Here is a 72,089-nt window from a genome sequence, read left to right on the forward strand (position 1 = left end):
CAAATATTACTGTCTGCACTAGTTGAATCCTGCCTACATATGAGAGCTTTTTTGCTGTCCAAGAAGTTATTCTAGCCACGACTTTATCAATCAAAGGCTTCCATTGCAGTATACTGAGTTTCTTTGTAGCCAGAGGAATGCCTAAATATCTGAATGGTAATTCTCCTTGGCTATAACCCAGAACTTGTTGTATTTGCTGCTTCACCTCAGGATTTACTCCTCCATAGTAGATAGCACTTTTGGATAGATTAGCTTGTAAACCAGAGGCTGCTGAGAAAGCACTGAATTTAGTATGTAGCACTGTAATTGAAGGGACATCACCTCTGGCAAATAACAACAAGTCATCTGCAAATGATAGATGAGTAATATCCAACCTTGAGCACAATGGGTGATATTTGAATTGCTTATCTTGTTTAAGTGTCTTCAAGAGCCTACTTAGATACTCCATTACAATAGCAAATAAGAATGGAGATATTGGATCTCCCTGCCTAAGACCTCTTGCAGCATCAAAAGGTCTTGTGTGCTCCCAATTAACAATGATTGAATAATTGACTGTTGACACACATTCCATAATCCAACTAGTGAACCTGTTAGGGAAGCCCAAACTATCCAGCACCTGAAGAAATATTCTTCCTGGAATATGCTTTTACTAGCTCATGAGCTAATATGACATTATCTGCCACTTTTCTCCCTGGTATGAAGCCTGCTTGTGTGTCTGAAATAATTGAGGGCAACACATTCTGCAACCTAGAGGCCAAAACCTTTGCAATCAACTTATAAAGCACTGTACAACATGCAATTGGCCTATACTCTTTAATATTTGCTGGATTTGGAACTTTGGGGAGAAGGGTAACTGTTGTACAATTTGCTGATCTTACCAGTTTCCTTGTTTCAAAGAAATCTTTGACAACTTCACATATGTCCAGTTTGATTACTTGCCAGGCTTTCTTGAAAAATAATGCATTATACCCATCAACCCCAGGTGCTTTATCATCTCCAATATCACTTAATCCTTTATAAATCTCCTGCTCAGTAACAGGTGCACACAAGTATAACTGTTGAACATGAAGCAAGACTGGTCCCAGTTTCATTATCTGCAAATTCACTGCTGGTAAAGAACTGCATGATGTGCCCATTAGTGATCTATAAAAGGCTACTATCTCCTCCTGAATTTGTCTCTTGTCAGTCAGTAATGTCCCATCTAGAGCAGTCAACATTGAAATAGTCTTTCTGTGCTTCCTTTCTTTCGTTACAACAGAGAAGTATTTAGAATTAGAATCTCCAAGCTTCACCCATGTAGCTCTAGATTTTTGTTGGAGAATACTTTCCTCAATCATGGACCATTTTTCTAGTTTCTCTAATATTGTTTTTTCATCATTCACCAACTGATCAGAGTAATGACTAACTAGCTTGGTTTGTACATCTTGCAATTCAATTCTGGCTTGAACAATTTTTCCAGTAGTATCTTTGAATTCAACTTTGTTTATCTGTTTTAACTTATATCTAAGAGATTTCAGTTTGCATCAAACATTTTTCATAGCTTCCTATGCAACTCTGCCTTCCCATGCTTCATCTACTAATGTCAAAAATTGATCATGATCTGCCCAAACATTGAAGAATTTGAATGGGATTTTAATACAAGGTTCATCATCCTTTAAGGTTATTATCATGGGTGCATGGTCTGATATATGTGGTAAACCATAATCAACACCAAGTTGGCCATATTGGAGCATCCATTCATCATTCCCAAATGCCCTATCTATCCTGTTGTACACCCTGTTTGCACCTCTTTGCTTGTTTGACCATGTATAATATTCCCCTCTCCACATTAGTTCATTTATATTCAGAGCTTGAACACAGTCAGCAAAATCTTTGATATCATGACTAGTAACTGAAGCACCATTGAGTTTATCTTGAGAAGTTAAAATTGCATTAAAACCTCCCCATATGATCCATGGAGTATTACCTGACAGAGTCTGATGGTGAGTCCATAGAGGTTTTCTAAGTTCCACTGTGTTGTATCCATAGACCACAGTCATATGACATTCTACTTTGATCTGCTTGCCCTTCACTGCACAGTGGATATATTGCGCCTCTTTGGCCAGTGGTGTAACCTCATATACATTTGTATCCCATAGTACCCATAACCTTCCATTTACTGCATAATCATAGTTGTATTCAGCTTGCCAGCCTGGAGCAATTCTGTCTGTGATAAAGGCTACATTATTCTTCTTGAATCTTGTTTCTACTAAACCCACTAATTTAACATTATTCTCCTTAATGAAGGTGACCAACTCTTTCTGTTTCAATCTCTTGTTGGTCCCTCGTATATTCCACACCAACCACGACATCACAGTTGAGAAGATCCTCCTATATCAGGAGGAACAGTGACTGACCCCTCTTGTGCATTGACTTGTAATTCAGCAAATCCATTCTTGAGTGCAACTGTTACTGCCTTTGCATAACTCATATTTCCTCTTGCATTTGTTGTAGGTGACTTCCTATGCACCACTTGCCAAGGTGAAGATTCTGGTATAGTCACTTCAGTATTAGGCATGATTGAATCTACTTGCTGAACTGTATCTTTTCTTCGGACTTGATCATCCACTTTACTTTCCTGAATTTCTTCTGATTTATCAGCTGCTTGTGATGTCTCAGCTATAGGTGTTTGCTGTAATACCTCAGCTACTGGCTGAACTTCAGCTACTTTAGATTGCCAAACTTGCTTTCCATTGTTCTGAAACTTCTTTTTCGGAGGTTGTTGCTTCACTTCGAGGTTAACCTTTTTTTGTTGTTATTTAGCCACCTCTGGCACAATCTTATGTGATTGTTGTTGCTTAGCACAGTCATGGCCAATCTTTATGCATCTCCCACAGAATTGTGGCTTCCAATTGTATTCTATAGCTTGTACAAACATATCACCATCCGACCCCACGACTTGATCTCACTTGGTAAAGGCTTTGTAATATTTACTTCAATCAACATTTGAGCAAAGGCGATTCTGGATTGCTTTGCCGTGCAGCCATATGCAAATATTGGAACTCCTATACCACTTGCGATGCGACTCAAAGAAGCACTGCTCCAACAATCCATATGTAATTTAGGGAATTTCACCCATAGTGGTATCTCGGTTAAAAATTCAGCATGAAATCAAACTTAGGAGACCACTGCTTCAATATTAAGGGCTTATTATTAACTGTATATGGACCTGAGTATATAATTTCCTTCAAATCCTCCATACTTTGGAACTTCACTACATAATATCCCTCATCGTGATAAAATAGCTCAGGTGTGGTAACAGTACTCCACATTTGAATTATAAATCTCTTCATGTAATTATATCCTGGTGTATCTCCTACCACGTAAACAATCAGTGCACATTTCCATTTTTTTGTTTCAACCTCCACTTCTGATTTCTCCAATTTGACTACAATATCACCATTAACTATAATTGGGGGAATATAAGTAAGTGCCATACCATTACTAGCAGCTCTGTTACCAACAAATAGTCCATTCCAAGAAGTTTTCCCCTTCATTAATTTGATCATTATTACCCCCTGGTGTTACTTCTTGAGCTACCTCTGCAGTTTGCTCTGCTACCGACGATTGAACAATATTCCCATGTTCCTTAGAGCTAGTTAGGGTCATTTGAGCTCGAAATTCCGCCTACAAATGGTTAGGGCTCATGGGTAATCTTGGAATCTCACTAGCAGACCCAGACCCAGATGAACCTATATGTTCATCCTTGGAGTTTGTAGAATTCCCTTTATTTCGTGCCGCTCCTGATTTAGGTTCTGATGGTTCCTTAGATTTACCACCGGAGGTGATAAAGGTGAGTAAGCTTCCTTCTCCAGTTAGTGGTACCTTTCTTGGTCGACCTCTCGCTCTCTTCCCTTCCATGGACAAGGTCGGCACACGTTAGTCTTAAACTACGCCGAGAGCACCGGAAGAGAGAGAAAATTTGTATGTCTTAGTTTTGCAGGACATAAAATTTTAGAAAGTAATTATTAATATTTCCACATAAAAGACTCAAATATGTATATGTAAGCTTTGTGGGGGCCACTACAACCTTATCCATGACATCATCATTTTATTTGCATGAACAATATTTTAAAAGGCAGTTTCAGGACTCGCCCCAGGGCGGGGCACTGGCAAAACGCTCCGGGGCTCACGTACGAGGCTTAATTCTTGTAAGGCTTACGCCCTAAGCGCCTGATTGTACGCCCTAAACACGCCCAACGTTCGGGGCTTGCCTAACAGTTCTTACACAAATTATATGTTAAATTCTTTAATTAAAATCGTTGACCCTCATAATTCTTTAGCAAATGAATGATACTTAATGATTTTTCATCTATAGAAATAAGAAGATTGGTGTAACTCAAATAACAAGTCGTAGTGTTGCATATTTACTATTTGAGAACATCGTGAGAGTGAATATCACTTAATATTTCTTTTAAAAAAAACATCGCCGAATTGTACATTTTCACTTGTCATTGGTCTTTTGTCCTATGTATCAAAATTATCATATTTTATTAGCTATTTGAAAGTAATTATATTTTTATTCATGAAGGAGTTACGTTTTAATTATAACACTGATAAAGTTTATTGATTATTTGCTTGTAGGGAGATAAAATGAATAGTATGATAATAATATTGGTTTAAGAAGTTCTGATTTATTCATTGTTTGAAAGTTAAGATGTTAGAGTTGATTTGCATTTCATAATAGTTATATTTCATTGTATTGTTTATACTTGTAAAATTTTGTTATATATAATTACAAATTGTAAATGGCATATAATGGATTATTTTGATTAGTTTTTTGTGAGGATCAAGCAATATATATATATATATATATATATATATATATCTTTCATTTTTTTTTACAGTTTTTTTTATTTTTTTTATGTAATTTTACCTATTTAAAAATATTTATTGTAATTATATTATTTTATGAAATATTAAAAATTAATACCCATGGGGCTTACGCCTCACTGAGGTATATGTAAAACCTCGCCTTACGCCCCAGCCTTTTGAAGAAATGAAGTTAAGTTATAAATAAAATTAACATTTAAAATTAAATAAATAAAAGTCTTGATATAACCAAATACTTTTGTAGATGTTCCTTCAAATTAAATTACACACAAGGAATTGAAAAATTAATAAAAAATAATTCTTACTTAATCTTTCCTTTTCGGTTAAGAAATGATATTTTTTTTTATTTTTCTTAATTTAATTTATTTTTTAAAGAAATTTATATTGTAATTTCTTAAACGTGTATGTAATTACTTATGTCAAATATTTTTAGTTATCTATAAAAAAAATTAATTTAATAATTAAGCATGTACTGTGGTAGAAAGAGAATGTCATGATAAATTTTTTTACTTGTCTATAATAAATTTTATAGGAATAAAATAATTTGAAAAAAGTATAATAGTCATTTCCTCATAAACAAAAAAGACAACAAAATTTTTGATCAATTTTAAATTTGTTTGAATAAATAGATTTTTTTTATAGTGTGATTATCACATTTTCCACGTCATCACTCCTTGTAAAATCCCCTATAGTAATTCAAATTTACCAAATTAAAGTTTCAATTAGGGGTAAAATGGATTTAAAAAGTTTAAATTTGGTTGAATAAATAGATTCTTTTATAGTGTCACTATCACTTTTTACACATCATCACTCTGTAATATTAAAAAGTCCATATAGTTTTTCAAATTTAGCAAAATAGGTGATAACTTTTAAGGTAATTAAAGCTTCATTTGGAGGTAAAATGAACCAAAAATATCACGAGGACTACAAAAGTTGGAGATTCTGTCTTATATATAATAGTAATATATATATATCCCCAAATCTCAAATAGCTGTCAAAATTTCACCTAAATGCTTTGCTTGCTTTACCTTTAAGTGACGTTTTTGCTTAATTTTTCATTTCGTACTTTGTTTTGAGTGATTTGTTTTTGCTTAATTTTTCATTTCGTGCTTTGTTTTGAGTGAATTTTTTGCTTAATTTTTCAGTTAGTGCTTGCATTTATTATTATTTTTGGCCGATTCGTATATGTATATGTTGATGATATGTATAAATAGATGCAATGTTATTTAGGATTTTTTTTCCTCCGATTCATACATGTATACATAGATGCAAGGTTATATGGGAATTTCTGCAATTTTACATGTATACGTTGTTATGTATGTAGAGGCCTACAATTTTGACAATTAATCGGCCGCTATTCGGGTTCGAACTTTTTTTGTTTTGTTTAACCCTAGCTAATGAGAGTGTTGCAATGCGGTAGTTATTGTAGTTGTGATTATCTGAATTTGCAGTGTAATTGAAGTTGATTTTTCTCCCTTTTGGTGAGTAGTAGTGTTCATACTAGTCATCGTAGTATTACTCTTCTAGTTTCTTTTCCGTTGATTTCTGCTATGTTGTTTCTAGTACTTCGATTATCGTATTAATTCGTGGTAGTTACTGCTCCTTTTTTTAAGACATCTTTATCATGCTTTTTGTACTGCTTTGAATTGCTTGTGCTTATACCGAGGTCTATCGAAAACAACCTCTCTACCTCTCAAGGTAGAGGTAAGGTCTGCGTACACTCTACCCTCCCCAAACCCATTTTGTGGAATTTTACTGGGTATGTTGCTGTGTAGTTATGATTATCTGAAATTGCAGTGTAATCACAACTAGAAATTTTGAAGTTAATTTTTCACCCTTTTGGTGAGTTTCAGTCTTCTTAAGCTCCCTTTGGGCCATAAATTTTGAAGTTGAAACTCAAAACTAAAAATTTTGAGTTTTTGAAATTGTGTTTGGACATGCATTTAACTGGGAAATGTTTTTGAAGTTTTGTGACTAGATGGAAGTGAAATTGCTAGTGTTTGGAACTTGAAAATATTTTGAAAATAAAATTTCAAAATCTTGATCAAAATTTCATGGCCAAACAGATATTTGAAGATAAATTTTCAGAATCAAATTCAAAATTTATGGCCAAACACTAGCTAAGTTTCAGTGTACTCTTTTTCAAGGGAGTACATATTCATCTTGCATTAAAGTTACTAAATTTGAATTATCCCAAAAAAAAAAAAAAAAAGTTACTCATGTAGGATGAACTCCGATTCATACATGCACACTAATTCATGTTAGTGCTAAGCTTGTGTTTGAGTTCGATTTTCTATACGAGACGCTGAGTTGTGTGCTTATTTTTATTCTTCTCACTATTGTTATGGAATTGTTGAAAATTTTCAGGGAAATAATTGATTATGTTGTATTTTGATTTCTGTTTTAATTAATTTATGTAGTTTTAATTAAAAGTTGTTTTTCAGTATGTTTTGTGTGACTATATCATGAAGAGTATTGGAAAGATACTGGATTTAATCTCTATCATCGCTTTTATAAAGAGCCATTGCTGTTGGAGGAACATGTTGCAAGACGTCCCAGTGGAATTGATCCTGACCAGTGGATGTGGTTTCTTCAATACCGCAAGGATAAGAAAATACAACATATTATTTGACCGGGTCTTTAAGCTTCAATTCTTGAACCGTATTTTAGCTATGAATCTGAACATACATATTCAGATGTTACCAACTAATTAAAGCTCTTTTTCTCAAGTTTCTTTAATGGTATAGGAATCTACTATAGCAAGGTTATTTCTGTTCTGAATTTAATCCAAGATGCTCAATTTCATTCAAGATGCTTAATTCTCGAACCATAGTGTAGCTCTTTTTCTTAAGTTTCTTTGACTGTATAGGAATCTGCTATAGCAAGCTTATTTCTGTATTATTCTAACCGCTTGCCCTTTTGTTTGTTTACACAAAACTTCATTTAGTCCCTCTTTGACATGATTTGCTCTGCCTACTTATGTTGTACTATGATATATACATCCTAATTCTGTTTACATTAGGATCATTGCCTAATTAACTCTTGAGTCCCCAAATTTCATTGGTTGAGGCTCAAGCGCCTTCACATCTGTCTGCATTCCAAAGAAAGGCGAATATCTCCATTGACGTGGTTTTAACTGCATGCTATTCTTTACAAGCCTCTTTTGCATTTATAGTTCAGAGCTAGAGAAATTAAGAATGTGTTTTTGTGACTGGTTTGTACATGGAGCCTTTTCTTGAGAGCACAAAGCTGCATGCCAAACTTAAAACAGCATGACCTTCTCTAGCTTTTACTATTCATTATTGATTTTTAGTTGATTACCTTTTCCATAGCATTTGGTACATGCACCGCCTGAAGCCACTATAGGATGTGATCTTTTAACATCAGAAAACAATGGGCTGTTTTGGAAAATACTTGAGTAGGTGTTGGCCCATAACCCACTCCTCGAACTCGACCAGCATGCTCTTTTCCTAGCACTTGTGCAAGTGAATCAACTTCTGCAATTTGCATTGGCGAACCATCTTGACTTTCAATCCTCTCTATCTACTCCTACATATATTTAGTATTTCAAACATTATCTTTGAATTTCAATTTTAGGGATATACTTTGAAAATTGAACATCAATTATTACTTACACTAATTATCTTGGTTGCCTCATTCATATAGGTCTTGTCTTTCTGTTTGTGCGTCAAAGTCCACAACTCTCCTCTACTAATGGGTCCCCATGTTTACGCTTCTACATTATTATGACCACAATCATATATTTAAAAATTAAAAGACCATGAGATAATAGGAAACAAAGAACTTAAGCTTTAAATATATGAATGTGGTCATAATAATGTAGGAACGTAAGGTGGGGGACCCATGAGTAGAGGAGAGTTGTGGACTTTGACGCACAAATGGAAAGACAAGACCTATATGAATGAGGCGGCCAAGATTGTTGGTGTAAGTTATAATTGATGTTCAGTATTCTTATTGTATATTACCGGAAATAGAAATTCTTAATTTAGTGCTTGAAATACTAAACTTATGTTGGAGGAATTAGAGAGGATGGCTAGTCAAAGCAAATTTCAAAAGTTGATTCACTTGCACAAGTGTTAGGGAAAGATCGTGCTGGTCGAGTTCGAGGAGTGGATTATGAGCCAACACCTACTCAAGTATTTGCCAAAACAACCCATCAATTTGATGGTGTATCTTCAACACAAGCTTGTCGAAATCATAAAATGGAGGAGATGAAGATGCATGAGCTTCAATCAGTGGTGGAAAGTGAGAGATCTAGAAGGCGACCTCTTGAGAACTTTCTAACAATATATTTCGTCCAACAAGGAGTGTAATTGTTGGTTGATATGGGGTAGTGCTGCGACGGTATGTTTTACCTCATTTCAGTCTGTCTCTCTCCCGAGTTGAATTTGAGAGCTGATGTTGTTTATTATCCTAGTCAAAATACTGGAAACCCTAGTTTTCTTTTCTTTCAAGTTTGTGCCGATGCATAGTAGCTAAGTGTCAATGATCTTAAATATGGACTATAAGGTTCTTGTTTATATGGTAAGCATATTCTTTTCTTTCAAGTTTGTGCCGATGCATAGTAGCTAAGTGTCAATGATCTTAAATATGGACTATAAGGTTCTTGTTTATATGGTAAGCATATTATAAATTCTTACTGCTTTTATCAGTTGTTTTATTTCAGCTTCAGTGAGCCCCGATCCTATCCGTGTTCTTCCTTTGTTGTTAAACACATCAAAGCACCAGTTGATATTATAAAGATCATACTATCTTTTTATTTATAGGAAATTGACCTTTCCTAATTTGCTATCAAGCTGATATCTTTTTGTGCGATTGCTAGTTTATTTTATTCCTTATTTGCTTTTGCGTGGAAATTTTGAGTTACTCATAAAGGGCTGGTGTACATATGTGGAGAGTTCATTTGAAAAGTCTGTAGAAAATAGAAAACAATTTAAGAAACAGGTTGCCAGTTTATTGTTCTTATTTGGTTTTTAAGTTTATGTTTTCAGGCTTCAAACAGGCCAATTTCACTAAAGGTTCAGACCATCTTCCTCATCCAAATATTGAAATCCACCACGATGCTAATCATGTTGTTCAACGTGGATTTTGCTTGTGATGGATTTTAGTTGCTTATTTTGTTAATAGTGAATTTTGTTTTCCTAGAATCATCAAATACAAATCAATACATTTGTTGAAAGTTTGAATGTTGTATTTTATCTGAATGTGCGAGCTGGTTGAATACTTTGAAAAGTTTTTTAGCTACTTAATTGCTTTGTTGCTAAAGATTGGGATATGTTAAAATTACTCTTTTCAATAGTGCTTGAAATGCAGCTACAACAAATTCCTGGCAAATTCATTAAAAGAATTGGGTTAAACTAACGTGAATTGAAATACAAACCGCCTCTATTGTATTTTCTATTTTATGGGTTAAACCGCCATAAATGAACCTAAATCGTTGCTAAGCAAGTGCCGTTAGATGGGGGTAAAAGCGTCTCTAAATGAAAAAAAAATTGTCATTAGAGAGGATTCTTGGTTAGAGCTTTAAGAAATTTTTGGTCAAATACAAAAAGCCGTTAAATAAAATTTAACCGCTTCCCATAGGCAGTGGTTATTCCAGCGATTTTTCTTAACCGTCTCGAAAGGGTTTAACGACAGCTTATCAGGCAACAGGTCTAAACCGTCGCTAATTTTATACTGCGGTAGTTCACGCAAAGAAGGAACCAATCGCCATAAATAAACGTTTTTCCTGTAGCGAGGCTCTTCTGCTGAGCGAAGCAGTGATAACACTTCTAAATATATGTTTTCATTGATGTAGATTTAGATAGATTTGCCACCGGCAAACCATCCAACAGAATTTAAATCTTCAATGCCTACTACTGTTTGTTGAATGAAATACTTAATAAATGGATCATGAACTAATTCCAATCGCATGGGAAATTACGAATATAACCCTCTTACCTAGTCTCATTCAATCACCTTATTCCTCTTTATTACATATAGAATATAAGACATATATAAAATTCTTACACCATGAGGTTAAGTTGACCGGTATCAGTAGGTGTTCCCACCAGATGGTAAACTTAAACTCCATCATTGTATCCATCTATCTTGGCTCCAATTCTGTAATGGATACTTTATTCACGGACAATGGAATTGACTTGCTTGTAGATTGATCTGATTTTAGCCCTTTTGGTATCATCGCTGATCGATTATGAAAAAAGAATGCAGGTTGTTGAGGCGCTGGCATGGTAACAGAATAACTACAAAGCATGAGCACCACAGATGCCATTGTAGGTCTTTCATTAGCATCTTCTTGAACACATAACAGTCCAATATGTATACACTGTATGACTTCATTTCTTGAGTATGACTCTCCAAATGTTGGATCCATTATATTCAACGGCGTGCCGTCCCTCCAATGCTTCCAAACCTACAAGTTTTTTTCCATCAATGATTCAAAAAAAGCATTAGCAAGGACTTACCTTTTAGCAACATATGTCTAGTGTTTGCAGTTTATCTCATATATGCCCTCCAGTTACCTTTCAACTCATAGGATTCCTACTGTTATGTTTCATCTCAAATAAGCTCCTCCCAGTAACGGTTTCTATTGTGGTAAAATTGGCAGGATTTGGGAGATATGGTGGAAGTCTTGTAGAGGTATATTTGGACCTTTTCAATAATATTCAATGGCACACCTCAAATTATTGCAGAGGGATATATACACGAAGCAGATAGTTTAGGGTATATTCGGATCTTTTGTTTGTCTACGTCGCTCCACCATAAAAAAAAATATATCAGAGTTAAGCTGGAAAGCTATTAAAGGGAGGGGCTAATATATGGAGGATCGACTACTTCAAGGAGAAATTTGAGCCTTTTCCCTCTATGGCATGACAAACATGATAAAAATAGTATTTATAAATTTAAACTTACATAGCTAAGAAGGTCTTTAGCACCATCTGATTGGTAAAATGAACTATTCTTCTTTCCACTTATGATCTCCAGGAGTAAAACACCAAAGCTGAAAACATCAGATTTAACAGAGTATTGTCCATGCATAGCATACTCCGGTGACATATAACCGCTATAAAACAACAAACAAGCAGGAAGGTTAGCTAGAAAAAAGGATAATTTTTAACGAAAATGATATTTAACGGCTTTCAGATTCTAAGTAGAAGTCTCAAGTGTGACTACATTGAGTGATTTAACGGACAAGTTGTAACAATTGAGGCCCAACTATCAAGGTATTTTCCGCTTTGACCTAATATTTGAAGTCTCATAGTTTTGTCTCCTTGAACTTTTACCTAGAATGTCACCTCAAAAGTTGAATACTGAACCTAACCTTTTATAGCTCCTGACATTGCCTTCCCATATCGATAAGGGATTCTCGCCTAAGGCAAGCTTCACAGAGAATTCCCTTTCAAATTCAATCGTTAGAAGCTAATGGTACATGAGCTATTACACTCACCTCCCTTAATGACTCAACATTCTTGCTATGATTTATCGTACAACCATTTTAGCAGAAATGGGGATTTTGGGGGTGGGTTTACCTGCTCACTACCACTTCCAACGGCCTAGGTATAACTACAAAGGTATTGTCCGCTCTAGCCAACCTTTGAGGTCTCACGATTTTGTCACATTGCGACTCAATAGTTGAATCCTGAACTAAATCTTTTATGGCCCCATTCAAGTTCATCCCAATAGTCCATAGATTGTTAGAAAATTAGAACATAACATGGGTAAAGGTGACAATGTGGAAAATAAAAGAGGAAAATGGGGCAAGTAGACATCAGTACAATATGTGTAGCTGAGGTCAACCAAGACAAGAATTTAAGATATATCGACACAGATCCAAAACTTACTAAGTCCCAACAATCCTGCTTGTAATTTCTGAAGTTTGATCACCAAATATTCTTGCCATTCCAAAATCTGATATTTTGGGATTCATTTTTGCATCCAATAGTATGTTGCTTGCTTTGAGATCACGATGTATAATTCTTAGACGAGAATCCTCGTGAAGGTAAAGTAGTCCACGCGCAATCCCTCCTATAATCTTGTAACGTCTCAACCAATCCAGTAGTTGTTGCTTTTCAGGATCTAAAAATTTATCAAAAAGAGAGTTTAATAAATTATAGTCCATTATAGCAACAAGAACAATAAAATGAATAAAGTTTAGCAGATTGAAACCAACCAAATAAGAAATAGTCAAAGCTTTTGTTGGGGACAAATTCATAGACAAGTAGCTTTTCGTCTCCTTCAAAGCAGTATCCCAATAGTCTCACTAAATTTCTGTGTTGAAGCTTCGCAATCAATACGATCTCGTTCTTAAATTCCTCTCTACCTTGCCTTGAGCTTCCTGATAGCCTCTTCACAGCTATCTCTTGCCCATCAGGAAGTATACCCTGAGAATTTAGTAAGATATCAATGCAAGTTAACAATACATGGGAATATGACTAGAAATGTACTGTCAAACTTTTCTAAAACAGCCTCTTTTGTTCCGACATTTTCTTGCCTTTTATAGTGATTCACTGTTGTACACCTATAACAACATTTGACATTTATATTTTCTTTGCCTGTTAAAGATACTTGGTATCTAATAGCTTTCCCTTGAAGGAACTGTAAGAGCTTAACAATTGAATTTCTATATCAGTTCAAGTAGCCGTAGGCATTCTTTGTAAGTATTATTCAAATCTTGAACTTTATACTAGATGGAAAACATCTGCCAAATGGAATAAAAATATGTGTGCATATCTTCTAACGGAATAAAATCTTTAATTAAGGAATTCTATACTCACGTAATGTTCTTTCTCATAAGTGGTGTATTAAAGTTTCAAAATATTTGTCAAAATCTTTAGACGTATTATCGGTAATCTTAGAGATTCTATTTCCATAAAGATGATTGTTATAGAGGGGTAATTTTACAAATAATGTATTGTTATAAAGATGGATGTTATTGTTATGGGTAAAAGTTGTTTATGACATCTATTTTGTTCTTTTGGCAACTAAAAAATTTCCGTGGCCAGTGGCGCAAGGTTAAGAACTCACTAGGTAACCCTCTACCCTTCTCCGCTTAAATACCAAGTTTTTGTATGTGACAGGGCTCGAACCTGTGATATGCACGTTAGCGACACATAACGCGTTGGACTCTTACCACTAGACTTGAGCCTCGGGCAAACATGTGCAACATCTTGCATTCTCTTAAATTAAACTTTACCTTGTAGACAACACCAAATCCACCTTCACCAATTCTGTTGTCAGTAGAGAAGTTTGTCGTGGCAGCTCGAATAGTGTTCAAGTGATATTGCAAGGATTCAACTGTTGAAATCTCATCTGCATCTAGACAACGAATAAAGTCCGAAAGTTTCAGCAGCTTCTACTTGAATACTATTTTTGGCAATAACTTAAGAAGTATTTAACTCGAATAGTATTTGAGTTATAGAAGACATAATACTTAACAGACCTCAAGCTTAGCCTCAGCTAGCAAGTATGCCCTCTAACTTTGAGTGTGCACATGTAGGCACCTCAATTTGTCTCCACTTTGTCAATTGAACACTTCAACTCACAAAATGATAATCTAGACATTTTCAAAATATACGTGTCACGTCAGGATTTTTGTTTACTTGTGCAACTTTATACAAGTCGAGGTGTCAACTTGTGCACACCCGAAGTTGGAGGGCATACTTGTCAGCTATGGCTAAATTTAAGGGCCTGCTTATGTATGATGTCGTTATGAATCTTTACCTGTGATCTCTTCTACTACATTGAGTTCTCGCGAAGCTCTACTTCTTATCCAGCAGAAACCAAAAATGAACAGTAGAATTAAAACAGCAATTGGAACAACTATGGAAATGATTGCTCCAGATGCAATTCCCCTTTTTCCTGCATCAGTTGAACATTGAGTTGTTCAAAAACATTAAAGTGTGAATATATTTTCTAGTCATTTTGATTTTATGGGAATATAGGGATAGTTAGTATAACTTGTTTTACAACATTTAGGGTTTATTATTTTGCTGGAAAAACCCATAGTTTGATGGAGTCTAGAACATAAATGACACAATAAAAAATGAATTGAACTAAAATACCCCAAGAAAAAAAATGTTACTAAAGTACCTTTAACGCATCTTTTTTATGCGTTATGTAAAAATGTGTTGACGTTTCCCATTTACATCCGTTACACGAGCTTTTAAAAAAATTATATAAAAAAAAAAATTACATAACGCACCAAAATGCTGCGCTATATTGACACATAATTTAGTGGTTTAAGAATAAGTTGTGTTATGATAATTTACCAAACTTGTCTACTTCTATTCTAACTATCACTTTTTTAGTTTTACTTTTAATATCCTATAGAATTTTGTTAAATGTAATATTCTAAGTATTACTTAAAGTTTTAAATGTTACTACAGTTTTATCCAACATTGAAAGACATTTTTAGAAATTTTTTAATTTTCAAAGGGCATAAAAGGCGATCAACATTTTGAGGATATTTTTATCATTCAATATTTAGCGTTTCAACATTCATGTTAATTAGTTTTAGAAATTTTTATAAAATAAAATAAAGTAAAACACTTAAACTGATGTGGAGGGAATATTATTTTTCTTAAGCATAAGCTAAATCTTATAGTATTTTTTTTTTTACCATAACTATAATTATTTTCCATAAAAGAAAGTAATACACTTAAATTGATATTGAAGAGATATTGTTGTTCCTAAGCATAAGCTAGGTATTATATTTTTGTTGTCTTAGAAATGATTGTAATTATTTATAAATACTATATTTTTCGGTTGCCTTAAAAAATAATTATAATTATTTTCTAAAATGAAAAGCAAGACATTAAATTGATACGAAGGTGATATTATTTCGGTTGTCTTAGAAATGATTATGATTAGAACATACCCTGTGGTGGCGCGACAGCAATAATGTTATAAAAAGGGTAATCCTCATAACGAATATTACAGCTCGTTAAGATAACTCTACCGCCTTTCCTGCCATTACTCTGTAATTTCGAAATCGCAAATCTCAGGCAAGTATGACAAGAAAATTCAGAGAGATCCGGAGTGCACTGCGCAAGTGAATAAACTGTCTCAGATGGCGAAAATTTGGCTTCTTTAGTAGCAAACTTTTTCCCTGAACGATCATTTTCCTTTGCAGCCACAGTTGCTATTTCATCCATCATTTTTCTGATTAGTGGTAAGAACCTCTTCGGTTCACTAACACTTTGCTCGTTGTACAAAGTTTTTAGAACTGATTCATCCACAGTGCCAAAAATAGATGGATGTGAGCAAAGATCAAATATTTAACAAACTCTGGCCAGTGTATTTAAAAAGTCATGAAAATAAGGCATTTAACCAAAAACATCATGAAAGTCTCAGAACTACAACATTAAAAATATACTCCCTCTATCCAAAAAGATTGTCTTTTCCTTTCACACATTTCTAAATTTAGCAATCCTCTTACTTTTGAGTTCCATTACTACCCCTACTACCCTTTCCTTTTTAAAATTGACAGGACCCCACAAAAACTTAAAGTAAACAATGTGGGGTTATTATATAAGGTTGAAAAGTCAATTGTTAAAAAGTAAATGGAATTGTCAGACCTTTTTGACTTTGCTTTTATTTTAACGTATTTTCCTTTCAATGCTAATCAATGGGCCCTCGAGGGTATAATTGAAACTTTGTTTATATTTATATGATATGGCAAAAGTCTTCTACCAAAAAATAAATTCCGTGTCAAATTAAATTAGGATAATCTTTTGGACGGAGGGAGTAAAAAATGCCAGAAATAGACCAAAATATAACAAACACTGTTGGGATCAAAATAAATGTCATGTTGAAGCTAACAGAGCAAACCTCGAATAACCATACTAAAAGAAGCATAATATATTTTTTAGGGCAAAGGTGCAATTATAAGTAGGCATATTTTTATAAAGCCATGATAAATTTTTTGGTGTGTCGGGTATGATTAGTTTAAAAAAATATCTCCGTGACTTTAAACAAATAAGTCTACTAATTTTTTAAAACTAACCAGACCCGATCCATCAGAAAAAAATTACTATGTGGCTTTAAAAAAATATGTCTATTCAAAAAGAAAAAAAATGGGTTTTAAAGTCTAGTGGCATTTTTTTAATTAAAAGATAACTTAAATGATTTGTAAAAAACTCCGTCAGCGAAAAGGTTATATTTGCATCATTTTGTAATGACAAGGGTATATTTGCATCATATTATAGTGGCAGAGGTATATATACACCACTTTTATAATGAGGGGTATATCGGCTCTAAATTATAAAATTGAGGGGTGTATTTACAACTTTACCCTATTTTTTATTTGTATAAGATCCAAGAAAAGAATTAGTTTTCCTTCTAAAAGTAAAACACAATTAGGATAAGGAAATCCTAATAAGGTACACACTGCGGCTCAAAAAGCTACACCAAAGTCCAAACCACAGAAATAGACATTTAATGGCAGAAACAACGATACAAAATGGATCCACCTGATAGATCCTCTGTGGCAAAGATGGATCGATTCGAGTAACGCAACAAGCATTCGTCGTAACAAATGACAGCAATTTTTCTTTTTGGACATCTTTCCAAGATATCTTTAACCGCTTTTGACACACATATCTTGACAAACGTCAGGGGAAAGATCTCCTTTGCATAAAAATAGGCCATAACCTACATCAGACCCTGTGTGACCAGCTGTTGAGTTGTAAAATCCACTAGGCCTAGAAGCATTAGAGGACAAAGATGATAGGAGAACTTTGAGATTAGAGTTGTAAGTGCTGTTGGGACTGTAAGAAGTTGTGTTTGGGCAGATATATTTTATGGGCGGAATAGGAACTTGGCTGAAAATCAAGAAGATATTGCCACATAGTACTAGAAGAAATATGAAAATATTGAAGTTCATCACCATGATATGTTAGTATAACTGGGGACAAGCTCGGATTTTTTATTTGTTTATTATTTAACAGAGGCACAGAGCCATGTGAAGATATTTGTACTTATATAGAGACATGGGTTTCGTCGACATGCCAGCTCAAGGGTATATTAGACTTTAAACAACATTTATACCACGTGTCATTTAGTAACCCTTGAATTGAACAGTCGTCTCCGTGTTTTTCATTCATTCTTTCTACTCATTCTTCATCCATCCAGAATATTCTTCAGTTATGTTCTCACTTGCTGGGTCTTTTAGGTCAATTGGTATTACATCTCTTGCAATTTACTTTTTCCTGTTCTTCGTTTTTATTGTTTATTAATAGGTTTCTTATTCTCTTTTATTTGTCTTTTATTTTTTCCTCTATTACTGGCATTCAATATTTCTTTTGTGTGTGATATATTGAAGATGCCTAGTACGTCAGTACTACACCGTGAACGATGATAGCTAGGCATGCAATTCTAGCATTTTGATTCTCTGTTGTGCTTTTTTTGTGGCCTTTTCGTTGTGGCAGTACAAACTACTGCGATACCATTTACTCAATTTTAGTGATGCCTACCAAATGTAATTTTCGTTTTATTCTTTCAGGTAATGGAGGATAGGAAACACCTCTTATATGCTTCGCGTGGCTGAAATAGATTAATATATTATATGCATAAAAATAGTGCAAATTAATAATGTATCAAGTAACATAAAAAATAAAAATAAATAAAAAGTGAACCCCATATTAAAAAAAATATAATATTAAAAAAAGTGTTGGATTTGTATTCGTAGCAAACACTAATATAATAAAGTTTAGATACGGAGCACAAACTATAATGTTATATTAAACAGAGTATATGTATATATATTCTCATATATATTAAACAACAACTAATATAAAAAAAATTGTGGGCCCTTCTATAAAGTAGTAATATATCCGTTCCAATTTAATTAAAAAAAATTGTGGGCCTCATATATATTAAACAACAACTAATATTAAAAAAATAGTGCAAATTAATAATGTAAAAAAAAAGTGCACCCCATATTAAAAAATCAAACAATATTCATGTAATTTCCAAAGTATCTCATTAAGTCAATAATGATTGCTTCATTGCCACGTGCATATTCGTAACAAACATTAATATAATAAAGTTTTAAATACGGAGCACAAACTACAATGTTATATTAATCGTGTTTTGAACATAGTATCCCATATTGACAAAATCAAGCAATATATAAAAAAAAAAGTGAATCCCATATTAAAAAACACAAACAGTGTAAAAAAAAAAGTGCAAAAAAAATTGTGGGCCCCATAATTAATATATATATATATATATATATATATATATATATATATGCATAAAAATAGTACAAATTGATAATGTCCAAAACAAAAGTGCGCTCCATATTAAAAAATCAAACAATATTCATGTAATTTCCAAAGTATCTCATTAAGTCAATAATGATGGATTCATTGCCACGTGGGTATCAATCCATTAGTGAGAGCAAATGAAATTGCTTTTCTTCAAAAAGTTAAGTAGTCAAACCATATAGTTTTTTTTTATATTAGCCTGAGATCTAATCTAGATATTAAACTGTTGCATTTGCTATTCCGTAATGTCATTTATTTGTTATGTTCAGTAAAATAAATATACTTAAAGTATTTATATTTTAAAATAAGATAGAATTTAATTACTTCTTTATTTTTATTCTTACTCTAATAAATATTAAAAGAGATTAATGTCGTAAAAAAATATATCAAATGGAAATCAAATAATGAATAAGGTAAATTAGTCAAATTACAGTTCTAATAGACGTTTTCTTAAAAAACCATGCAAAAGACAACATGACAAGTAAAATGAGCTAAACCGAGAATATTTACCAAAAATTAAAAAATAGCATTTCTTCATTTAAATAGAAAATCAATTTCTACTTTGTTTCGTCTTAAACATGTAAAATTAATTTAATAATTTAAATTAGAATTATCCAAATCAAAATTTGATAAAAAGGAAAATAGTTTCCTTTTAAACAAGTCTTCTCTTTTAAAAAACATTAATAAATTTGCCGATTTTGTATTCGTAGCAAACATTAATATAATAAAATTTTAGATACGGAGCACAAACTACAATGTTATATTAAACGTGTTTTGAACATCATATACTCTCTCTCTCTCTCTCTCTCTCTCTCTCTCTCTCTCTCTCTATATATATATATATATATATATATATATATATATATATATATATATATATATATATAATCACTATTCAAAGACAACTACATACACATAAATGCACTATAATCGAAAGTGTTGGGCCCGTGCGCAGCACGGGCATAGGCTGTCTAGCCTTCTACCCTAATTTGAGTCCTCATAATCTCCTCCTATCTAAAATCATGTCCACGGTAAGCTGGAACTGCACCATGCCCTGTCTAATCACCTCTCTCCAATACCTCTTCAGCCTACCTCTACCTCTTCTGAAATCGTCTGTAGCCAACCTCTCACACCTCAACACTGGAGCATTTGTGTCTCTCCTCTTCACATGCCTAAACCATCTCAACCTCGCTTCCCGCATTTTGTCCTCCACTGATGTCACTCCCACCTTGTCCCGGATGTCTTTATTCCTAATTCTATATCTCCTAGTGTACCCACACATCCATAACAGCATTCTCATTTCCGCAACTTTCATCTTCTGGACGTAATGTATGCTTGAGTCATTTAGTTAGTAATTTTGCAATTTTCGTGCTATCTTGGGTCAGATTTAGCTCATGATGAACTATTTCCATCATAGAATTAGCTAGCATGGTCAACACAGTACAAGTAAACGAGCGGACATAACAAAAATTAAGAGTTTGCTTGTGATTTTTCACTTGAAGAAAATAAATACCAATTACATTCAAAAATGAAAAATAAAATGGTTGATACAATTTCCTTTCCAAATACCAAGCACTATTTAAATTTAAGTTAGTACTGTTATTTCATCTTCGCAATCCAGCAGTGTTTGGACAACTTCAGCCATTGTAGGCTTCTATCTTGCTCCACACAAGAAATGCCTATTTCGATCAATGTAACAGCCTGGTTCTTGCCAAATTTACCTTCTAATCTTGGATCCACTATTTTATCCACCCAAGAATCTTCTCCGCTTTGAATCTTCCTCTTCACTATCCCGACAAATTTTCCGAGCTGTGATTCTTGCTCGTGATCACATTCGCCATCATCATCCACCACCCAACTTGACAGCCTACTTCCCTTGACCATCTCAAGTATTATAATCCCAAAAGCATAAACATCAACTTTTGCTGTGATAGGTTGGTTCAAAGCCCATTCTGGAGCCATGTAGCCTTTAGTACCGCGAATCTTTGTGAATTCTGAACGGGGTCCCCCTCTTTGTGAGAGCTTTGCAAGTCCAAAATCTGCAATCTTGGGCTGGAGTTCATTTGCTTGTAAAGAACTTGGCTAATCAGCCACAATTTCGCCACTTTCTCTATTCTGATTTTATCTGCACCAAAAGTTGCTGGAATCAGACAAAGTCAAAGAACATTGATCTATTTTCTACCATGGTATAATAGATGATTCTATTTCTGTTTTATTAGTCAAGACTCAAGTGGGATCAATAGATGTTTTTTTTTTTTGTTGAAATTGGTAACATTGGTATTATTTGTGTCACTTTTTACCAAAACATGTATTTTCCCCTGGTATCTTCAGTCGATTCAAACACCAAACTCCTATAAGGAGTATTTGTGTGTTCTCACAATTCTAATCCATAAATCTGGCACATGTGTCATCTAATGATCACAAAGCCTTTTAAGGGCTGAAGGAAAAGAAGTGGCAGAAACGTTAAATTTGAACAAAGATGCCTAAAGTATTTAAGTGAAATAAAGCATATTAATCATTCATATCTTTGTGCATGTGTTGATGAATTTTACATGAGTGCATGCTAAGTCTTTTATTATAGCTTTAAAAATGCTAAGAAATGTAAATGAACTTTACATGAGTACATGCTAAGTTTTTTACTGTAGTTTAATAAATGTTAAAGGGGTTGATAGTGATTAAAAGAAGGCTTGATGTATAGCTGGTTTTGACATTAAAATAACTCTACATTGACAGATTATTTTATTCTGTTTTTAGTCAGCAGAAACTAACTGAACAAAGTTGTGCTGGGACCTTTGCTGCTGCCTGCTTTATACACATATATATGTATCTGCTATGTTTGTATTCTATTGTGATTCATGTTTATTTTACAAAATAAAATCATTAGTACTTTTTTACCTTGCAGATGTCATGTAACCTTCTATCCAAGTGATAAAGGTTTTGTGAAATCTTCTAAGATGTTAATGGGTTAAAGGATTGGGGTTGGTCGAATATTTACTGAAATAATCGATGAACTCCTTTTTTTTGTTATAAGAAACAACATTATATTAGTGCTTGACTTTTGACTTATTAATGAAACTTTTGCCTCTTGATAGAAGAAGGGAAGATGACCCTTTATCTTGATGTCTTGCTGCTTGTATACTACGGAGTACTATTTAGAAGCTAAAAAGAATAGCTCATTCTGAACAATAGGACTTGATTTGAAAGATGGCCCTAGAGATAATAACATTCTCAAACAGGGATGATTTTTATCTTCACTTATCACTCAGTTTCTATCTTTGTTACTATCATCTTCTTGCAAGACTCTTATGCTTTCATTTGCTTTTCCCAGGAAGCTTTTGAAGCAAAGACATCAAACTGCTATCTTTGCCACATTGCACTGCCTATTTTGAAAGCTGGATTAAAGAAAAACAAGAATATATGCGGCACACAATGTTTTAAAAAGGTGTGTCACACAACTAACCCACCTCTGCTGCTATTGCATTATCTACATCCACTATTTAAACACTCCTCTTATTTAACAAGAAATTCGTCATGAATAACCTCTACATGTATTTTGTCAGACACAGTCACACAGCTACAAACAGAAACTGCGAAGAACATGACTGCCAACAAAATAGGAGCCGACTATTGTGCCTTTCGCGAATACCAGCTTATGTGAATGTGTAAATAATGTGCATATATGCATAAACAGTACAATCATGAATGTATATATATCAACAGTCTAAACAATATGTTCAGCAGAAACAGTTCAAACAAAATGCTTAGGCTATCCAGTCTGCATAACAAGACATCTTCACACAAATACATATAGGTAAATATTGGGCCCATGCGTGCACGGGCAACCACTATCTAGTAGTATTGACAAAGTTGGTGTAACAAAGAGTAAGAAGACGGTGTTTTTCCAAGTCAACAAAGCCGCCTCAACCTATAGACCACAGAAAAGTTTTATGGTGATTGAGGGAAAAAGTAGTGTGTGGCCCCCATTTCTATTACCCATCCTTCGTGCTGTTTGTTTCTCCGTCGCCTCTCTCCTGAAACCAGGGCACCCTTTGCTTTTGACAAGTGTTTTGTGGGTACCCTTGTCAGCACTCTCTCCCTCTTAGCTTCATTTCCTCAAATTCTCCAATCCTCTTTTGTATTTTGTCTCCACTTCTCTTTTCATAGTCTTGCTTTTCTTTTATCAAAATCAAATAGACGTAAATGCATTAATATTAATCCAGATTTTTTCTGTGTTTCCTAAAAATTTCTAAAAGACGGATAAATTTTTATAAATAGTTATATAATTATAACTTTTTTGATGGATTATCTATCACCTATCGAAAGGTTAAAAAATTGGGTCAAGTCGGTCCTCTGTTAATTGGACCCATACTTGTTAGATTAAAAATAAAATAAAAATTTAAAATGTAGAGTGAAAATTTATCACTAATTGAAAGGTTGGGTTTTCGAGCAATTGTGACTTTCTTGTAGTAAGGTGAAAGTTTTTGTGATTTTCTTGTTTGGAAAATATAGTTATGTGACTTTAATTTGGTGAAGACTATCTTAGTTACTATTTGGACAGTCAAAGTTATTTTCTCTGACGATAATTTTTTTAAATACTTTCTATATATTTTCAAAAAAAATTTAAATACTTTCTAAATATTTTGAATTGTTAACTATTGTGACTTATAATACTTTTTATGTAGTTTCTAAATATGTAATTTTTATTTCAAAAAAATTAAAGATTTTACGTCTGAATTTACAACTATTATTAGTTAGTTTGACCCTCATAATTCGAATCAAGACAATCTTTTAGAGACGGAGGGAGTAGTTTTATTGTCGCATTGGTGTCTACCGGTGAATATCGCAAATATAAATTTTGTGTGAGTTTCTTATTCAAAATTTATCTTTTTGAGGTCCTTTGGGGTTTGATTTAATTGTTTGATCCGGAAGGAGTATAAAATAGCGAAGAGGCGTTGCACAAAAGAAAGGAAAAAAACAAATAGTGAACTGCAAATAGAGAAGAATGGAATATGAGTCTTTGATTGCTTGGAAAGTGGGATCTACATCAGTCCATTTGTCAATCAAGCAAATGCCTCACACAAGTATGACTCGGCATTCCTCACACATAGTAAAAAATTTCTAGTCGACATGGGCAATTGGCTAGGGCCCCACAATAATGGGGGCCCCACATTATTTTATACTCTCTCCGTTTCAATTTATGTGAACCTATTTGACTGAGTACGACATTTAAGAAAGAGAGAAGACTTTTGAAAATTGTGGTTTAAAATAAGTCTTGAATATTTGTGTGACTGTAAATCATTCATAAAGTGAATTTATTTCCAAATTAGGAAAGGGGTCCTTCATTTTGATACGGACTAAAAAAGAAATAGGTTCACATAAATTAAAACAGAGGGAGTATGTACTATTTTTTTTTTATCTAGTAGTTTAGGAAAAAAATTACCACGACTATCTTGTTAGCAAAAAAAAGGGAATCAACAAAAAAAAAACATAAAAAAGGAAAACGAGGTGACCGTTTGGGATTGGGAGAGAATAATAAAAGTTAGTGATAGAAAGATGTAAACTACCATTCATAAAGGCAATATTTGAGGGACGCATGATTTCATGTCAAAAATGTAGCTTATACATTTTTTCTCTAATAAATTATTGTACTTTATATTTAACTTTTTAATTTTTTTTCTCATCACTATTTAACTTTTCCTCAATACTCATCACTTATCAAACACAAATTCTTTTTGATTTCTTATTCTTCAATCTCCAACTAAACTCTTCAATCTTCATTCTCTATATATGCTCAAAATCAACTGATCAGACACTATTCTTAGAGGGAAAAAAGAGCCGAAGATATACTTTGGATTTCTTTTTCAAGTTTTCAAGGATTGTGGATTTTGGAAGAGCGAAAATATTTTAAAATCAAGTTATCCATCTCTTAAATCAGGTTCTATCTTTTATTAGTTTTCATACTTTTTTATTGATATTAATATTTCATCCGTATAAAGTGTCTTGTAAATTTTTTATTAGAATTTAATTGGTATTTATGTTTCATCCGAAAGAAATTTCTCAAAATTGAAATTGATAAAGTCTTACCTAAGATCAACAATGCCTCATGAAAAATTGAACATATTAGCTATATTGTCAATTGAAATAGAATTATTAGAAGATATTGATTATAAAAAAAATTATTAGTAATTTTGCGTCTCAAAAAGCTAGAAAAATAAATTTCAGATAAATAAATATATATAATTTTTTAAAATGCTATGGCCCCTCATTAGAGTTTGGCCTTAGGCCTTGCATATGGTTGAGCCGCCCCTGCAAGTCAACAAATAGTATTTATGAGGTTGAGAAGTAATGGTGTATTGATGATGATGACTGAAGTGAGATGGTGACCATTGTTACAGTTCACTTTTACGCAGGCATAAAAGCTACTAAAAGATTGTTGGTGCTCTAATTGGATTTTATGTTTTTAGAGTCGCCGCCTAATTTTATAATGGAAATTAGAAAAACTGAGTAAAAAGGGTTTATCAAAATAAGAGAAAAAAACTTTTTAAACCAGAGTTCGAGATAAGGGTTCTGGTGATCCCCTATGGAAGGTTTTAAACACCATAGCATTAAGGATCTGCAGAATAGAGTTGACTTACAAGCTTCAATGCGTGATTATTGTATTTATTTGCGAAAAAATGTTTCTTTCTGGCAAAAATTGTCATGCTTATCATCAATCCTATTTTTTGGCAAAAATGTCCCTTTTAAAAAAGGATGTAGTTTAACATGCTTATAAGGGTTCAACTCACGTCATTTCCGGACCAAAACACACTCGGGATTTCTCTCAAGTAGAGTTGCTACCAATTTGGTTCTAATGATATGAGTTTAGTTCTATAAGTTTTTATTACTTATATAGAAAATAAATCGAGTATATCCCCTTTATAATAATACCATAGGTATGGAAAAAAAGAGTTTATTGTTTTCATTTCTTTAGTCCATTGAAGCTCATATGTTTAACCATATTCTAACACCAAAGTCGAACTTATCTCAAATTTGCTCCAAGTGTATTTCCTCTTGTTTTTAGCCCATAAATGAGAAAATTATTAAGTCCAATTCATTTTTAGAAGTGTTCAGATTATACTTGTAAAAGAATCCGAGTTTTTGTTTCAAATTTGTACTCCAAATCAGTCCAAGTCCTTTTCAAAACAAAAACATTTCTAGTCCAAATTGTCCAAATCTTTTGAAACAGAACAGTTCGTTTTTCTAGTCTTAAAGTGAGCTTGTGGCCCAAAAAATAATCTTTGTTTCTTTCCAGATTCCTTGCAAAGGGCGTGAGGCCCAAATCACCTCAAATTTGATTTCCAAAATCCCTTTATATTAACCATATTATCAATTCCAGTTTTAACTTTGAAAAGATTTATAACATATTCAAATTTACCAGTTTCATGCTTGTGATAAGAATTAACTGAGTTTGAAAATCATTTGAGGCGATTACCTAACGACTATGCGTATTTCCTAAGTTTTAATCCTATAGGGTTTCAATATTTACAAGTGTATTTACATATACATACAAATTATACAAGTATATACATGAAAGTGAAGAAAAGATTAGGCTGGTGGGCCTACCTAAGTCCACTAGTTATCATTTTCACCCATGGTTGGGCCTTCAAACATCTCTATCATTGCACGGACTCAATCAAGAAGAAGGTTGGGCCTCAGGCCCAATAACTTTAAATGGAGGAAAACGGCCCAAGTGGCCACGGTATTTTCACATGCAAACACAAAGGGGAAAAAGGAAATTTATGGTTAGAGGGTATCTAGAACTTAATTACTTGTTTAACATAGACTAATTACACACATATACCAATTACGTACACAAACATGCAAAAAAAAAAAAAAAACATACTTAAATAGTTAACACATATACAAAGAAATGCCTAGCTCAAATTATAAATATAAAGAAAGGACCTGAATAGGCAGGCCCAGTTTTAAGGTAAAATGGCGAGAGATGCGGCCCAAATATAAACCAACTCATAACATATAAAGGAAGGGCCCAACACAGCAAACAAACAAAGAACCAGGCCCAAATCAATACTATTATGATGCACAAGCTGGCAATTCTAAGCCCACATAGATGATATACCATATTTATACCAAATATACAAGTTCATATATACCTAAGGTATACAGAGATTGTATATGCCTAGTATATCTAAGTATACCATCAATGTGCCCAACTTATTCTTAAGCAAGAGAAGTATTCATTCAGAGGTACTACATATCTACAGGTCACTGAGGTTAAATTCAGATCCTCATTAACCCTATTTAGACTTATCAGACCCCATTTGAAACTTATTTAGCTAAGTGAATCAGATAAGCTCATACTAATGCCAACACTTGTCAAAATTAACTCATAAATCAAACAGGGACCTTAGTGATATCATATTATGCTAAAATGGACAAACTTTGTTATTTAAAGTCATTAGTTATTCAATTTTAATCAACTAAGCCATATTTAGGTATGAAATCATATCTAAAGGGTGCAAAAGGTATAGACACAAGTTGACATTTTAATTAAAATCAAGGGATGCACACAGACAAGTTCTTATACTTGTTTTAGACATGATGAACTTATCCTAGGTTTAATAAAGAATTTCAAGCAGCAAATTGATATCATATTAACAGTAAACCAAATAGGCAAACAAAAGGTTGAATGAATTTCCTAGGCATAGTACACTACAAACCAAACTAAACCATTTAGAATGTCACTAACAACATGATTTGATCAACAAGAGCAATATTGGTCCCATTAAACTAAGCAAGGTCCAACATTAAGTGAAACATATGCTATATCAGGCTATTACTAACAAGGCATTAACTAAACAGTAAGCAAAGATACTCTAATCATGTTGAGCCACTATTAACAGGAAATATACTAAAGCAATATATGAAAAGCATACTAAGCCATATGATGTTAATATTAACAAGCAACTAACCTAAAACAAGTAGTTTAAAGAACCTAATCATGCTAAATTACTAACAACCAGAAATTTAGCTAATAATAGCTACTAATGCCTATTAATCATGATTAAGTCATTATTAACATAAAAGGTAACTAGAAATAGCAACTAATGCATATTAATTATGCTTAAACTACCATTAATGGGAAATTAAACTAAACAACAACCAAAACATACAACAAATTAACTACAACAACTAAGGCATGACAGAAACTAACAACTAAGACTAAACAGAAAGAAAAACAACTAAAGGAAGAAAATTTACCTTTCTTTGGTGTAGCCTGGTCAAGAATGGATTCAAGAAGACCTCCTTGCTCCTCTACACTCAACCACAAACAAAGAACAATAAATATTTTAACTACAAGAACTCGAATAAGTAAAGGTCTTTAGCTAAAATAGCAGAAAACCCTAGTTAATTCGATTCTGTGAGTATATCTGATATTCAGTATTTTCAAGGGCTATGTAACAATGTAAATAATAGAACCCCAAAAATCCCAAACCCTAGCTCATTTTCAATATGGGAGTTTTGCAATTCTCAGAATTGCATCTCTCAATACCACATCTAATGATTGAGATTCAGTGTAAATAAGCAAGCAAAGGTCGGATTTGACCCAATACTAGGTCAATCCGCATGGTTCTTCGCGAACCAAACCAATAGCATTTGTGGATTCAAAATCACAACACAACAAAAACAATTAAGGAATTACAGTCCATGACCGTTGAAATGTAGAAAAAGTACGAAAAGGGGGGAAGATAATACATCGTTTGGGTTGATTCGTGGTGGTTTTGGTTGAGAAATGGTAGAGCAATAAATGCTCTTGCCATTCTCAGCCATGCCGAGTCAACACCAAGAATCGAGGGCCCGCAATCTTTGTCGTTTTAGGCATATGACTTAATTAAGAAAGCTAATTAATTTTACCCTTCAATCATAGCCAAATACCATTTAATTAACCAATTACACAAATTAATGAACACTGTTAATTACGCAACAAACTCAACCATTATGCGTGATTTATGGGAAGTTTTAAATTGAAGCCCATAATTTTTTTTTTTAAAAACTGTTCCATAAATAGGGCCTGATTTTACTCTTCAGTGAGTTGTGTGAAATATGGTTGATTTAATTTTCATCGACCTAGAAAAGGCTTACGACAAAGTTCCAAGAGAGATCCTATGGAGATGCTTGGAGGCTAAAGGCGTACCTGTGGCGTACATTAAGGTGATCAAGGACATGTATGAGGGAGCCAAAACCAAGGTAAGGACAGTAGGAGGAGACTCAGAGCACTTTCCAGTTGTGATGGGGTTGCATCAAGGATCAACTCTTAGTCAGTTTTTATTTGCCTTGGTGATGGATGGAATGACGTGGCAAATTCAAGGTGAGATGCCATGGTGTATGCTTTTCGCGGATGACATAGTCCTGATCGACGAGACTCATAGCGGAGTTAACGCTAAGTTGGAGGATTGGAGACAAACTCTGGAGTCTAAAGGGTTTAAGCTGAGTAGGACCAAGACAGAGTACTTAGAGTGTAAGTTTAGTGAAGCACCTCAGGAGTCTGGCTTGGACGTGAGGCTTGGTACCCAGGCCATCCAGAAGAAAAGTAGTTTCAAGTATCTTGGGTCTATTATGCAATGCAGCGGGGAGATTGATGATGATGTCACACATCGTATTGGGGCAGGGTGGATGAAATGGAGGCTTGCTTCCGGAGTGATATGTGACAAGAAAGTGCCACCACAACTTAAGGGCAAGTTCTACAAAGTGGTGGTTAGACCAACTATGTTGTATGGGGCGGAGTGTTGGCCAGTTAAGATCTCTCACGTTCAAAAGATGAAAGTTGCTGAGATGAGAATGTTGAGATGGATGTGTGGCCACACCAGGAGTGAAAGGATTAGGAATGAGGATATTCGGGACAAGGTGGGAGTGGCCTCGGTGGAAGACAAGATGCGAGAAGCGAGATCGAGATGGTTTGGGCATGTGAAGAGGAGAGACACAGATGCCCCAGTGCGGAGGTGTGAGAGGTTGGCCATGGATGGTTTCAGACGAGGTAGGGGTAGGGCCGAAGAAGTATTGGGGAGAGGTAATTAGACACGACATGACGCAGTTACAGCTTACCGAGGACATGACCTTAGATAAGAGGGTTTGGAGGACCCAGATTAGGGTAGAAGGCTAGTAGATAGTCTCATTACCCTGTCTTATTAGTAGTCGCATTATCGTAGTATAATTTCTTGTGCTCTGATTTATGCTATTATCTGTCTTAGCCTTCTCTGACCTTTTTTTATGCTTTTTTTATTAAGTCGAGGGTCTTTCGGAAACAGCCGTCCTACCTTGGTAGGAGTAAGGTCTGCGTACACTCTACCCTCCCCAGACCCCACATTGTGGGATTTCACTGGGTTGTTGTTGTTGTATGGTTGATTTAATTTGACTTACTATTTGAAAAGGAAAAGAATATTATGTTCCAAAAATATAGCCTATTTTTTCTCTCAGATTTTTTTTTTTTTTAAAATATGTTCTAAAAATTGAGCCTAAATGTACTCTAAGGTGTTTTGTATTTCTCTGTATTTCAAAAATGTGATGTACAACTGAAATACAGTCAAAAGCAGCTACGAATTGTAAATCTTCAACTTATAGCTATAACTAGTTAGAAGCTATTAAAAGGTAGCTATTTGTGTAAGTTTTATTTACATGGCATAGCTAACTCTAAGAGCTATTTATGGTTAATAACTACTATTTAAGTTAATTACATTTCGTAGCTGCAATTTTCATTTCATAGCTATATGCAGTTGTGTATATGTGTTTGAATATTTGGTTTACGTACTGCAAAAGCTGAGTACAATTGTATGCATATTTATATACATATGTATATGGCTGAATACATATTTTGACTGTATTATGGCTGTATGTTTGCTAAATGAATTGGATTTTTAATTTATATATGTTGTGTCTGTTTCATTTATATATATACATATGTATATGGTTGAGCAGTGATTCAAATACATTCAAATAGACTCAAATACATGCAGGGATACCTAAAACTTAGCTACGAATACAACTGGAAAGTGAATTTAAATACACTCAAATACCCGCGAATACACCTAAAAACCAGCTACAAAATGTGAATATACAAAACATAGCTACGGGTTTTTTAACAACTCTAATTATAGAGTCATTTATGTAAGTTTCCATTTATTTTTCTAAGATTTTCGTAAAGGTTCAAGCTTAATCTAATTTGTAGTTGTCAGACTTAGTCATTTCTCCTAATTAATAATATTTTTAATGAACTTCAACAAAAGATATGTCAAAGGCAGTCCTTCGTCCACTCTTAAATTTTCTTCCTTGCTTCTATTCTTACACAAAAACTCTAAAAGGTAAAGTTCTATTTCTTCCTTCATTTCTTCTATGTTTCAAATCTTTATATGTTTTTGCTTATCTGTGACATTTCATCATTTTCTCTCCATGTAAGGGAAATTAATACCCATTTTAAATCAATATTGTAATCTTTGTTTTTGTCATTAGATGCCTTCAAAAAGCTTTTAGGAATTTTTGTAGTTCTTCCCTCATTTGTTATTAGTGCTTTATGTAGTAAATTTTTTCTCCACCCAAAGAAGCTCTTGAAACACAAACTATTATTCCTTAGGCGATTAATTAAGAAATATCATTGACTGCAGTGTTAAGATAAATCTAGTTTCCTCCATTTTGCTCACTGTTCCGGTCTTTAGAAGGCAAGTCTCATTTTATCTACTTGTCAGTGTTCCAAAATTGTTTCAGAAGCACTGAGACCGTGCAACTTTTATCCCAGTCATGGACAGTTTTCCTAATTTCACGTAAGTATAGGGTTGTAAATAAATCTCAAGTAAATATGGGGCTAAATTTCTTTTCCTGTTTTATCATTTCTCCAAACTGTCAAAAGAACACCTCAGCGTATATAATTACTTTCGCAATCCATGTTTTGCTCCTATATTATAGGCAGCTGAGGTGAGAGATATATCACCAAAGCAGCCTTGTAGCTAGGGGTGCGCATGGTAGGGTAGATACTGATTACCATATCGAAAGTGAAATTTTTTATACCGCTGTTTCGGTATTATGATATTTGGTACGGTATTTGGTATGCATTTTAAAAAAGTTTGGTATTTGATACGGTATTTGGTATTCATAAAGAAAATACATAAGTAACGAATACCATACCGAAATAATGGTTACATATACAATTCATATATCTTAATATTACATTACTAACAAATATATAAACTGGTATTATTAGAAAATTAATTGTTTAAACTTTGGAACTTTGTCAACTCTATCTTAATTTAAATGTCCTTTTTGTGTAATTGATTTACGAAGGTAATTGTTTGTATTTTCTTTTGAATATATTTTCATGTGTAAGATGTTAGTACAATATGATTGAGACGTTTTTTGAGTAGTCGAAGTCATAATTCTCTACCATATGAGTATGCAAGTCAGTTGATCAAACTATGATACCGATTTACCGTCCGCAAAATACCAAAATCGAACTTAAAAATACCGAACTATACCGAATTAATTTAGTATGATAATGGTATGGTCTTTTTAGAAACCAAAATCCAAAATTACTATACTGAACTTTCAAATACCATACCATACCATGCCTACTCCTACCTTAGCCATGTGGTCATTACAAATCAAAAGCCACCAACTAAAGTTAAATAGGGCCCCACATTTTTGGAAAGTTGTATATGTATTCCTAAAGGGCAAATTAGTCCACAACTCCTAAAAATTGAACGATGGCTATAGAAACTCCTTTTGCTAGCCAATTAAGTTACTTCATCTATGTGAATTTACTAAAGAATAAACTGAAATGGTAAGAATATATGACATGAGCAGACCATGAAACAGACAGGTAAAACCCCAAAATCCCAAATCTCTAATTACTTAGTATATATAATAAGGACTAATCTAACTTTTTGACAGTACTTAGTTAGAGTCCTTAGTTACATTACAATTAATGATTACCAACTAAAGATTTTCTCTTTCAAATTTACCCCTATATTTGTCTTTTATTGTTTCCTCTACTATGGAGTATTTTAGAAATATTAAGGCACTTTCAAGCCTTTTTTTATTATAGAAAATTCCTTTGACTAACTTGTTTGAAGTTAATGGGAGATGTACCATAACTTCTTCATATGCCTTATTTTTACTCCTACTTTATTTCTTTATTACTTAAGGTGCCACACCAATTTTGGTAAATTTAGAAAATTTTAAGGCCCTCTTAAAATGCTTAAGAATTATGAATTGTGATGATGTCATTAAAAAAACACGTCACTATGCATAATTTGAATGAGAGAATGCACCACATTTGCAGTTACCTTAACTAAAACATGAATTGCGCACAAAAATTAAAATTTCTCTAATTAACAGCTCTTTAATTGTTCAGTGTGAAACTTTGAAAATTTAATAGATAACATTGGTCTTCATTTGGATAAGATATTGTTACCTAAAATATTTATTTTTATCTAATCATTTGTTAAAAATACTGAAATTTGAATCTTTTCATCGACATGTTTTGTTTGTTTGTACGTTGCTTACCCACATCGTTCTTGTTTAAGAAATTAACTTTCTCTTTTGGATATTATTTGGTGTATTATGATTTGTTATTTTTTAAATTTGATGCACGCATATTTAATTATATTTCAATCATTCTATGCATAACGAACAATGTAAGTTGTAGTTTATACCGCATTCACCTAAAAAACAAATGCAAGCCGTACCACGCGGTCAGTCAGTTCAATTTTTGGTATGAATTCATAAATATATTTTTTTAAAATATATTTACACTTAAAAATTACATAAAAAGAAATTATAATATGAACTTGATGGAGTAGCTTAAATGTTGAGAACATCTTTGAAAAATATGTAGTTAATGAAACAATTTTTAGTTTTCCAGCAGTATTAATGTCAAACGTCTTGTGACAAAAGGGAGTAAAATTTTTATATTTTTTTGAGTATCATTTTTTTCATGCGGGTAAAAAAATATGTTAGGAGGTGTTTGTTAGCATAGGGAAACATGATTAAATGAATCATGAGGCGTTGAATCTTCATTTGTGTTTGAGAAAATAATTAAAATGTACATTTTATAAAATAATGTACCATTTAAACTAACAAAAGGAAAAAAATGTCATTTTCTCATCACGAAATTTTTTAGAAAGTAAAAGGAAAATTTAATTATATTAAGAAAACTAATTAATTTTCTTCATCTTTTCAATATACTTTGTATATAATTGAATTAACATCTACAAACATTTGCAAAGTATGCAATTTTATTTTTATTTATTTGAAAGTTATCTTTGTTTATAAGTGACCTCATTAAAATCTCAGCAAAAGAATAAATATATCATATCTAATTGGTGTCTCTAGAACCAAACTATCTTTTTTTTTTTTTTTTTTTTTGGAAGAAAATGTTATAGTTCATATTGAATGTTGTTAAAAAATTAAGAGGATTTATGTCATGTATTTGTTTGAAGGTAAAAAAAAAAAAGGTCTAAATTAAGAGGGAAAAAATATTTTTTGTTCAATTTTCAAATATTTTTATACAATTTAAATATATGAAAAGCCTTTACTTTTTAAGAGTTTCCAGAAAATATCAACTAATCTTTAAATTAGTTAATGTGACTAAGAGCGGGAAAACAATTAAAAAAAATTACAAATTTAAATTTTAATCTTTGTTTTGGGCTCATGCTAGAGTTTGCAAAAAATATCAAATTAATCTTTTAATAACTTAACGTCATAAAGAAGAAAAAAAATAAAAATAATTACAATTTTAACTTTCAATCTTAGTTTTGAGCTAGGTTCAAAAGCCACTAGTAAGAGAATATAAGAGAAAGAATATATATTATATATCCCCAAATCTCAAATAGCTCTCCAAATTTCACCCAAAATGCTTTGCTTGCTTTACCTTTAAGTGAGGTTTTTGCTTAATTTTTCATTTCGTACTTTGTTTTGAGTGATTTTTTTGCTTAATTTTTCATTTCGTGCTTTGTTTTGAGTGAAATTTTTGCTTAATTTTTCAGTTAGTGCTTGCATTTATTATTATTTTGGCTGATTTGTATATGTATATGTTGATGCTATGTATAAATAGATGCAATGTTATTTAGGATTTTTTTTCCTCCGATACATACATGTATACATAGATGCAAGGTTATATAGGAATTTCCGCAATTTTACATGTATATGTTGGTATGTATGTAGAGGCCTACAATTTTGACATAATCGGCCGGTATTCGGGTTCGAACTTTTTTTGTTTTGTTTAACCCTAGCTAATGAGAGTGTTGCAATGCGGTAGTTATTGTAGTTGTGATTATTTGAATTTGCAGTGTAATTGAAGTTGATTTTTCTCCCTTTTGGTGAGTAGTTGTGTTCATACTAGTCATCGTAGTATTACTCTTCTAGTTTCTTTCCCGTTGATTTCTGCTACTATATAGTTGTTTCTTGTACTTCGATTATCGTATTCATTTGTGGTAGTTGGCTCCTTTTTTTTTTGCCCCTCTTTTTTAGACAGCTTTATCATGTTTTTTTTATAGTATTTTGTCGTGACTTTTTATACTGCTTTGAATTGCTTGCCCTTGTACCGAGAGTCTATCAGAAACAACCTCTCTACCTTCCAAGGTAGGGGTAAGGTCTGAGTACACTCTACCCTCCCCAGACCCCACTTTGTATGGTTTCACCGAGTATGTTGTTGTTGGTGGTGAGTAGTTGTGATTATCTGAAATTGCAGTGTAATTAAAGTTGATTTTGCTCCCTTTTGATGAGCTTAGCTCCTGTTTGGCCATAAATTTTGAAATTGAAACTCAAAACTTGAAAATTTTCAATTTCAAAATTTGAGTTTTTGAAGTTGTGATTTTTGGAACTTGAAGTTGTGTTTGGACATGCATTTTATTTGGAATTTTTTTTTTTGAAGTTTTGTGAGCGAATGTGAAATTTCTCCAGTTTTTGGAACTTGAAAATATTTCAAAATCTGATCAAATTTCATGGTCAAACAGAAATTTGAAGATAAATTTTCAAAATCTGATCCAAAATTTATGGCCAAACGCTAGCTAAGTTTCATTGCAGTGTATTCTTCAAGGGAGTACATATGCATCTTGCATTAAAGTTACTCAATTTGAATTATCCCCCCAAAAAAAAAAATTACTCATGTACGATACTCCGATTCGTACATGCACACTAATTCCTGTTAATGCTGAGCTTGCGTTTGAGTTAGATTTTCAATTTGAAACACTAAGTTTTTTGCTTATCATTATTCTTCTCACTATTGTTATGGAATTGTTGAAATTTTTCAGCGAAATAATTGATTATTTTGTATTTTGATTTCTGTTTTAATTAATTTATGTGGTTATAATTAGAAATTTCTTTTAAGTATTTTGATACATGCGCTTGAATTTGTCCTTAACTGAATTGTCTTATGTCTTATTTTTGTATTATGATTTATGTTTGACTTGTTTAATAATATCTTGTCTTATGCAGAAAAAGATTCTTGTGGAGGATGGTCGATTCAGAGACTATATCATGAAGAGTGGTCACTACCCAGTGTAATCCCACAACAGTGGGGTCTGGGGAGGGTAAGATGTACGCAGCCTTACCCCTACCTGGGTAGGGAGGCTGTTTCCGATTGACCCTCGGCAACCCTCCTCCTTTATCCGGGCTTGGGACCGGCAATGTGAGCGAGCTCACACAGGCGGAGTTAGACTATATCATGAAGAGTATTGGAAAGAAATGGAAAGATACTAGATTTAATCTCCATCATCGCTTCTATAAAGAGCCATTGACGTTGGAGGAAAATGTTGCAAGACGTCCCAGTGAAATTGATCCTGACCAGTGGATCTGGTTTCTTCAATACAGCAAGGATAAGAAAACTCGGGTAACATATTATTTGGTCTGTTCTTTAAGCTTCAATTCTTGAACCATATTGTAGCTATGAATCTGTACATACATATTCAGATGTTACCACCTAATTAAAGCTTTTTTTCTTAACTTTCAGATGTTACTATAGCAAGCTTTTCCGTATTATTATCTGAATTTAATCCAAGATGCTTAATTTCTAGCTTGTGTCTGTGGACTTTAGGAGATAGGTGCCTCCTCTATCTTTTCATGCTTATGTTTGAAGTCTTAAGGAAGCCTTTTGCAATGTGCTTCTAACCCCGTGCTCTTTTGTTTGTTTACACAAAACTTCATTTAGTCCCTCTTCTAAATCATTCTCTGCCAACTTATGTTTTACTATGATATATACATGCTATACATTCTTTTTACATTGAGATCATTGCCTAATTAACTCTTGAGTCCCCGAATTTCATTGGTTGAGGCTCAAGCACCTTTTCATTGGTCTGCATTCCAAACAAATGCGAACATCTCCATTTGCGTGGTTGTAATTGCATGATATTCATTACAGTCATGCTTACCTTAAAAGACTTAGAAGAAATGTGTATATGAAGATCCATAAAAGACGAGTATAATTGGCACTTATAAGCCTCTTCTGCATAAGTCAGAGCTGGAGAAATTAAGAATGTGTTTTTGTGACTGGCTTGTTACATGGAGCCTTTTCTTGAGAGCACAAAGCTGCATGCCAAACTTAAAACAGCATTATATTCTCTTGCTTTTACTATTCATTTCAAATTGATTTACAACTGATTACCTCTTGTTTAGCATATGGTACATGCACCCCCTGAAGGCACTATAGGATGTGATCTTTTAACGTCAAAAAACAATGAGCTGTTTGGCCAAATACTTGAGTAGGTCTCGGCCCATAATCCACTCCTCGAACTCGACCAGCGTGCTTTTTCCCTAGCACGTGTGCAAGTGAATCAACTTCTGAAATTTGCTTTGACGAGCCCTGACTTTCAATCCTCTCTATTTCCTCCTACATAAATTTAGTATTTCAACATTAAATTAAGAATTTCTATTTTAGGCATATACTTTGAAAATTGAACATCAATTATTTATTACACCAATAATCTTGGCTGCCTCATTCATATAGGTCTTGTCTTTCCATTTGTGCGTCCTATTAAAGTTCTTTGTTTCTATTCTTTAAATTTTTCATGGTCGTTTAATTTTAAATATATGATTGTGGTCATAATATGCAGGAGCGTAAACGTAGTAGAGGAGAGTTGTGGACTTTGACGCACAAACGGAAAGACAAGACCTATATGAATGCGGCAACCAAGATTATTGGTGTAAGTTATAATTGATGTTCAGTTTTCTTATTGTATATACCGAAAATAGAAATTCTTAATTTAGTGTTTGAAATTCTAAACTTATGTAGGAGGAAATAGAGAGGATGGCTCGTCAAAGCAAATTTCATAAGTTGATTCACTTGCACAAGTGCTAGGGAAAGAACATACTGGTCAAGTTCGAGGAGTGGGTTATGGACCGACACCTACTCAAGTATTTGTCAGAACAGCCCAACAAATTAATAGTGTATATTACTGTTACCATTATCAAAAAAAAATTAATAGTGTATATTGAACACAAGCTTGTCGAGATCATAAAATGAAGGAGATGAAGATGCATGAGCTTCAATCAATGGTGGAAAGTGAGAGATATAGAAGGCGAGCTCTTGAGAACTTTCTAACAAGATATTTTGTGCAACAAGGAGTGGAATTGTTGGCTGATATGGGTAGTGCTACGACGGTATGTTTTTACCTTCTTTCTGTCTGTCTCTCCCGAGTTGAATTTGATAGCTGATGCTGTTTATTATCCTTGTCAAAATACTGGAAAGCTGCCGATGCATATTAGCTAAGTGTCAATGATCTTAAATTTGGACTATAAATCTATAATGTTCTTGTTTATATGGTAAACATATTATAAATTCTTACTGCTTCCATCAGTTGTTCTATTTCAGCTTCAGTGAGCCTCGATCCTACCCTTGTTCATCCTCTGTTGTTTAAACACATCAAACCACCAGTTGATATTATAAAGATCATACTATCTTTTTACTTATAGTAAATTGGCCTTTCCTAATATGCTATCAAGCTGATATATTTTTATTTTCTCTTTTTGTGTGATTGCTAGTTTATTGTTGCTTATTTGTTTTTTCGTGGAAAATATGAGTTACTCATAAAAGGGCATGTGTACATTTGTGGAGAGAGTGTTTGAAAAGTCTATAGAAACTAGAAAACAACTTTAAGAAACAGGTAGTTTATTGTTCATATTTGTTTTTATGTTTATGTTTTCAGGCTTTAAACAGGTCTTCTCCATCCAAATCTTGATACCCACGTGATGCTAATCATGCTGTTCAACTTGGATTTTGCTTGTGATGGATTTCAATTCTAATTTTGTTAGCTGTGAACTTTGTTTTTTTTTGGAACCGTGGATTTTGCTTGTGATGGATTTCAGTTGCTTATTTTGTTAGTAGTGAATTTTATTTTCCTGGAACCATCAATACAAATCAATACATTTGTTGAAAGTTTGAATATTATATTTTAATCTGAATGTGTGAGTTGGTTGAATACTTTGAAAAGTTGTTTTGCTGCTTAATTGCTATGTTGCTAAAGGTTGGAATATGTAAAAATAAAACAATTACTCTTTTTAGTTTGTGTCAGCAGGCAAATTCTTTTTTAAAAAATTGGGTTAAACCACAGCGAATTGAAATACAAACCGCCTCTATTGTATTTTTTATTTTGTGGGTTAAAGCGCTGTAAATGAACCTAAACCGCTGCTAAAAAAGTGCAGTTAGATGGGGGTAAAAGCTTCGCTAAATAAAATAAACTGCTGCTAGAGAGGATTCTTGATCTCAGTTTTAAGAAATTTTAGGTGAGTTACAAACCAGAGTTACATAAAAATGAAATGCATCTGTATAACAGTTTATAGCCGCTATTCTAGCAGGTCCAAACCGTCGCTATTTTTATACAACGGCAGTTTGAACCGCCGCGCAATGAAGGAACCAACCGCCATAAAGAGACGTTTTTTCGGTAGTGTTAATAGGCTCTTCTGCTGAGCGAAGATGTAGTCTAGATGTTTTTGGATGTAGATTTAAAGATTTTCCACTGACAAACCCTCCAACAGAATTTAAATCTTTAACACCTACTGTTGTTTGTTGAATGAAACACTTAATAAATGCATCATGAACCAACACTCCAATCGCATGGGAAATTGGGAATATAACTCTCTTAGCTAGTATTCAATCACCTTATTCCTCTATATTACATATAGAATACAAGACATTATATGAATTTCTTACACCATCAGGTTAAGTTGACCCGTGTCACGGTGTCAGTAGGTGTTCCCACTAGATGGTAAACTTAAGTATTCAATCACCTTATTCCTCTATATTACATATAGAAGACAAGACATTATATGAATTTCTTACACCATCAGGTTAAGTTGACCCGTGTCACGGTGTCAGTAGGTGTTCCCACTAGATGGTAAACTTAAAACTCCATCATTATATCCATCTATCTTGGCTCTAATTCTGTAATGGATACGTCATTGATGGACAATGGAATTGACTTGCTTGTAGATTGATCCGACTCTAGCCCTTTCGGTAGTATCTCTGTTCGACTGTGAAAGAAGAATCCAGGTTCTTGAGGCACTCGCATGGTGACGGAGTAACTATTAAGCATGAGCACCACGGATGCCATCGTAGGTCTTTCGTTAGCATCTTCTTGAACACATAACAATCCAATATGTATACACTGTATCACTTCATTTCTTGAGTATGACTCTCCAAATGTTGGATCCATTATGTTCAATGGCGTGCCGTCTCTCCAATTCTTCCAAACCTACAAGATTTATCAATCAACGATAAAAAATTAGCATTTAAGTATTTGTCTAGCAAACTTTGCATGTATATATAATAAGGAAAAGGTCCAAATATGCCTTTAAATTTTGCAATTTATATTATAATATGCCCTCCATTTACCTTTCGACTCATTGCTCCCCCACAGCCTCATTGTTATCTTTCGTCAAATGTACCTCCTATTAACGGTTTTCCATCGTGGAAAATTGTCTTGATTTTGTTGCTACGATCAAAGCCATGTGGAGTATATTTGGACCTTTTTCAATTGTTTAGGGCATATCTGGCTTTTTAAATGGTTCAAGGGCACGCACTTTAAATTATTGGTGAGAGTATATATAGAACAAGTTGATATAGTCTAGGGGTAAATTTAGATCTTTCATTTATCTATGTGGCTCTACCATGGCAATTGGAAAATGTCAGAGCCAAGTTGGATAGCCGTTGAGGGAAGGCATACGGGATGAAATGCGGAACTCTTATGGACAGAAAGGTAAGCAGAGGACAAACGTAACGATGAACTTTGTCCCTTTATAATAGGACTATCATGATAAAGATACAGTAGTTGTGAATGTAAACTTACATAGCTAAGAAGATCTTCAGCACCATCTGATTGGTAAAATGTACTATTCTTCTTTCCACTTATGATCTCTAAAAGTAGAACACCAAAGCTGAAAACATCGGATCTAACAGAGTATTGTCCGTGCATAGCATACTCCGGTGACATGTAACCACTATATATAGCACAACAAACAAGCATGAAGGTTAGCCAGAAAAAGGATATTTAAAAGGAATAAGTCTTAAGAGGTTCCAATGTAGAAATAGCAAGTGTGCCTATGTTGAATGATTTAATGGAAAAGACAGGAAAATATGATATATCAACGTAGTTTAAGAACTTACTATGTTCCAACAATCCTGCTTGTTATTTCTTCACTTTGATCAATTCCAAATATTCTTGCCATTCCAAAATCTGATATTTTGGGGTTCATTTCTGCATCTAACAATATATTGCTTGCTTTGAGGTCACGGTGTATAATTCTTAGGCGAGAATCCTCATGAAGGTAAAGTAGTCCACGCACAATCCCTCCAATAATCCTGTAACGTCTCGACCAATCCAGTAGCTGCTGTTTTTCAGGATCTAGAAGTTCAACAGAAACAAATTTGTTAATTAGGCAAAAAGATGATGTATAAGCCAACTGTGTAACTGTTGGAATTGAGAAAATATGCAATGACAACTTTTTTTTCCCTTTTAAGTGAGTTTATACCACTAGACAATGCGTCTAGTGGCCTGTTTTGTTAATAATAAAAAAGAGTACTCAAATAGGAGAAGAACAAGCAAGGAAGGCAAGACCTTACCTTACCAATCCTAATGAGGTAACAGTCTTATCACTCTAGGTAAACTATATATAGTATGTAAATTGCAGAAGCTAGATTTTCACTAGAAAATGAAAATGCATCTTTGGTTAAAAAGAAAATAAAGTAGTCTGATGTACTAAGTTCACTCTATGCGAGCGGTCCAAGAAAGGATGGAGCTACCCTTGTCCGCTGGGAGTCAATTGACTACACTTCGCTGGAAAATTGCACTGTGTAGATAGGTCGAAACATCTTTTTCAATGTATAAATACTATATGTTGAATTGCCCGGACACTGCGTATATATACTTCTTTATAGTTTTACCTCCTCTAGTGAAAATCCTGGAGACGCGTACCACATTGTTTATTGTACGCAGTCTTATCATGCATTTCCGCAAGAGGTTGTTTCCACATATATAGGCAATTATAGCAACAACAACATACCCGGTGAAATCCCACAATGTGGGGTCTGGGGAGGGTAGAGTGCACGCAGGTCTTAATCCTACCTTGGAAGGTAGGGAGGCTGTTTCCGAAAGACCTCGGCTCATAGGCAATTATAGCAACAAGAAGAATATATAAAAATGAAAGTTACAAGATTGAAACCAACCGAATAAGAAATAGTCGAGGCTTTTGTTGGGGACAAATTCATAGACAAGTAACTTTTCCTCTCCTTCAAAGCAATATCCCAGTAGTCTCACTAAATTTCTGTGTTGAAGATTGGCGATCAACACGATCTCATTCTTAAATTCTTCTATGCCTTGCCCTGAACTTCTCGATAGCCTCTTCACAGCTATCTCTTGTCCATTAGGAAGTTTACCCTGAGTGTACATAATTAGAAGCCATTACAAGCTAAAATACACTGGAAGATGGAGTGAGTTGGCAAACATAAGGGGTGTGTTTGCTACGAGGGCGTCCTTTTACATGGAAAATGTTTTTCTTAAAAAATAGAACATATGTCCCTAGAAAATGTTTCCGGTAATTGGTGAGTGGAAAATATTTTTTGAGAGTGTTTTAATAAAATTTTTGAGTCCTAAATATTAATAATAACGTCTAAGTGTTAGTAGGACAAGTAAGATGAAATTAAAAGTTAAATAGTTGTAAGATAAAATAACTTCTGCCAATAAGTGAGGGAAATTATTTTCCCCCTTTTTATCTGGTAACCCAAATACGTAGAAAACGACTTTCTTGTAGAAATTGTTTTCTTGGAAAATAACTTCCAGCATACCAAACACACCCAAGCATGTCCTAAAAACTGACTTCACCTTGTAGACAACACCAAATCCGCCTTCACCAATTTTGTTGTCGGTTGAGAAGTTAGTCGTGGCAGCTCGAATAGTGTTCAATTGATATTGCAAGGATTCAGCTGTTGAAATTTCATCTGCATCTAGACAAACAAAGAAAGTCCGAAAGTTTCAGTAGCTGACCATTAGAGACAATAAGTCCCAGGGGTGGAGTTACAATTTCGAGAAGGGTGCTCAGTTGAACATCATTCATTGAAATATTATACTGTGTATATAGTAATGTCGTAGTTATGTCACTTCACCTTTCGTATCTTCCACAACATTGAAGTCGTGCGATGCTCTACGTCTTAGCCAACAGAAACCAAATATGAAGAGTAGAATTGAAACAGCAATTGAAACGACTATTGCAACGATTACGCCAGATGAAATTCCCCCCTTTCCTGCATCAAATAGACAAAATTTTACTAAAAAATTATACTTAAATCTGTTCATTTATATTGGATAGAGCAGATAGAAATATAGTCTCAAACAAGGCATAATACATGACAGGCCCTCAAACTTGGTCTCCGCTGGCAAGTATGCCCTCCAACTTTGAGTGTGAACAAGTAGGCACCTCAACCTGTCTCCACTTTGTCAGTTGAACACTCTAACTTACAAAATGATCATCTAGAAATGTTCAAAATTTATGTGTCATGTCAGTGCCACGTCAGCATTTTTGTTTATGTGTTCAACTTTATACAAGTTGAGGTGCCTACTTGTGCACGGACGCGAATTTGTATACAAAATTTTGGGCACGTGAACTCATGTTCTCTCCATAAAAGTAGGTATTTTATGTGTATATTTTCTAAAATTGGTATAATATAAACTGCTGAACCCGTCCTATAAGAAGGTGATATGGTGCACTTGGTTGAAGGTTGAGTTATTTACCTAGAGAACTAGGGATCAATCCCTACTTAATACATTTTTCCTTCTTTTTTAAGTGGTGCACCCATGTTCTAGAAATCCCGGATTCACCTTTGCTTGTGCATAACCAAATTTGGAGGGTATACTTGCAATAGTCCAAGTTTGGGGTCTTGTTTATGCATTACACCCTCAAAACAAACAAGGAACTAGCATTCATGGTTGTTATCAAGTATTTTTATTTTTATGACCATTTTACAAGGAGAGAACCACTTGGTATCCAGAATGAACACGGTGATCAGGGTCAATTTCACGGTTGGTCATGCATCTAAAGGTACTATCATCATAAAACTAAATTTTGTTACAGAAAGGGAGAATACATGATTCCCCTTTCAACTTGTCCCATTTCTTCAATGATAACCCCCCCTTCCCCGCGACTTGTTCAAAGTATGGATCTTGCTGATTTGGTTTTTCAGCGAATATGGTGTTTTCCGGCAATAAGACGTAATTTTTTTGTCTTGCTTTGACTTCTCACGCGCCTCGTGTTGATTAAATGCACTCTCTGTTCACACCAGCAAATAAGTGGGTAATAATTCAACTTTGAGCAAGTCTAGGAGGATCATAGGACTCTCGCAAACTTAAGATCATGTAAAGCTGAAAAAAGTGCAAATTCAGTTCAATCAAGTGATTTAACAGAGGCAAATCCAGGATTTATATTTAATGGGTTCAAGTTTTTAGATTCTTAATAGTATACTCATTGTGCCGTTAAAAGTATAGGAACAGATATAACATTTCTTGATATCTTAATAGGTTTTTACATATATATTTATACTTCGTGCCAAAAGTTATGGGTTCAGATGAACCCGTAAACAAAAGTTATATCCGCCCCTGGATTTAACCACTCAATTGGAGAATAGGGCGTGTGAAGAAATTACCTCTATCGCTGCCTGTAGAACCGGGCGAAGAAGGTGGAGGAGAACCACGAACTGGTGGTGCAGGTGGTGGCGCGAATGCAGTAATGTTGTAAAAAGGGTACAACTCATACCTAACGGTACAACTCGGAGCCAGAACTCTACCGCCTCTAGCACCACCACTCGCCAAATACCCTCTGGCAGTTCTCAGGCAATTTTCACAAGACGAATTAGAGAGATCGGGTACGCACTGTGCAAATGTATAAACTCTCTCAAGTGACGAAAAATTTGCTTCTTTAGCAGCAAATTTTTTCCCCGAACGATTATTTACATTTGCAGCCATAGTTGCTAATTCATCCGTCAAATTTCCAATGAGTGACAAGAACCTTTGTGGTTCACTAACAGTCTGGGTATTAAACCAAGGATAAATCCTCGACGTACCAGAGATAGGTCCATTTGAGTAACGTACTAGGCATTGGTCGACCCAAAGGACAGCAGTTTTTCCGTTGGGACAATAATTTTCTGAGCTTATTTCTTTAGCAACTGTTGAAATGCAATTTTGACAATCGTCAGGGGAAACGTCTCCCCTGCATAAAAACAGGCCATACGTTATATCGGACCCAGCTTGACCTTCTGTGGAGTTGTAAAATCCGTTAGGCCTCGAAGAATTAGAGGACAAAGATGATAAGAGGGCTTTGAGATTAGAGCTGTAAGTGCTGTTGGGACTGTAAGAAGTTGTGTTTGGGCAGAAAAATGCTTGGCCATTAATCTGGCCGAAAAATAAAATCATACAACATAACAAAATATTGAAGTAGTTTAACATCATGGTATGTTAAAATCTTTGTTTAGTTTTTTGAATTATGTGACATTCTCTGATTTTTTATTTATTTAACAGAGTTATGTGTGAAGATATGGTACTGACAAAGTTGATGGTGTAAGAAAGAATCAGAAGACTCGGTTGTTTCCAGTCAAGATTTGTACCTTTAGGCTTTATGAGGCAGCTGATGTTTTGCTGAGAAGTAATGGCATATACAGTATTCGGTCAAATTTTTAAAATTTGCTTGTTTTAAACAGTAATTTATTTCAAAAATATTTTTCAAATCAGTTTGTATTGTGCTACTCAATTTTATATACAATATTAGAACAATAACTTGTCTTTTGTCAACGGTTCTAGAAATGCTTCGTTAGGTAAGTTATTTTTTTAGCTTTTAAAATTTCTGAAAAACAACTTTTGCTGCTATGCAAAAGCATTTATATTTTTCATAAAAGTTTGATCAAACTCCTAATCTTTCTAATATAAGCATTTTTAGTTTCTGAAAAGCTTGCACAAACAGGTTAGTATTGTCACAAAGATTTGAACTTTGTGCATTCTCCATTCTGTGACCGGATCAAGTGCTAGTAATTAGATTGTGCATTAATTTTTTTATATATATTTAATTGATATCTTAATACATATACAGAATTTAGATCAAGATTACTTAATTTTACTTGCTCCATATTATAAAAGCTACGTCCGTGCATAGGTATTGACGATGACGGGAGTGAGACGATGACGATTAACTTGGAAGTATCCCTAGTACTTTTTTCCACCTTTAATTTTCCAAAACAATGGCCCACCTATTTTAGGCGTTTACCTAAAGCATCGTGACAATAATTTGGAACTTTATACTTTTCTTCACCTAGTCAATTTTCTGCATTAAAATTTTCCTAGGCAATGGCCCACCTTTTTAATATTCACAGTTTCACACCTTGCTGACTTTTATCCTATACCTAGTCAATTTTCTGCATTAATATTTTCCTAGGCAATGGCCAACCTTTTTAATATTAACACCTTGCTGACTTTTATACTATGTAAAAAAAGGAATGAAAGAAAATAAAAATTACATTTTTAGGTTAATTCGGCTAATCTAGTTTCGTGAAAGGAAACACTTTCCTTAGGTTTTTTTTTTACGGTGGAGTTCGAAAAGTTACAATTCATAAGTTCAATATTTTTTTTAGGTCAACTTCCAAAAACGATTCATGAAGTTTAAACTTTTAAAGAATCAAACTCCTTGTGAAGCTTGAAATAGGTATATGAATGAATAATAATAAATAACGTGAAAACAATTATTTCACTCATTATACCTCTTTCAAACCCAAGGACAATATCCTAGAGCTTCAACTTCTACAAACTGAAACTCCATAACTGTGTCACGGTTCTAACAAGCGTTGCTATAAGTTAGTTCAAGCTCCATGAACAAGCCTTACTATAAATCAGTTCAAGCTCCACATTAATTTATTCTCTCTAGCCCTTTAAAACGCCACCGGAAGACCATCAGTACTCCATCACTATTTCACCTAGACCGGACTAAGCCTGTCAAGTGGGTCGGGCCGGGCCGGGCCGTTGTTAAGGAGCCGGGTTAGGGGCCAGGATTGGGGAGGAAAAAGGGTGTCCGACCCAGCCCCTACCCGGATAAAGGCTACACCTAGGGCTAATCGGGCCGAGCCAGGTTTTTTAGATCTCATATAGACCTTTATGGCCCTGACCTGTAAATGGACCTTTATGAGCTTCTAAAATATCTTTTAGTCCATGACCAATACCCCAGTTGGTTTGTTTTTCACTTTTCAATTTGGATTTTTACTAGTATTTTCAATAGGACCAAGACTGCCCATTGATTTATTTAATTAGTGTGCCAGGCATTTTTTTTTTGTAAGTTCTAATACAAAAATAGACATTTACATTTACTAATAATAATAAAATTAACATTTACATCTAATGATAAAATTGTTAAACTAAAAAAAGTTTACTCGTTGTCAAATTCAAAAAGCTAGCCGTCGTAAATTTAAAAAACTAATCGTTGCCAATTTTATTTGAACCCCTAAATTTATGAATAACTACACTTTGGTCATATTTTCAAACTATAAATACCCCTCCATTCTTCTTCATTTTCACACAATTCTTCCACAATTCTCTCTTTATCTAAATTTGCTATTCAACTAGTGTACATTACTACTTTCAACTTCCATAGATAATTCTCCACCTCCACCTTCTCCTCGAGTTCGAAGATCAACTTCAAGTGCGGTGTGGATGCATTTTGAGCGAGTAAACGAGGAACATGTTAAATATCAACATTGTGGTGACATATATCTCCACAAGTCTGGAGCGCCGCGTATTAGCTTATTTTGGGTGTGTGTGTGGGGGGGGGGGGGGGGGGGGGGGAGGGGGTTACCGGTGTGTTGTGTAGACACTTGTGAAAAGGCACGAAATTGAACTTTGAAGTTTATCTCTTCTTTAAATTTGTCCATCGATGTTAGATGTTTAATTTGTATGTTTTGAACTTTTGATTTGCAATATTTCACCGTTCAAGTTTGTATGTTTTGAAGTCGCAATGTTATCAATTTAAGTTTTAAGTTTTATTTTAAATTATTTATGTAGATATATCTATTTGACTAGACACAAAGTTTAAGAAAGAAGAGAAGACTTTCAAACTTGTGGTGTTAAATAAGTCACATATATTTTCTGTAGCTATAAATCATTGCATAAAGGTAAATTGTTTTCAAATATAGAAAGGGGTCATTCTTTTTAGCACGGACTAATAAAGAAATACGTTCACGTAAATTGAAACGGAGGGAGTATTATATTTGATATAATCTACGTATCCATAGTATATATGACATGCTAATGGAATTTTATTGAGAAAATAAGATTGTCTAGCTTTAAAATACAATTTTAAAGAAAACTAAAGTGCTCCGTAAAAAGAGACTCCTAATTTATTGGGATACAATGTTTTTAATATATTTATTATTAGTAATAAATGTAGTACTTATCTTTTTTTTTTTTTAATTTGAAGTGGGTCGGGCCGGTGCCCCACCGTTATTGGTGGGCCATGTTAGGGGGTTGTCCATCTTGTCCGGCCCAACCCCCTAATAAATCCCACCTAGCCCAACCCCTTACACCTCTTAATGAGTTTGGGCCGGGCCGGTGGTGGGTCGAGTTTCCCGAGCTGGGTTCGGGCCCACCCGACCCACTTGACAGCCTTAGACCACACTAACAGAAAAAACATACAAAAATCACCCCATTCAAACAATCTTTCTTAGACCTTCATGTTAATTTTCTATTTTTCTCTGTCACCATTTTATCTTTATTGTAAGACCACGGGCCCTCAACCACTATAACCCCACCTTGACTGTTATAGTATTACCATTATGAGTTTGATATGGAGCTCTAAAATAACAGTAATGATTTTAGAAGGGATTATTGAGTTGTGCCAGTGGAGTTCCTGTAGAGGTGAAAATTTACATTGGTGGTGCAATGGCTCATTGTTCGAGTTTCATTTGGGATGATTTGAGGCTTGAGCATATGAGGGATAAAGACATTGCTGTTGGAGATTCTGAGGATTGACGAAGATAATGTTGCTGCCGCTGGATCAATAACTTCCTTCTTCAAAGTTGAGGGGAAAATTTAGGTCATTTTGCATTTCTCAAGGGTAAATTTGATTATTTTTCCTTGTGAAAAAGGCCCATGTGTTAGAAAGCTTCGGCCGTTAGTGAACAAGGACACATTTGGACCGATCTTATAACGAAAAAGATATATTTGACTTCAACTACTAACAGAGGGTAAAGTTAGACTATTTCACAAAATTTCGGAGCGAATTTGGACTTTTCCCAAATTTAAAAGTGATAGTGGATCTTCTATAATTTAGGAGATTCTAATATCTTTTCGTAAGGTTTTGTAATTATAATCCTTCACAAGATCATTTAATTACCAAAGGCTTGGTCTATTCCTCCAAAATTTGGGTGTTTAAGCCCCAATTAAGGTTTTATCCAAAATTGTTCCTTATCTATGGGAGTAAGCCTATTTTGGTCCTTTAAATATGACTTTGAGCAGCTTTAGTCCCTTAAATTTGCTAATGTGGAGCACCTTTGGTCCAACTAACAAAATGGACTTAAAAACTTACGGCGTCTACCAAAAATCACAACAAGATCGACCAGAAGAAATCAACCGTCTTTCAGACCGATTGGAAAACCGATAGACTCGATCATTTTGATCCAAAACAAATTCAAACCAATTTTTTTTTTTTGAATTTTTAATCAAACTCGATTGGTTTTGTTTTCGCTAAGAATTGAGAAAATAAAAAAATCAACTGAGCTTGATCGTTTAAATATTCTGCGAAAATATTTTTAGTCTAACCGACTGGGCTCGGTAGATTTTATTTAAAAATTAAAAAAAAAATCGAGAAACCAACCGAGCTCAATCGGTATTTTGGATAAAATTCCGATCAATTTTTTTAAATAAACCGACTAAAGAACCGATCCAGCTAGGTCAGTTAATTTTTTATTTAAAATAATCTATTTTCATCTTGGTCGGTTTTTTTATTTTCTCGATTTTTGGCACAAACAAAAAAATCGTCGATTTTTGCCATGTGTTTAGTAACTTTTTTTTTTCTGGTAGTCCCCGTTAGTGTTTTTAAGTCCATTTTGTTTGTTGGGCCAAACGTGCTCTACTTTCACAAACTTAGGGGATTAAAATGTCCAGGGTCATATTTAGAGGACCAGAATAAACCTTCAAGGCACAATTTTGGTCAAAAATTCCGCCCCAATCAGATAGAATCTTGTGTACTTGTGACATCTAAGCAAAGAGCTTGTTTGGATGGGCTTATGCCTATAAGCTGTTTGCAGCTTATAAGCTAAAAAAAAAAGTTGGGGTAGTGTAATTTTTTTTTTTGGCTTATACGCTGTTTTCAGCTTATAAGCTGCTTTAAATAAGCTAAGTCAAATGGGCCCAATTATTTTTTTGAGCTTATTTTAAGCATAAAATGACTTTAAGCTGGCCAGCCAAACACTCAAAAAAGCAGAAAACAGCTTATAAGCAACTATTAAACCAATCCAAACGGGATCAAAGTGTCATTGCAAAATTGTGACTTACTTCAACTATTACAAGCTTGTTTGGCAACTATTTCACATTATGGCTATTCGCCTGAAAAGATTAGGTTCCATTAGTACACTTACCTCAATAGTTGGACTAATCTGTAGCAAAACTCACACAAGTAACGTTGAAAATACGTTACCCCAAGAGTTGTATCAGCAATTATTTCTGCCCATTGTTTCTCTATAGGCCAATCATCTTTGTATAAATTTGTATAATTTTGTTTAACAGTATAACAGTGTATATAAACACCTCTTATACATTAATATACATTTTTATACAAGATGGAGACATTATTTACCGTAAGTGTATCATGTTGTATACCGTGTATAAGCACCGTTGTGAAAAAAAAAATGGTTATGCAAATGTAAACTGAAAATATGACTATTTTAAGTGTAATATATTATGTTGGGTTGTATATTTTTGTAAAAATCTCTTAATTTTATACATGAAAAACTTATCTCCTAAACAACTACCAAATGCGGTACTCCCTTCGTTTCAATATATTTGTCTTACTTTTCTTTTCAGTCTGTTTAAAATAGATGTCTCTTTCGTTTTTTTGGCAACTCTTGAATTTCAACTTTTCACATGACATATTTAAGATCACAAGATTAAAAGACATTTTTGGTACATTTACACATCCTCAAATTTAAGAACACAAGATTTAAAAGTGTTTTTACGTTCCTTAAATTTCGTGTCAAGTTAAAATCAGACAAATATTTTGAAACCGAAAGAGTATCACTTATGCAGAATTTAATACGTGAATAACCTGTCTCCTAATTACTAGCTACCAAACAGACCCCTTATTTAATTACCAAACACTTGGTCAATTTCCTTTTCCATCTTTCAAAATTTGGGTCTTTATAGTGTTCCCCTAGCGCCTATAATAAGTAAATGTTATTGCCAAACAGTGATTTGCTTAGACTTTTACAAAACTTGTTAACCAGTGGATTAAGGTTAAACCTGGTAATTAGCCACTTCACGTTAGGGCTATTGGCTTAAAAAGACTAGCTTCCATTGACAACATGATAGCCCCAAGACACGTGTCAACAACTATTTCTTCCCATTGTTTCTCTATAGGACAAAAAGCTTCACAGCACAGCTCTACTGTGAACCAGGTAAGTTTGGTTGAGCATTTAAGCAGCTTATGTTTTTTGTGAAAATACCACTTATGAAAATGCCACTTAGACTATGTTACTGGTTTTTGTGTTGAATTAATGCTTTTATTTCAATTTATGTGATACATTTTTCTTTTTATTTTGTCAAAAAAAGAATAACACATTTCTTTATTTGATAATAATTTAACCTTAAATTTTACTTTTTTATGCTTAACGAGTTGATCTATAACCACACAAATATTTTAGATTTATTTTAGATTACAAGATTCAAAAATCTTTCTTTTTTTGCTTAAACTTTGTGTCCGGTCAAACTATGTCACATAAATTAGGATGGAGGGAGTATATTTTTTCAGAGAAAATGACAAAAATGGTCCCTTAAGTTTTAGGGTAGGTTTAAAATAGTCTATTAAGTATGCACTAAATAGTCTTGGTCCTCTAAGTTTGTTAAAAGTTAACACTTTTAGTGTCCGTCAAATATTTACCGAACTTTTTCTGTTAGATTTGACGAAAACTATGACAAAAAGAAAATTAGCAGGAACACACAGTAGATGTTTTTGTAGTTTCTGCTATTTTTTTATTTATTTCTAGAGTTTGGTATAGCTTTTTGAGGTATACTTTTTTTTTTTTTTTGATATCTTTTTACTATCTTGTGTAGGCTTTATGTTTCATTCTAGGATTTGATTGGACTCTTTTTGGTGTCTATGCTTAAACATTTTTTCTCACTATTTTTGTCAAATCTAAAGAACATAAATTGTTAAAATTTGATGAAACCTAAAAGTGCTAACTTTTGACAAACTTAAAGGACCAAAATAAATTGTTCCATGCATAGTTAAGGGATTACTTTGAATCTACTCTGAAACATAAGGGACCGTTTTTGTCATTTATTTAACCTCTTTTTTTGCTTCAACTTAGGGCTTGTTTGGAAAGCCACCTGGTAATTGGATTGGTGTAATTACTAGGATAGTAATTACACAGCTTAGTAATTACACAATAGTGTAATTATAACGACCTGTTTGTTTATCATAACGTAATTGCAGTGTAATTACAAGCGTGCTGTTTGGTTGCAAAAGTGTGATTACACAGTCAGTTTAATTTAAAAATAAATTTTAATTATAAAAAATTAAAATTAATATTTAAAAAATATTGCCTTTATAAATGATATTAAATTAGTTACTTAATAACACATTATTTCTTGAAAATATATTAATTAATAATCATACATTTGTAACTAATATTATAACAAAAATAATTGATATATATTTTTCAAATTAAAATTTAATTTTAATTAATTATAAAACTTAAAAGAAGACTTTTTTTGTGAGAATGTCATGGATTGGATGTTTGACAGAAAAATAATATTAATAAATATAATGCCATAACATTATTCAAATGTTTGACACAAAAAATCCATCAAACGTAAGTGAAAAATAAACAACATGCAATGTGAAAGAAAATAACTTAAATTTGGAAATATAACCTAAATTCAAAATCCAAAAGAAAAAGTTCAACATAATACTCTTATGTCAAATTCCAACATTACATAAGTAAGTTCCAACGTAACTTAACTAAATAATTCAAAAGAAAGGAAAAATATAAATCTATAACCTCATTCATAATGAAATTCTACTTTAATAACGTCACTCGTTATATGTCAAGTTTATGAATGACTCATTCTTTTCAATATTAAGAGGTGTAGTTTCAAATATTAGAATAATAACACGGTTATGCTAAATGAATAAAATAAAATAAAATACGAGCAATACATGGAACCACAAGAAGTAAAGGTTGAGAATGAAAAGAAAGAAAATGAAAAATAAATAATATAAAAAGAAAATACATTTTAAAAAATAAAAATAATTCAAAAGGAAAAATAAAAAAGAAATAAAAATAATAGAAATAAAAAATATTAAAAATAAAAAAAAATTAATAATAGAAATTAAAAATAAATTAAAAATAAAAATAAATTAAAGTAAAAAAAAATAAACTAAAAAGTAACTTTGTAATTACAGTGTGTAATTACACCCAATTTTCAACCCCCTTTTGAGAATTAGAGAGTGTAATTACACCCTGTCAATTACACTCAATTTTCACCTAACTGTGTAATTACTTAATCAAACAAACAAGCTAAACTGTGTAATTACACTCAATTTCAATTACCTGGGTGGCTTTCCAAACAGGCCCTTAATGATTAAGATAAATCTGGTCATTAGCTACTTCACATTATGGCGATTCGCTTAAAAAGATTAGCTTTCATTGGTACAATTTCCTCAATATCTGGACTAATCTGTAACAAATCTCAAGCAGCTTCAAAACATAGCTCTGCTGAGCCAGGTAAGTTTGCCAGGTGTCATTTTCTGAATGTCATTTTAAACAGCTCAGGTGTTTGCGAAAATGCCGCTTAGGCTTTGTTACTTAGTATTAAATTTGTCGGGTTTAGGATGGATTGGGTCAACCTAATAAACGGGTAAGGTCAAGAATTTGTATGGAGTGGGTCGTAAATGAATTTAAATATTGGTTTTAAATATTTTTTTTCTAAAAATTTATAGTTGTCACGTTTCTAGTTAAAATGACTAAGTAAAATTGAGTGACTATAGTGGTCATCTGAGCTTCTAACTCTTTTTTTTCACGACTAATTTGTCTGGTATGGCGTAAATAAATAATAACGGCAACTATGCCTCAGTCCCAAACATGTTGGGGTAAACTAAAATTATTTTCTACCTTTAACCATTTCTAAAATTCAAGTCGAACTACAATCGGAGGGTATTCTTTTTATAACTGAATATAGGAAAACACGGTAAAGGAATTTTAAACAAATAACCGCATAAAATGTTGGGCATATCTGAATTAATTGAGATATGTTGTAATAGCAAGTTTATGAAAATGAACATCTAGCTTCTACCTAAGTTATTCGACGCCAAATATGACTAATGAAGTGTTGTATTTTCTTTTGGAAACTTTTTAGCGGCTTAAATTATGAATATAATTCAATTAGGAAAAGGAAAAGAGATCAAGTTATCCAAAAGAATATACAATCTGATAAAAAGTTAATGTAGAATAGTCTTTGTAATATGTAGCTATCGTCGTCCAAAATGAATTAAGATTAAGGAGATATTTGTGGTCCAAAAAGAACTAAAATTCTACTGTTTAGCGTGCATGTTGCCAGCTTGCATTAGGAATATCGTGCTGTGTTTAAGAAGGATTAATATTCTATCCTTAGCAAGTACAAAACTAATTATATTCAATAGTACACAATTATATCCAACATTTTAGGATATTTTATCCATTAATATTGTTATTTGTACTTTATAAACAGACATTATGTAGCGAAAGGGTATTCGGTATTAAAGTAGTTTAAGTCCTTTTAATGGTAGTAGTTGTCGGCATTGTCATATATATGCAGACTCTAAAACTAAGAGACGTTTCGCTTTCACCAAAGAACTTGGCAATTAACATCTCATTAGTTGATCGACATATTCAGCTAAACCATGATAAAAGTTTATATATTCAATTTTAGGATTATAGGTATGGGTTAGAGTCTTAAATATTACAATTATCCAATATTAAAATGTTTCTTTGAAGAAATACTAGATTGGCCTATGCCCGTGCTGCGCACGGGCCCAACACTTCGGATTATAGTGTATCTATGTATATGTAGTTGTGTTTAAATAATAATAATAAAAATAATATATATATACTATGTTCAAAATACGATTAATATAACATTGTAGTTTGTGCTCCGTATCTAAAACTTTATTTTATTCGTGTTTGCTACGAAAATTTATTAATATTTTTTAAAAGAGAAGACTTGTTTAAAAGAAAATTATTTTCCTCTCTGGAGATAAAATAATAGCAATATTTAAGCATCAGTTGATATTTTCAATTTTAATTTGATTAATTTAAAAGTGTAAAATACTTATTATTTTTTATCAAATTTTGATTTGAATAAATCTAATTCACATTATTAAATTAATTTTACATGTTTGAAACGAAACAAAGTAGAAATTAATTTTCTATTTAAACAAAGAAATGCTATTTTTAAATTTTTAGTAAATATTTTCGATTTAACTCATTTTACTTGTCATGTTGTCTTTTGCATGGTTTTTTTAAGGAAACGTGAATTAGAATTATAATTTAACTAATTTATCTTATTCATTATTTGATCTTCATTTGATATTAATCTCTTTTCACATTTATTAGAGTAAGAATAAAAATAAAAAAGTAATTAAATTGTATCTTATTTTTTAAATATATATATTTTAAGTATATTTATTTTAGTAAACATAATAAATAAATGACATGGCGGAATAGCAAATACAACAATTAAATATTTTGAAGAAAAGTAATAATATGAGGTCCATGTTTTTTGCTGTGCAATAATTTCATTTGCTCTCACTAATGGGTTAATATGCATGTGGCAATGAATCCACTATTATTGACTTGATGGGGATACTTTGGGAATTACATGAATTGTTTGATTTTTTAGTATATGGGGTGCACGTTTTTTTTTTTTTTTTGACGTTGCCTTTTTTTTTTTTTAATATGGGTCCATTTTTTTTTCATGAGTATTTTAAGTATGTTGTTGTACAATAATTTCATTTGCTCCCACTACTGGGTTGATACGCATGTGACAATGAGTCCATCATTATTGATTTAATTATTTGATTTTCTAAGCATTTGTTTTTTAACATTGTTTGTTTTATTAATATGGGATTCACTTTTTTTTTTAATATTGCTTGATTCTGTTAATATGGGGTCCACTTTTTTTTTCCCGTGAGTTTGGATGTGGTGAGTTCCACTTTTTTTTCTTCCTTTTTTTTATTGTTCGGTGTTATTTAGTATGGGGCCCACCCTTTTTTTTAAGGGACAACAGACAATGAAGTATGGGTCTAAACCCATGCTTTATATAGTTTTTTTTTTTTTATATTGCTTGGTGTTGTTTAGTATGGGGCTCACCCTTTTGGACATTATTAGTTTGCACTATATATATATATATATATACTATGTTCAAAACACGATTGATATAACATTGTAATTTGTGTTCCGTATCTAAAACTTTATTATATTAATGTTTGCTAAGAATACAAAGTCTGCACTTTTTTTTTGACACTGTTTATTTTTTTAATATGAGATTCACTTTTTTTTTTTTTTTATATATATTGCTTGATTTTGTCAATATGAGAAACTATGTTCAAAACACGATTAATATAACATTGTAGTTTGTGCTCCGTATTTAAAACTTTATTATATTAGTGTTTGCTACGAATACGCATGGTGTTTAATATGGGGCCCACATTTTTTTAACATTGTTTGTTTTTTTAATATGGGATTCACTTTTTTTTAATACTGCTTAATTTTGTTAATATGGGGTTCACTTTTTTTTTTCCGGTGAGTTTGGATGTGGTGGGTTCCAGTTTTTTTTTTTTTTAATACTGGTTGGTGTTTAATATGGGGCACACATTTTTTTTTTATTATGGGCTGTTTAATATGGGGCCTAAAATATTTTTTTTTCATTGGGGGGGCCCCACAACGGACGACGAAATAGTAGTAAAACCCGTGCTTCTTAATAGTATTTTAATACTGGTTGGTGTTTAATATGGGGCCACAATTTATTTTTTTTACAATTTTTTTTTATTATTATGGGCTGTTTAATATGGGGCCCAAAATATTATTTTTTTCATTGGGGGGCCCCACAACGGACGACGAAATAGTAGTAAAATCCGTGCTTCTTAATAGTAGTAATTTTAGCTTTCAAATGGCATAAAAGCCGGTTAATATTTGCTGGAATTTTTCATTGATCCAACTTTTTGAGATTAATATTAAACTTACCCTGCTTGAAGGTGATGATACGGTATATACTATGATGAATGAAACTCAAAAGACCCGAAAAGTTCCAACAAATTTAGAACCCCGACAACCTAAAATAAAGAAGCACTTGCTATCAAGATTATTTTTCATTCTCACACTTCAAACACGAGATCACGTATTAAGCTAGAGTGGAAGGATCCTGTCTAGAGTCCTAATGATTCCTAATATCTAAATTAAAAAAAATACAAAAGCTCGAAAATTAAATTTTTCTAACGTTTCCTAGTGTTTTCGAAGCATGAAAACTATTAAGAAGATAAACTAAGAAGTGAAAAAATCGGAACTTTGAAAGGACACAAATACCAATGGTATGTGGAAAATGATCTCCAGCCTGAGGTATATTTCATCACGTAGTTCAATTCTCTTCAAACTTTAAAATGGAAATAGAAGATTTATTAGTGTAGTATTTTACCAGATGATATTTAAGATACAAGCACATCATGAAACACATGTTAAATAAAGTACCCTATTTTACCAGATGATATTTAAGATACAAGCACATCATGAAACACATGTTAAATAAAGTACCCTTAAATCAATCTAACAGCATTCATACCAAACACAATAATTTAGACTCGGAAAAAAGTATTCATTAAAGTCTAAACCAACACCCTCAATATCAGAAAAAGAAAAAAAAAAGAAAAAAAAATTACGCATGTTGAGTTAAGAAGGCTCTTGTCTACTATCAAAAAGGCATATATAGGCTACGATTTTATCGGCCAACGATCACAAACTCTGCAACATCTTGAATTTTCTTCCAGCCAAATATTATGTGCTCTTAAATAACATTATGAGACATTATTCCCTCGGTAGCTACTGATTCAGAACAAATAAGCACAGTAATTTAAGTAGAAAAAAATATAACAAGATACTTTACTACGGAATAATAGGTACACATAAAGAGAAAGAAAAATCACTTGGCTATCTTAAAAAGCAAACCTACACGCTATTATCTAATAAGTAGCAAACATGCATACCTTTCGACTGTAAGTGGCAGGAAAAAAAGTTCCATCCTTTAATCAACAATTAAGTGACTTGGTTGAAGTAGGGTGGAAAGGGTTCATAAGATATAAATTTATAACCCAAGGAAAGGGTTCATTAGTTACAAAATTATAATCCAAGTACGCCCAAAGCTAAAGTAGAATTGCATTAGGACACTTCATGGTAAAAGAATTCCGTGCAGATATACAATAGGATGAGGTTTTTGATATTACAATTTTATCCAACTGGTAATTATTTTTGTAAATAATCTTAAACATTTGGAAGGTATAAAGGTTGATCAACATTTAGAGGATATTTTCATCGTTCAATATTTAGAAAAAATTATTCATGCTTTTAATATATGTAGATAGATAGATTAAAATGTTTATATCCCCTTTTTTTTTTTTGATAACTAATTTATATAACAAAAACCGGTTACAAATGATAGAAGGAATTTTTGTGTAAAATTGGCCAACAATCACGTTATGAACTGTTAAGTTATTTTAAAAATTATTTTATATATTTAAGGTATGTGCAGAAACATCGTTATATCTCCATGTCCTTCCTTAATTTTCCTATGTGACGTCTACGTGGCGCTTGCATGACTTTTTTCCGAATTAAATCTACTCACCAATTTTAACTCTTGTAACCCTCCTATCCAATCCGAACCACTAAATGATTAAAACCCAACCATTCTTTTTTCTTTTCATATTCTTCTTCTTTTCTCTTTCCAATACCCACCCAAAGTTTCAAAGCTTGTCCTTTAATAGTGAAAATTAGGGGTGTCAAATATGACACAAAAGATGATGGGCCGTCCTACCCGTTCAAATTTTTATGAGTTGGGCTCAAGATAATTTCATATTTGGCTGATTTTAGCCCACCCCAACATAACTTATTTTAAAGTGATCTCCAACTTAGCCCAATTCTAGCCCATTTTTAAGATTTACTTAAATTTGAGTTTATTGCTTGACATTTACTTTATTTTTTTTTATGTATACACTTTTCTTGTATCATGAATCTTATAAGTTTGTGGTATGTTTGACATGAAGGGAAATATTTTCTACGAAAAGTGTTTTCCTCAAAAATATTTTTGACGAAGAATCCGCGAAAATCTTTTTCATATTTTTTGCGAAAATGTACTTCTAGAAAATATTTTTCACAAAAATGTTTTTCTAGAAGATAGAGCCTTCAAAAAACTGAGTCAAGTTAGGCGGGTCATGACCCAGCCTATTTTTAGCCCATTTCAACCCAAGTAACTTTTGGACCAATGTTAGCCCAACCCAATTGTTACCTTAGCCCATTTTAATTGGGCCAATTTCAGCCCAACCCGCCCATTTGACACCCCTAATATTTAGGAGTGTCAAATATGACCCAAAAGATAATGGGCCGCCCAGCCGCCCAACCAACCCAAAATTTTATGAGTTGGGTTCAAGATAATTTCATATTAGACTGATTTTAGCCCAACTTAACATAGCACATTTTAAAGTGATCTCCAACTTAGCCAAATTCTAGCCCGTTTTTAAGATTTACTTAAATTTGGGTTTATTGCTTGAGATTTACTTTATTTTTTTATGCATACACTTTTCTTGTATCATGAATCTTATAAGTTTGTGGTGTGTTTGATATGAAAGGAAATATTTTCTACGGAATTGCCTCAAAAATATTTTGGAAAATATTTTCCACGAAGAATATGCGAAAATATTTTTCGCAAAAAATGTAATTCTAGAAAATATTTTCCACAAAAAATGTTTTTCCTAGAAAATAGATCCTTAAAAAAACTGGGTCAAGTTGGGTGGGTCATGACCCAGCCCATTTTAACCCAAGTAATTTTTGGCCCAATGTTAGCCCAACCCAATTATTATCTTAGCCCATTTTAATTGGGCCAATTTAAGCCCAACCCACCCATTTGACACCCCCTAGTGAAAATACTAATAGCAAATTAAGTCATATTTGTTTGTTATTTGTGATGAAAATACTTTGCACCAGCTCCTAAGTTTTGAAAAAAGAATGAGATCCACCATGAAAGAACAAGTGTTGAAGCTTTGGGTGAGTATTGAAAAGAGAAAAAAGAAGAAGATGATGAAAAGAAAAGAAAATGATTGGGTTTTAATTCTGTTAGCAGGTCGAGTCGGACCGGCGGGTCAAAAGAATTTAAATAGGTGAGTAGATTTGATTTATAAAGTATAACGAAGGGCAAGCATAACTTAATGAAACTTTAACCGTATGTAGGAATTATTTCCAAATTCCAAGTCAACAATCAAACTAGTACACTAAATTACCAATTTAAGGACAGCAAATTTAATGTTTTACAACTAATCAAACAAAAATAGTACTTTCTCAACGCGTATTTCCTCTTTAATCAAAATATTAGCTTGCCTTCCCTTTCTAAATTAATGAAATGTAGACTTTGAGTCCCATGCAAGGTCTTCCAACTGTCATTATCAATAATTAACCGTGTGAGCAGGGGCAGAGCAACGTTAGCTCCAGGGGGTTCAAATCCCCTCGGCAAAAAATTACAGTGTATTTTTAAAGTTAAAATTATTTTATTATGTATATATAGTAGATGTTGAACCCCCTGACTTCTTCGTGTATTTATATTTTAGAATTTTGAACCCCCTAGATGAAAATCCTGACTTCGCCACTGCGTGTGAGGACTCATTTTGATTATGATTGAGAATTGTTCAACTGTTTTTTTCGAGGAAGAATCGAAATAGAATAGTGCCTTTCCTTATTTTGTCTTACCTCTCACTGAAGTGAAACTATTGACTGTTGTCTACCTTTGATTCGGTCTTCGGGGTGAAGGTCCTGTGGAGGTCTTTTTAAGTGATCAAAATTGGTTGGGGATAGTGACCCATGATGAAATGAGCTATTGATCTGAGTGGTTTTCTATTTGTATTTGAAATGGGGCCTTCTAGCAGTGGGAAAACAACTTTATTAAAAATATTGGGAGGAAGATTGCACGAAAATGTTAGAGGAACTGTCACATACAATGACATCCCATATAATACAGTAATCAATAGGAGGTACACTACATATCCATCAATAATTCTTTTTTCCTTCTCTCTTTCTACTGCCTTAAAACCAAGAATATATAAAAGTCTTTCTTTTAATGTACATCATTTTGTCTTTAACTTCCATACCGAATTGAGCAATGTTGTGCTAGGTGGGTTTCGTGACACAAGAAATTTTTGCTGCATTCTTTAGCTTGAATTCGGGACAGCCATCCGAAATCTTAGGAAACATAAATTTCTTATTTCATATTTGCTTTTCGTGAAGAAATATTAATTGAAGTGATCTTCAAACAACAATGGGCCGCGTCAACTACTCAATTAATCTCTCTAAACTTAAATATGTACTATAAGGTTCTTGTTTATATGGACTATTATATAGTAAGCATAGTATAAATTCTTACTGCTTCCATCAGTTGTTCTATTTCAGCTTCAGCGAGCCTCGATTTTACCCTTGTTCTTCCTCTGTTGTTAAACACATCAAAGCACCAGTTGATATTATAAAGATCATACTATCTTTTTATTTATAGGAAATTGGCCTTTCCTAATTTCCTATCAAGCTGATATCTTTTTATTCTCTCTTTTTGTGTGAGTGCTAGTGCTAGTTTATTGTTTCCTCATTTGCTTTTTCGTGGAAAATTTGAGTTACTCATAAAGGGCGTGTGTACATTTGTGGAGTGTTTGTTTGAAAAGTCTGTAGAAAATAAAAAATAACTTAAGAAACATGTTGCCAGTTTATTGTTCTTATTTGTTTTTTATGTTTATGTTTTTAGTTAAGAAAATTTGAGTTACTCACCAAGGTTCAGACCATCGTGATGCTAATCATGTTGTTCAACATGGATTTTGCTTGTGATGGATTCCAGTTGCTTATTTTGTTCGTAGTGAATTTTGTTTTCTTGGAACCATCAGTACAAATCAATACATTTGTTGAAAGTCTGAATGCCATATTTTATCTGAATGTGCAAGCTGATTGAATACTTTGAAAAGTTTTAATTGCTATGTTGCTAAAGGTTGGAATATGTAAAAATAAAACAAATATTTTTCTCAATTTTAATGTCAACTTGAAATGCAATTAGAATAAATACTAGGCAAATTCCTTAAAAAAAAAATTGGGTTAAACCGCCGCGAATTGAAATACGAACATCCTCTATTGTACTTTTTCTTTTACAGGTTAAACCGCCGTAAATGAACCTAAACCGCTGCTAAACAAGTGTTGTTAGATGGGGGTAAAAGCGTCGCTAAATGAAATAAACCGCTGTTAGAGAGGATGGATTCTTGGTTAGAGCTTTAAAAAAATTTAGGTCACTTACGAACCGCCGTTAATGAAAATGAACCCCCGTTGTATAACAATTTACAGCGGTTCATCTAAACGGCCTGGAAGGGTAGTTACGACAGTTTATCAGGCGATAGGTCTAAACTGTCGCTATTTTTATACTGCGGCAGTTCTAACCGCCGTGCAATGAAGGAGCCAACCGTCATGAAGAAACTTTTTTGATGTAATCTTCTGCTAAGCGAAGTTGTGATAACACTTCTAAATAGATGTTTTCATGGATGTAGCCTAGATGTTTTCAGATGTAGATTTAGATAGATTTGCCACTGATAAACCATCCAACAGAATTTAAATCTTCAACATCTATTGTTGTTTGTTGAATGAAAAACTTAATAAATGCATCATGAACTAAGATTCCAATTGCATGGGAAGTTAGGAATATAACCATCTTAGCTTGTCTCATTCAATCACCTAATTCCTCTACATAACATATAGAATATAAGACATTATATAAATTTCTTACACCATCAGGTTAAGTTGACCCGTTTTAGTAGGTGTTCCCACTAAATGGTACACTTAAACTCCATCATTGTATCCATCTATCTTGGCTCCAATTCTGTAATGGATATGTCATTTATGGACAATGGAATTGACCTGCTTCTAGATTGATCCGACTCTAGCCCTTTGGGTAACATCTCTGTTCGACTATGAAAGAAGAATGCAGGTTGCTGAGGCACTCGCATGGTGACGGAGTAACTATTAAGCATGAGCACCACAGATGCCATCGTAGGTCTGTCGTTAACATCTTCTTGAACACATAATAATCCAATATATATACATTGTATCACTTCATTTCTTGAGTATGACTCTCCAAAAGTTGGATCCATTATGTTCAATGGCGTGTCGTCCCTCCAATTCTTCCAAACCTGCAAGATTTATCCATCAATAATCAAAATTAGCATTTAAGAATTTATCTACCAAGAACTGCATTTATAACAGGGAAAAGGTTCAAATATGCCCCTTAAATTTTGCGATTTGTCTTACATGTGCCCTCTGTTTACCTTTCGACTCATAGCTCCCCCACTGTTATCTTTTGTCTCAATATACCCCTCCTATTAAAGGTTTTCCATCGTGATTTGGCTTGATTTTGTTGCTATAGATTGAAGCCATGTGGGGTATATTGGGACCTTTTTCAATTGCTAAGGGTATATGTGGCTTTTTTGATGGTTCAAGGGCACGTATTGTTGAGAATATATATAAAACAAGTTGATAGTTTAGGGGTAAATTTAGATCTTTTATTTATCTACGTGGCTCTGCCATAGCAATTGGAAAATGTCAGAGCCAAATTGGATAGCCATTGAGGGAAGGGCATACGGGATGAAATGCGGAACTCTTATGGACAAAAAGGTAAGCAGAGGACAAACGTAACGATGAAATTTTTCCCTTTATAATAGGACTAACATGATAAAGATACAATAGTTATGACTGTAAACTTACATAGCTAAGAAAATCTTCAGCATCACCTGATTGGTAAAATGTACTATTCTTCTTTCCACTTATGATCTACAAAGTTAGAACACCGAAGCTGAAAACATCGGATCTAACAGAGTATTGTCTGTGCATAGCATACTCCGGTGACATGTAACCGCTATATATAGCACAACAAACAAGCACGAAAGTTAGCTAGAAAAAGGATATTTAAATGGAATAAGTCTTTAAGAGGTTTTAAATTCTATGTATAAATAGCAAGTGTGCCTATGTTGAATGATTCAATGGACAAGACAGGAAAATATTATATAACAACGTAGTTTAAAAACTTACTATGTTCCAACAATCCTGCTTGTTATTTCTTCACTTTGATCAATTCCAAATATTCTTGCCATTCCAAAATTTGATATTTTGGGTTTCGTTTCTACATCTAAGAGTATATTGCTTTCTTTGAGATCACGGTGTATAATTCTTAGACGAGAATCCTCATGAAGGTAAAGTAGTCCACGCGCAATCCCTCCTATAATATTGTAGCGTCTCGACCAATCTAGTAGCTGCTGCTTTTCAGGATCTATAAACAGAGTTTAATTTAGGCAAAAAAGGACGTATAACCCAATTGTGTAAATGTCGAAATCAAGTAAATAGGCAACAACTTGAACTACCTGCTAAAGATCATAAGAAATCACTCTTGTAAAATGTGGCATGTTAGTTGCAGAAGCTAGATTTTCACTAGATTAAGAAAATTCTTCTTTGTGATATAGGCAAAAGAAGAAAAAAATAATAGAAAAAGAAGTTGGATGCATTAAGCTCCAGCTATGTGCGTAGTTTGAGGAAGGACCGGACCACATCCGGTCTATGTACCCAGTCTTACTTGTATTTCTGCAAGAGGTTGTTTCAACATAGGCAACTATAGTAACAAGAAGAACATATAAAGTGAATTTTATCAGATTGAAACCAACCAAATAAGAAATAATCGAGGCTTTTATTGGGACAAATTCATAGACGAGTATCTTTTCATTACCTTCCAAGCAGTATCCCAGTAGTCTCACTAAATTTCTGTGTTAAAGCTTCGCGATCAATACAATCTCATTCTTAAATTCTTCTATGCCTTGCCCTGAACTTCTTGATAGCCTCTTCACAGCTATCTCTTGTCCATTAGGAAGTTTACCCTGAGTGTAATTAGAAAATCAATACAAGTTAAAATACACTGGAAGGAGTAAGTTGGCAACATAAGGGTGTATTTGATATGAGGGCGTCATTTTCCATGAAAAATGTTTTTCTTGAAAAATAGAAATTATGTTCCCAAAAAATGTTTCTGGTACTTCGCGAGTGGAAAATATTTTTGAGTGTTTTAATTAAATGTTTGAGTCCTAAAGATTAATAATAACGTCTAAGTATTAGTAGGACAAGTAGGATGAAATTGGGAGTTAAATAGTGGTAAGAAAAATAGCTTATGTTGGTAAGTGAGGGAAGTCATTTTGCTCCTTTTGATCTCGTAACCAAATACTAGAAAATGACTTTCTCATAGAAAACATTTTCTTGGAAAGCAAACACCCCCAAGCATGTCCTAAAAACTGACCTCACCTTGTAGACAACACCAAATCCGCTTCACCAATTCTGTTGTCGGTTGAGAAGTTAGTCGTGGCAGCTCGAACAGTGTTCAAGTGATATTGCTAAGATTCAGCAGATGAAATTTCATCTTCATCTAGATAACGAAGAAAGTCCGAGAGTTTCAGTAGCTACTACTAGAATACTATTAGTGACTATAACTTAGAAACATTATATATGATCTCTTGTACGACATTGAATTCTCCCGATGCTCTACTTCTTAGCCAACATAAACCGAATACGAAGAGTAGAATTAAAACAACAATTGGAACAACTATGGTAGCGATTACACCAGATGCAATTCCTCCTTTTCCTGCATCAGTTGACAATTTTATTCAAACATGAAACTTAAATTGGGAATATCTTCGTTTATATTGAATAGAGTGGATGGAAACATTAATATATATGTATAAAAAGTAATTTTTGACCTATATATGTAGTATAAATTTCTATATAGACAGTATAAGTTTCCGATGAAGTGCCATCAACTGATCACCCTTTGATCTATATGGCTCAGCCACTGGTTGTTATGATCACCATGGACATGAAAGCAGGTTAAAGCGAATTTTCTTTTTCCACTTTATATGGATAGAATGAACATGTTTTACGGATGGTCATCCAACTAAAGGTCATTATCATCATAAAACTAAATTTTTTTACAGAAAGGGAGAATACATGGTTCCCCTTTCAACTTGTCCCATTTCTTCAATTACACATCTTAAGTTTGCAGGGTCCTATGACCCCCCCCCCCCCCCCCCCCCCCCCCCGGCGACTTGTTCAGAAGCATAGATCTTGCTAATTTGGGGTTTTTTTTTTGTGGCGAATATGCTGTTTTCAGGCAATAAGATGTAATTTTTTTGTCTTGCTTTGACTTCTCATGCGCATCATGTTGATTAAATGCACTCTTTGTGTCACATCAGCAAATAAGTGGGTAATAATTCAACTTTGAGCAAGTCTAGGGGATCATAGGACTCTCGCAAAGTTAAGATCATGTAAAGTTGAAAAAAAGTGCAAATTTAGTTCAAACAAGTGATTTAATACAGGCAGATCCAAGATTTAAATTTAATGGGTTCGACTTTTTAGATTCCTAGTATTATACTCATTGTACCGTTAAAAATATAGGTACAGACATAACATTTCTTGATATCTTAATAGGTTTCTGCGTACATATTTATACTTCATGCCAAAAGTTATGGTTTCAGATGAACCCGTAACCAAAAGCTATATCTGCCCCTGGATTTAACCACTCAATTAGAGAATAGAGCGTGTGAAGAAATTACCTCTTTCACTGCCTGTAGAACCGGGTGAAGGAGGAGGAGAACTGCGAACCGGTGGTGGAGGTGGTGGGGCGAAGGCACTAACATTGTAAAAAGGGTACAAATCATACCTAACGGTACAACTCGGAAGCAAAACTCTACCGCCCCTAGCGTCATTGCTTGGCATATCCTCAATAGCAGTTTGCAGGCAATTTTCACAAGAAGAATTAGAGATATGAGGTATGCATTGCACAAATGTATAAACTCTCTCAAATGATGAAAAATTCGCTTCTTTAGTAGCAAATTTTTTCCCTGAACGATTATTTCCATTTGCAGCCAGAGTTGCTAATTCATCCATCACATTTCCGAGTAGGGACAACAACTTTTGTGGTTCACTAACACTCTGTGTATTCAAAAAAGCATATCTCATCGCGGTACCAAATAAAGATTCACTCGAGTAACGTACCTGTATTTAATCTTCCGTGTATAAGCTACACTTTATACTAAATCATTTATTATATAAGTAAAGGACAGATGAATACACGATCTATTTAAAACTTGGGAATAGTTATTCTATAATAAATACTATATCTAAACGCATGGTTAATACAATACCAGGCATTGGACGATCCGTTAGGCCTCAAAGAATTCGAGGACAAAGATGATAAAAGGGCTTTGAGATTAGAGCTATAAGTGCTGTTGGGACTATACGAAGTTGTGTTTGGACAAAAAATGGCAGGAGAAGAAGAATTATCTTGGCCATCAATCAGGCTGAAAAAGAAGATAATTATACAACATTATGAAAGAAATGAACTGAGGAAATTATCGAAGTACTTCAACATCATGGTATGTTAGAATCTTTTTTTTAGATTTCGAATAAAGTGACATCTTCTGATTTTTTAAATTTTAGTTTAGTATTTAACAGAGTTTTCCAGTTAGAGGATAGGCTTTATGAGGTAGAGGATAAGCGAAGGGTGTGCACCAGACCACTAAGGTGGCTCCGCCCATGCCAAGACAAGAATGAGAAATGGTGAAGTTTTCAAAATTTACTTATTTGAATGGGGATTTTTGTCACAAAAAAAAAGTACTTTTGAAGAGTAGCAATTTATGTTATTAATTTGAAAATCACCTTTACAATATTAGAATAATAATTTATATTTTGTCGATGTTCCAAAAGAAAGTTATTTTTTTCAGCTTCTAAAAAATAGCTTTTGCTATTACTTAAAAGCACAAAGGTTTGGTCCAACACCCATCTTTCTAAAATAAGCACTTTTGGTTTCCCAAAAACTTGATAAAAAAATGATTGTCACATAGATTTGAACTTTATGAGTTTTGAGTTTTGCTACCTCTAATTCGATTCTGAATTTAATTCCTATATAAGAGTGGATGTTTTAATATATATATATATATATATATATATATAAAATCTAGATCAAAGTTACTAATTCCATGGAACCCATACCTTAAAGCCTACGTTAGTGCGTACGTATTGACGATGACCGGAGTGAATGGTGACAATAACTTGGAACTTTCCTTTGTACTTTTCTTCACCTAGGGAATGGCCCACCTTTTCAATATTCACACCTTGCTGACAATTACCCTATAGAAGAAACCCTTTCCATAGGATTTTTTTTTTCGGCTAATCTAGTTTCGTGAAAAGAAACCCTTTCCATAGGATTTTTTTTTTTTTTTAATTCTGAGAGGCTCGAACTCAAAATTTCCAATTTAGAATGAAGGAATTTCATGTATCCTCCACATTTCTTGATGGTCTTTTTATTATTAATTGCTTATAACACTGGCATAAACTAAGTAGAGGAATCTAATGCATCACTCACATCCCTTGATGGTCTAATGCATTAGACCTATAAAGCTACATTTCGATGCACTGGCAGTATAGATTATAGAGTCAGTTTAAAATAATTATGGGTAATTTTATTTAATAAACTCTAATTTTAGACCTACAATAAATGATAAGTGACCTACTATAAAAAGTTAAAGTTACACTAATAACTATTTTTTTTAAATATCATCATTATATAGAACTTAAATCTTTTTTCTAAACCATCTAAAACGTGGTATTTTAGCTATGTTGAAAATGGAGTAAATACTCTAAATGCCCCCCCAACGTTTAACCAAAATCCCAACTACACACTTAACCTTTGCGTTGGTCCTATTACCTCCCGGGAATATTTTTTTCAGTATTAAAATGCCCCTTTTTTGCTGATGTGGCAGTCCAATATGCCAACCCCCAATTATTAACAGACGCTTATCCACACGCGCTTGACACGTGTAATTATTGCATTTTTATTATTTTTTTGATTTATAATTCTAAATTATATATTTTTTTTAATTCCCCTCTCGTCCCTTTCCCAAAGATCATTGTCGGCTCTCTTTGTCTCTTCTACGACCAACCGGACCACCCCCACTGGAGGACGTCGACGACGACCCTCCCAAATTCACCAACCACGATCCCAAATGGCACCACCACGCTCCTGTGCTCCTTTCCCCTTCTTTTGCTTTACAATTTATTTTCATCTCTGTGGTTGCTCCTGAATATGGTAAAAATCGGATTTATGCTAGACCGGCGAGACAGGGAATCGAGGGAAGAAAGAAACAAGCACGAGCATAAAGACTTTCTTTTGGACCAGAGGTATTGCACTGAAAGTGGTTGATCAGAAGAAAGCGGAGGAAATCGTTTGGTCTGGTTTCTCCATGGCCGAGTTGATCGTGGCCGTTAGTCCGGGTGATCAGTTAAAAAATTGCCATGCGTCAAGACCGTTTTGCCATATTGTACTGCCAATCGTACGGGTATTAGTCTGTACGGCCCAACCTTATCCTTTTAGGGTTTTCTTTATTCTAAAGGGGCTTTATGTTGTATGCAAGGCCCATAAGGCCAAACTATAAATAGGAGGCATTTCCCTACTTTTAAGGGTTAGCTTTTTCAAGATCAAGAACATTGTAATAGAAAATATATATTGAAACTCTCTCTCCTTTGGTCCGGATCAGTGGCATTTTATGCTTATTCTTCCAATATAGTTGGCTTAATCATAAACATCTATATCTTTATTTAAATCATTAGCGTATATATTCACGTACACATGCTATAGCACGCAAATCCATAATTGTATCTCATAAACTCAAAATAGATTAAAGTTCATCCACATATTCTATACCTCACTTACAAATTCAATTGATTACCTATATTCGGATTAAACAGTTTGGCGCCCACCGTGGGGCTAGGATAATAGTAGTCTTTGATCTTGGTTTTTTATCTCTTACATATTAAGATTGAAAAAATCTTTTGTCCGTCTCTGTGAAAATGGACCAAATGGCAAGTAGTGGACAATCTGGTCACGTCAACAACAACGAGATTGTGGCCGAAAATGAGACAGTGGGCTACGGGGCTTACCAGCAGAAACCCAAACTCCGTTGATTTGAGGGAGGGCCTCAATCGACAGAACATCGTGAACCAGGAGAATGCTGCCCCGCTGGCTACCGATCCCTTAAATACTCACAATTCAATTACTTTATCCCGGGCACAAGGCTGGAAATGCCGGATACGCCGGATAATATTAACTTACGTTTAATTTTTAAAATGTTGTAGGAACAAAGGCTAGCTATTGCCGAACAAGGGGTCGCAATAGCCCAGTTGCAAAGCAAAAATAATGAAACGGCCCTGGAGAGGATGAAAGGTGTTGCCGAACCCAGAAAGGACGAAACACGGATGGTCAAGAGTAATGGGTCCGGAGCTGGTTCATCCACCGAAATTCTGAGAATACTCGAAACATTGGCGAAGCGGGTGGACTCGACTGAGAAGAGGGTGGAAACATATAACTCTCGGGTGGACCAGATCCCTGAGGCCGCCTATCCTGAAAGGACCGAATTCGAAGAGGTACATTTAGAGGCCTTTTTCTCCGAGTGCGGCTCCGAAATCGATCTCGAAGAGGTTCAAAATGCCAGATATTCAGAAATATGACGACACAACGGACCCTCAGGAACACGTGACTTTATACACCTGTGCCATAAAAGTCAATGATGTTGAAGAGTATGAAATTGAATCCGTGTTGTTGAAAAAGTTTGGGGAAACTCTGTCAAAGGGAGCATTGACTTGGTATGACCATCTGCCTGAGCATTCAATCACTTCTTTCGAAATGCTCGCGGATGCGTTCATAATAGCTCATGCCGGTGCCAAAAAGGTGCAGGCCCATAAGGCGAATATTTTCCGTATAGCCTAAAGGGATGATGAGTTATTGCGTGAATTTGTCAACCAGTTCCAAAGGGAACGGA

General features: G+C 33.6%; 3 protein-coding genes and 1 pseudogene across 9 annotated transcripts; 1 reads left to right on the plus strand and 3 right to left on the minus strand.

Moving 5' to 3' along the window:
* Nucleotides 1-10,768: 10,768 nt before the first annotated feature.
* On the minus strand, nucleotides 10,769-17,859 carry LOC132625611 (cysteine-rich receptor-like protein kinase 10). Of its 3 annotated transcripts, none has more exons than XM_060340225.1 (8): nucleotides 17,364-17,859; nucleotides 15,770-16,117; nucleotides 14,614-14,751; nucleotides 14,087-14,202; nucleotides 13,064-13,274; nucleotides 12,735-12,969; nucleotides 11,806-11,956; nucleotides 10,769-11,305 (listed from the first exon to the last, which is right to left on the minus strand). In XM_060340225.1, exons 1-8 carry the CDS (start codon nucleotides 17,539-17,541, stop codon nucleotides 10,979-10,981), a joined length of 1,704 nt encoding a protein of 567 aa, XP_060196208.1. In that variant the 5' UTR covers nucleotides 17,542-17,859; the 3' UTR covers nucleotides 10,769-10,978. The 3 variants fall into 3 exon arrangements, with proteins under 3 accessions (XP_060196208.1, XP_060196207.1, XP_060196209.1); XM_060340224.1 differs by having other exon boundaries at nucleotides 14,087-14,208; nucleotides 17,364-17,858; XM_060340226.1 differs by lacking the exon at nucleotides 15,770-16,117 and having other exon boundaries at nucleotides 14,087-14,208; nucleotides 17,364-17,858.
* A 17,094-nt stretch (nucleotides 17,860-34,953) lies between these two features.
* On the plus strand, nucleotides 34,954-39,647 carry LOC132625612 (uncharacterized). Of its 4 annotated transcripts, XR_009576922.1 has the most exons (5): nucleotides 34,955-35,082; nucleotides 36,642-37,035; nucleotides 38,255-38,344; nucleotides 38,434-38,801; nucleotides 39,347-39,647. XR_009576922.1 is itself a non-coding variant. In XM_060340227.1 (4 exons), exons 2-4 carry the CDS (start codon nucleotides 36,871-36,873, stop codon nucleotides 38,497-38,499), a joined length of 336 nt encoding a protein of 111 aa, XP_060196210.1. In that variant the 5' UTR covers nucleotides 34,954-35,082; nucleotides 36,642-36,870; the 3' UTR covers nucleotides 38,500-39,383. The 4 variants fall into 4 exon arrangements, 3 of the variants coding, with proteins under 3 accessions (XP_060196210.1, XP_060196212.1, XP_060196211.1); XM_060340227.1 differs by having other exon boundaries at nucleotides 34,954-35,082; nucleotides 36,642-37,050; nucleotides 38,434-39,383; XM_060340229.1 differs by having other exon boundaries at nucleotides 34,957-35,082; nucleotides 38,434-39,383.
* A 606-nt stretch (nucleotides 39,648-40,253) lies between these two features.
* On the minus strand, nucleotides 40,254-46,270 carry LOC132625610 (cysteine-rich receptor-like protein kinase 10). 2 transcript variants are annotated; one of them, XM_060340223.1, is made up of 7 exons: nucleotides 45,331-46,270; nucleotides 43,798-43,935; nucleotides 43,517-43,632; nucleotides 42,862-43,072; nucleotides 41,803-42,040; nucleotides 41,486-41,636; nucleotides 40,254-40,891 (listed from the first exon to the last, which is right to left on the minus strand). In XM_060340223.1, exons 1-7 carry the CDS (start codon nucleotides 46,130-46,132, stop codon nucleotides 40,565-40,567), a joined length of 1,983 nt encoding a protein of 660 aa, XP_060196206.1. In that variant the 5' UTR covers nucleotides 46,133-46,270; the 3' UTR covers nucleotides 40,254-40,564. The 2 variants fall into 2 exon arrangements, with proteins under 2 accessions (XP_060196206.1, XP_060196205.1); XM_060340222.1 differs by having other exon boundaries at nucleotides 43,517-43,638.
* Nucleotides 46,271-63,847: 17,577 nt separating this feature from the next.
* Nucleotides 63,848-68,805, minus strand: LOC132625613 (cysteine-rich receptor-like protein kinase 10; annotated as a pseudogene).
* Between the last annotated feature and the right edge of the window lie 3,284 nt (nucleotides 68,806-72,089).

This window comes from Lycium barbarum, unplaced genomic scaffold (genome assembly GCF_019175385.1).
Source record: "Lycium barbarum isolate Lr01 unplaced genomic scaffold, ASM1917538v2 unchr_scaffold_11, whole genome shotgun sequence".
Taxonomy (NCBI): Eukaryota; Viridiplantae; Streptophyta; class Magnoliopsida; order Solanales; family Solanaceae; genus Lycium; species Lycium barbarum.

Bases quoted from the DNA above. Each gene is read 5' to 3' on its own strand.
- LOC132625611 (XM_060340224.1), bottom strand. From the start codon at position 17,541: ATGGCCTATTTTTATGCAAAGGAGATCTTTCCCCTGACGTTTGTCAAG. The intron at 14,209-14,613 runs GTAAAGATTCAT...TTCGTTGTCTAG, and splicing joins TGTAGTAGAAGAGATCACAG to ATGCAGATGAGATTTCAACA. The intron at 12,970-13,063 runs GTTGGTTTCAAT...ATAAATTTTTAG, and splicing joins CTTTGACTATTTCTTATTTG to ATCCTGAAAAGCAACAACTA.
- LOC132625610 (XM_060340222.1), bottom strand. From the start codon at position 46,132: ATGATGTTAAACTACTTCAATATTTTGTTATGTTGTATGATTTTATTT. The intron at 43,073-43,516 runs GTGAAGTCAGTT...ATGTACACTCAG, and splicing joins GATTTGGTGTTGTCTACAAG to GGTAAACTTCCTAATGGACA. The intron at 40,892-41,485 runs GTAAGTTTACAT...TAAATCTTGTAG, and splicing joins CTGAAGATCTTCTTAGCTAT to GTTTGGAAGAATTGGAGAGA.
- LOC132625612 (XM_060340227.1), top strand. From the start codon at position 36,871: ATGAAGAGTATTGGAAAGAAATGGAAAGATACTAGATTTAATCTCCAT. The intron at 37,051-38,254 runs GTCTGTTCTTTA...CATAATATGCAG, and splicing joins CTCGGGTAACATATTATTTG to GAGCGTAAACGTAGTAGAGG. The intron at 38,345-38,433 runs GTAAGTTATAAT...AAACTTATGTAG, and splicing joins CGGCAACCAAGATTATTGGT to GAGGAAATAGAGAGGATGGC.